The following is a 67,923-nucleotide window of genomic DNA, read 5'->3' as shown; positions in this document are numbered from 1 at the left end:
TCGCTTCCCCGCGTGCTGTGCACTTGGCTTCCAGGCAGGGAGGCCCCGCGCCTCCTTCAGGTCTTGGCTCAGGGGCTGCTTCAACTGAGCTGGGGCTGTGGGCGGGAGCCCAGACACGCAGGGGCAGGCCCGAACGACCTGCACACGTCTCTGCTGGGGAGGAGAGCACTAGGGAAATGACGTCTCTCAGACACGTTCTGGGCGCTCACGGAGTCTGCCTCCGGGTGTGAGGGGCCGCAGATCCCAGCCTGGGGCTCTGTGATCCTGGTGCTCTCGGTGCTGTACTGAGTCTGGGCGGCCAAGCAACCGCTGGAGGAGCCCTGCAGCTGCCATTCCCTTCCCTATGACAGAGCGCTAGCTGCAGCAGGCCTTGGCAGTGGGCAACACATCGGCCCCTAAGCCCTCCGCAAGGTCGCCTGGGGAGAAGGTGCAAAGGCAAGGCAGGAGTGGAGCTGAGGCAAGGAAGGAGCCCGTCGCGTCTGCCAGTCTCGCCCAGTCTGCTCCTTCCTGGTCAGGAAGCCGAACTGCGAGGCAAGTCTGGGCAAGGCTCGCCCAGGCCAGAGCATCCTCACGCCAGGAACTCTGGCAGATCGGGCCTCTGAGCAGAGCTGGAGCTCTGCCGTACTGGAGGCGAACACGGCTCCACCCAAGCAGTGATTTCAGCCGCACGCAGCTGCGCTGCTTCCTCTTCCCCCGAGGAGGCTCGCATCCCGCATGCTGTGCACTAAGCTTCCAGGCGGGGGCGCCCCGCGCCTCCTGCAGGTCTTGGCTCAGGGGCTGCTTCCCCTGAGCTGGGGCTGTGGGCGGGAGCCCAGACACGCAGGGCCAGGCCCCAACCACTTGCACACGTCTCTGCTGGGGAGGAGAGCGCTAGGGAAATGACGTCTGTCAGGCAACTACTGGGCGCCCACGGAGTCAGCCTCCGGGTGTGTGGGGCTTCAGACCACAGACAGGGGCCCTGTGAGCCTTGTGCTCTCCGTGCGGCACTGAGTCTGGGCGGACAAGCAACCGCTGGAGGAGCCCTGCAGTTGCAGTCCACTTCCATCTAATAGTGCGCTGACTGCTGGAGCGCTAGGCAGTGTGCTAGCCACCAGCCCCTAAGCCCTCCCCAAGGACGCCTGAGGCCTGGGTGCAAAGGCAAGGCAGGAGGGGAGCTGAGGCCAGGAAGGCGCCAGTAGCCTCTCCCAGCATCGCACAGCCTGCTCCTTCCTGGGCAGGAAGGCTAGCAGCGAGGCAAGCCTGGGCAAGTCTCGCACAGGGCAGAGCTGCCTCGCGCCAGGAACTTTACTAGATCCAGCCTCTGAGCAGAGCTAGAGCTCTGCCGTACTGGAGGCGCACTCAGCTCCGCCCAAGCAGGGATTGCAGGTGCAAGTGGCTTTGCTCCCTCGACTCTTCCCAAGGAGGCTCGCATCCCCGCGTACTGTGCACACGGCTTCCCGACAGGGAGGCCCAGCGCCTCCTGAAGGTCTTGGCTCAGGGGCTGCTTCAACTGAGCTGGGGCTGTAGGCGGGAGCCCAGACACGCAGGGGCAGGCCCCAACCACCTGCACACGTCTCTGCTCGGGAGGAGAGCACTAGGGAAATGACGTCTATTTGGCACCTTCTGGGCGATCACGGAGTCAGCCTGCGGGTGTGTGGGGCGGCAGACCCCAGCCTGGGGCTCTGTGAGCCTTGTGCTCTCCGTGCTGTGCTGAGTCTGGGCGGTCAAGCAACCGCTGGAGGAGCCCTGCAGTTGCCCTCCCATTGCCTCTAATAGAGCCCTCACTGCTGGAGCGCTTGGCAGTGTACAACCCACCGGCCCCTAAGCCTTCCAAAAGGACGCCTTTGAACTAGGTGCAAAGGCAAGGTAGGAGTGGAGCTGAGGCCAGCAAGGCGCCAGTACCATCTCCCAGTCTCGCGCAGCCTGCTCCTTCCTGGTCAGGAAGCCGAACTGCGAGGCAAGTCTGGGCAAGGCTCGCCCAGGCCAGAGCAGCCTCACGCCAGGAACTCTGGCAGATCAGGCCTCTGAGCAGAGCTGGAGCTCTGCCGTACTGGAGGCCCACTCGGCTCCGCCCAAGCAGTGATTTCAGCCGCAGGCAGCTGGGCTGCCTCCTCTTCCCCCGAGGAGGCTCGCTTCCCGCATGCTGTGCACTAAGCTTCCAGGCGGGGGCGCCCCGCGCCTCCTGCAGGTCTTGGCTCAGGGGCTGCTTCCCCTGAGCTGGGGCTGTGGGCGGGAGCCCAGACACGCAGGGCCAGGCCCCAACCACTTGCACACGTCTCTGCTGGGAAGGAGAGCGCAAGGGAAATGACGTCTGTCAGGCAACTTCTGGGCGCCCACGGAGTCAGCCTCCGGGTGTGTGGGGCTGCAGACCACAGACAGGGGCCCTGTGAGCCTTGTGCTCTCCGTGCGGCACTGAGTATGGGCGGCCAAGCAACCGCTGGAGGAGCCCTGCAGTTGCCCTCCCCTTCCCTCTAATAGAGCCCTCACTGCTGGAGCGCTTAGCAGTGTGCTAGCCACCAGCCCCTAAGACCTCCCCAAGGACGCCTGAGGCCTGGGTGCAAAGGCAAGGCAGGAGCGGAGCTGAAGCCAGGAAGGCGCCAGTGGCCTCTCCAAGCATCGCACAGCCTGCTCCTTCCTGGGCAGGAAGGCTAGCAGCGAGGCAAGCCTGGACAAGTCTCGCACTGGGCAGAGCTGCCTCGCGCCAGGAACTTTACTAGATCCAGCCTCTGAGCAGAGCTGGAGCTCTGCTGTACTGGAGGGGTACTCGGCTCCGCCCAAGCAGGGATTGCAGGTGCAAGCGGCTTGGCTCCCTCGACTCTTCCAAAGGAGGGTCGCTTCCCCGCGTGCTCTGCACTTGGCTTCCAGGCAGGGAGTCCCCGCGCATCCTGCAGCTCTTGGCTCAGGGGCTGCTTCAACTGAGCTGGGGCTGTAGGCGGGAGCTCAGACACGCAGGGGCAGGCCCCAACGACCTGCACACGTCTCTGCTCGGGAGGAGAGCACTAGGGAAATGACGTCTGTCAGGCACCTTCTGGGCGCTCACGGAGTCAGCCTCCGGGTGTGTGGGGCCGCAGTCCCCAGCCTGGGGCTCTGTGAGCCTGGTGCTCTCCGTGCTGTGCTGAGGCTGGGCGTCCAAGCAACCGCAGGAGGTGCCCTGCAGCTGCCATCCCCTTCCCTATGACAGAGCTCTCACTGCTGCAGGCCTTGGCAGCATGCAGCCCACTGGTCCCTAAGCCCTCCACAAGGACGCCTGGGGACTAGGTGCAAAGGCAAGGCAGGAGTGGAGCTGAGGCCAGGAAGGCGCCAGTAGCATCTCCCAGTCTCGCGCAGCCTGCTCCTTCCTTGTCAGGAAGCCGGACTGCGAGGCAAGTCTGGGCAAGGCTCGCCCAGGCCAGAGCAGCCTCACGCCAGGAACTCTGGCAGATCGGGCCTCTGAGCAGAGCTGGAGCTCTGCCGTACTGGAAGCGAACTCGGCTCCACCCAAGCAGTGATTTCGGCCGCGCGCAGCTGGGCTGCCTCCTCTTCCCCCGAGGAGGCTCGCTTCCCGCATGCTGTGCACTAAGCTTCCAGGCGGGGGCGCCCCGCGCCTCCTGCAGGTCTTGGCTCAGGGGCTGCTTCCCCTGAGCTGGGGATGGGAGCGGGAGCCCAGACACGCAGGGCCTGGCTCCAACCACTTGCACACGTCTCTGCTGGGGAGGAGAGCCCTAGGGAAATGACGTCTGTCAGGTAACTTCTGGGCACCTACGGAGTCAGCCTCCGGGTGTGTGGGGCTGCAGACCACAGACAGGGGCCCTGTGAGCCTTGTGCTCTCCGTGCTGTGCTGAGTCTGGGCGGTCAAGCAACCGCTGGAGGAGCCCTGCAGTTGCCTTCCCCTTCCCTCTAATAGAGCCCTGACTGCAGGAGCGCTTAGCAGTGTGCTAGGCACCAGCCCCTAAGCCCTCCCGAAGGACGCCTGAGGCCTGGGTGCAAAGGCAAGGCAGGAGCCGAGCTGAGGCCAGGAAGGCGCCAGTGGCCTCTCCCAGCATCGCACAGCCTGGTCCTTCCTGGGCAGGAAGGCTAGCAGCGCGGCAAGCCTGGGCAAGTCTCGCACTGGGCAGAGCTGCCTCGCGCAAGGAACCTTACTAGATCCAGCCTCTGAGCAGAGCTAGAGCTCTGCCGTACTGGAGACGCACTCAGCTCCGCCAAAGCAGGGATTGCAGGTGCAAGTGGCTTGGCTCCCTCGACTCTTCCCAAGGAGGCTCGCATCCCCGCGTACTGTGCACATGGCTTCCCGACAGGGAGGCCCCGCGCCTCCTGAAGGTCTTGGCTCAGGGGCTGCTTCAACTGAGCTGGGGCTGTAGGCGGGAGCCCAGACACGCAGGGGCAGGCCCCAACCACCTGCACACGTCTCTGCTGGGGAGGAGAGCACTAGGGAAATGACGTCTGTCAGGCACCTTCTGGGCGCTCACGGAGTCAGCCTGCGGGTGTGTGGGGCTGCAGACCCCAGCCAGGGGCCCTGTGAGCCTTGTGCTCTCCGTGCTGTGCTGAGTCTGGGCGGTCAAGCAACCGCTGGAGGAGCCCTGCAGTTGCCCTCCAATTGCCTCTAATAGAGCCCTCACTGCTGGAGCGCTTGGCAGTGTGCAACCCACCGGCAACTAAGCCCTCCACAAGAACGCCTGGGGACTAGGTGCAAAGGCAAGGCAGGAGTGGAGCTGAGGCCAGGAAGGCGCCAGTAGCATCTCCGAGTCTCGCGCAGCCTGCTCTTTCCTGGACTGCAAGCCTAGCCGTGAGGCAAGTCTGGGCAAGGCTCGCCCAGGGCAGAGCAGCCTCACGCCAGCAACTCTACCAGATTAGGCCTCTGAGCAGACCTGGAGCTCTGCCGTACTGGAGGCGCACTCGGCTCCGCCCAAGAAGTGATTGCAACTGCACGCAGCAGGGCTTCCTCCTCTTCTCCCGAGGAGGCTCGCTTCCCGCATGCTGTGCACTAGGCTTCCAGGCGGGGGCGCCCCGCGCCTCCTACAGGTCTTGACTCAGGAGCTGCTTCCCTGAGGTGGGGCTGAGGACCGGACCCCAGACACGCAGGGGCAGGCCCCAACCACCTGCACACGTCTCTGCTGGGGAGGAGAGCACTAGGGAAATGACGTCTGTCAGCCACCTGCTGGGCGCTCACGGAGTCAGCCGCCGGGTGTGTGGGGCTGCAGACCCTAGCCAGGGGCTCTGTGAGCCTTGTGCTCTCCGTGCTGTGCTGAGTCAGGGCGGTCAAGCAACCGCTGGATGAGCCATGCAGTTGCCCTCCCATTGCCTCTAATAGAGCCCTCACTGCTGGACCTCTTGGCAGTGTGCAACACACCGGCCCCTAAGCCTTCCAAAAGGACGCCTTTAAACTAGGTGCAAAGGCAAGGTAGGAGTGGAGCTGAGGCCAGGGAGGCGCCAGTAGCATCTCCCAGTCTCGTGCAGCCTGCTCCTTCCTGGACAGGAACCCTTGCCGCTAGGCAAGTCTGGGCAAGGCTCGCCCAGGCCAGAGCAGCCTCACGCCAGGAACTCTGGCAGATCAGGCCTCTGAGCAGAGCTGGAACTCTGCCGTACTGGAGGCCCACTCGGCTCCGCCCAAGCAGTGATTTCAGCCGCAGGCAGCTGGGCTGCCTCCTCTTCCCCCGAGAAGGCTCGCTTCCCGCATGCTGTGCACTAAGCTTCCAGGCGGGGGCGCCCCGCGCCTCCTGCAGGTCTTGGCTCAGGGGCTGCTTCCCCTGAGCTGGGGCTGTGGGCGGGAGCCCAGACACGCAGGGCCAGGCCCCAACCACTTGCACACGTCTCTGCTGGGAAGGAGAGCCCAAGGGAAATGACGTCTGTCAGGCAACTTCTGGGCGCCCACGGAGTCAGCCTCCGGGTGTGTGGGGCTGCAGACCACAGACAGGGGCCCTGTGAGCCTTGTGCTCTCCGTGCGGCACTGAGTCTGGGCGGCCAAGCAACCGCTGGAGGAGCCCTGCAGTTGCCCTCCCCTTCCCTCTAATAGAGCCCTCACTGCTGGAGCGCTTAGCAGTGTGCTGGCCACCAGCCCCTAAGCCCTCCCCAAGGACGCCTGAGGCCTGGGTGCAAAGGCAAGGCAGGAGCAGAGCTGTGGCCAGGAAGGCGCCAGTAGCCTCTCCCAGCATCGCACAGCCTCCTCCTTCCTGGGCAGGAAGGCTAGCAGCGAGGCAAGCCTGGACAAGTCTCGCACAGGGCAGAGCTGCCTCGCGCCAGGAACTTTACTAGATCCAGCCTCTGAGCTGAGCTGGAGCTCTGCCGTACTGGAGGCGCACTCGGCTCCGCCCAAGCAGGGATTGCAGGTGCAAGCGGCTTGGCTTCCTCGACTCTTCCCAAGGAGGATCGCTTCCCCGCGTGCTGTGCACTTGGCTTCCAGGCAGGGAGTCCCCGCGCCTCCTTCAGGTCTTGGCTCAGGGGCTGCTTCAACTGAGCTGGGGCTGTGGGCGGGAGCCCAGACACGCAGGGGCAGGCCCCAACGACCTGCACACGTCTCTGCTGGGGAGGAGAGCACTAGGGAAATGACGTCTGTTTGGCACCTTCTGGGCGATCACGGAGTCAGCCTGCGGGTGTGTGGGGCCGCAGACCCCAGCCTGGGGCTCTGTGAGCCTTGTGCTCTCCGTGCTGTGCTGAGTCTGGGCGGTCAAGCAACCGCTGGAGGAGCCCTGCAGTTGTCCTCCCATTGCCTCTAGTAGAGCCCTCACTGCTGGAGCGCTTGGCAGTGTGCAACCCACCGGCAACTAAGCCCTCCACAAGAACGCCTGGGGACTAGGTTCAAAGGCAAGGCAGGAGTGGAGCTGAGGCCAGGAAGGCGCCAGTAGCATCTCCAAATCTCGCGCAGCCTACTCCTTCCTGGACTGGAAGCCTAGCCACGAGGCAAGTCTGGGCAAGGCTCGCCCAGGGCAGAGCAGCCTCACGCCTGCAACTCTGCCAGATTAGGCCTCTGAGCAGACCTGGAGCTCTGCCGTACTGGAGGCGCACTCGGCTCCGCCCAAGAAGTGATTGCAACTGCACGCAGCAGGGCTTCCTCCTCTTCTCCCGAGGAGGCTCGCTTCCCGCATGCTGTGCACTAGGCTTCCAGGCGGGGGCGCCCCGCGCCTCCTACAGGTCTTGACTCAGGAGCTGCTTCCCTGAGCTGGGGCTGAGGACCGGAGCCCAGACACGCAGGGGCAGGCCCCAACCACCTGCACACGTCTCTGCTGGGGAGGAGAGCACTAGGGAAATGACGTCTGTCAGGCACCTTCTGGGCGCTCACGGAGTCAGCCTCCGGGTGTGTGGGGCTGCAGACCACAGACAGGGGCCCTGTGAGCCTTGTGCTCTCCGTGCTGTGCTGAGTCAGGGCGGTCAAGCAACCGCTGGAGGAGCCCTGCAGTTGTCCTCCCATTGCCTCTAATAGAGCCCTCACTGCTGGAGCGCTTGGCAGTGTGCAACCCACCGGCAACTAAGCCCTCCACAAGAACGCCTGGGGACTAGGTGCAAAGGCAAGGTAGGAGTGGAGCTGAGGCCAGGAAGGCGCCAGTAGAATCTCCCAGTCTCGCGCAGCCTGCTCTTTCCTGGACTGGAAGCCTAGCCGCGAGGCAAGTCTGGGCAAGGCTCGCCCAGGGCAGAGCAGCCTCACGCCAGCAACTCTACCAGATTAGGCCTCTGAGCAGACCTGGAGCTCTGCCGTACTGAAGGCGCACTCGGCTCCGCCCAAGAAGTGATTGCAACTGCACGCAGCAGGGCTTCCTCCTCTTCTCCCCAGGAGGCTCGCTTCCCGCATGCTGTGCACCTGGCTTCCAGGCGGGGGCGCCCCGCGCCTCCTACAGGTCTTGACTCAGGAGCTGCTTCCCTGAGGTGGGGCTGAGGACCGGAGCCCAGACACGCAGGGGCAGGCCCCAACCACCTGCACACGTCTCTGCTGGGGAGGAGAGCACTAGGGAAATGACGTCTGTCAGGCACCTGCTGGGCGCTCACGGAGTCAGCCGCCGGGTGTGTGGGGCTGCAGACCCTAGCCAGGGGCTCTGTGAGCCTTGTGCTCTCCGTGCTGTGCTGAGTCAGGGCGGTCAAGCGACCGCTTGAGGAGCCATGCAGTTGCCCTCCCATTGCCTCTAATAGAGCCCTCACTGCTGGACCTCTTGGCAGTGTGCAACACACCGGCCCCTAAGCCTTCCAAAAGGACGCCTTTGAACTAGGAGCAAAGGCAAGGTAGGAGTGGAGCTGAGGCCAGGGAGGCGCCAGTAGCATCTCCCAGTCTCGTGCAGCCTGCTCCTTCCTGGACAGGAACCCTTGCCGCTAGGCAAGTCTGGGCAAGGCTCGCCCAGGGCAGAGCAGCCTGACGCCAGGAACTCTGTCACATCGGGCCTCTGAGCAGAGCTGGAGCTCTGTCGTACTGGAGGCGCACTCGGCTCCGCCCAAGCAGTGATTGGAGACGCACGCAGCTGGGTTGCCTCCTCTTCTCCCCAGGAGGCTCGCTTCCTGCATGCTGTGCACTAGGCTTCCAGGCGGGGGCGCCCCGCGCCTCCTGCAGGTCTTGGCTCAGGGGCTGATTCCCTGAGCTGGGGCTGTGGACGAGAGCCCAGACACGCAGGGGCAGGCCCCAATCACCTGCACACGTCTCTGCTGGGGAAGAGAGCACTAGGGAAATGACGTCTGTCAGGCTGCTTCTGGCCGCTCACCGAGTCAGCCTCCGGGTGTGTGGGGCCACAGACCCCAGCCTGGGGCTCTGTGAGCCTGGTGCTCTCCGTGCTGTGCTGAGGTTGGGCGTCCAAGCAACCGCAGGAGGTGCTCTGCAGCTGCCATCCCCTTCCCTATGACAGAGCTCTCACTGCTGCAGGCCTTGCCAGTGTGCAGCCCACTGGTCCCTAAGCCCTCCGTAAGGACGCCTGGGGACTAGGTGCAAAGGCAAGGCAGGAGTGGAGCTGAGTCCAGGAAGGGGCCAGTCGCGTCTGCCAGTCTCGTGCAGTCTGCTCCTTCCTGGTCAGGAAGCCGAACTGGGAGGCAAGTCTGGGCAAGGCTCGCCCAGGCCAGAGCAGCCTCACGCCAGGAACTCTGGCAGATCGGGCCTCTGAGCAGAGCTGGAGCTCTACCTTACTGGCGGGGCACTCGGCTCCACCCAAGCAGTGATTTCAGCCGCATGCAGCTGGGCTGCCTCCTCTTCCCCCGAGGAGGCTCGCTTCCCGCATTCTGTGCACTAAGCTTCCAGGCGGGGGCGCCCCGCGCCTCCTGCAGGTCTTGGCTCAGGGGCTGCTTCCCCTGAGCTGGGGCTGTGTTCGGGAGCCCAGACACGCAGGGCCAGGCCCCAACCTCTTGCACACGTCTCTGCTGGGGAGGAGAGCGCTAGGGAAATGACGTCTGTCAGGCAACTTCTGGGCGCCCACGGATTCAGCCTTCGGGTGTGTGGGGCTGCAGACCACAGACAGGGGTCCTGCGAGCCTTGTGCTCTCCGTGTTGTGCTGAGTTTGGGCGGCCAAGCAACCGCTGGAGGAGCCCTGCAGTTGCCGTCCCCTTCCCTCTAATAGAGCCCTCACTGCTGGAGCGCTTAGCAGCGTGCTAGCCACCAGCCCCTAATCCCTCCCCAAGGATGCCTGAGGCCTGGGTGCAAAGGCAAGGCAGGAGCGGAGCTGAAGCCAGGAAGGCGCCAGTGGCCTCTCCCAGCATCGCACAGCCTGCTCCTTCCTGGGCAGGAAGGCTAGCAGCGAGGCAAGCCTGGACAAGTCTCGCACAGGGCAGAGCTGCCTCGCGCCAGGAACTTTACTAGATCCAGCCTCTGAGCAGAGCTGAAGCTCTGCTGTACTGGAGGCGTACTCGGCTCCGCCCAAGCAGGGATTGCAGGTGCAAGCGGCTTGGCTCCCTCGACTCTTCCAAAGGAGGGTCGCTTCCCCGCGTGCTCTGCACTTGGCTTCCAGGCAGGGAGTCCCCGCGCATCCTGCAGGTCTTGGCTCAGGGGCTGCTTCAACTGAGCTGGGGCTGTAGGCGGGAGCTCAGACACGCAGGGGCAGGCCCCAACGACCTGCACACGTCTCTGCTCGGGAGGAGAGCACTAGGGAAATGACGTCTGTCAGGCACCTTCTGGGCGCTCACGGAGTCAGCCTCCGGGTGTGTGGGGCCGCAGTCCCCAGCCTGGGGCTCTGTGAGCCTGGTGCTCTCCGTGCTGTGCTGAGGCTGGGCGTCCAAGCAACCGCAGGAGGTGCCCTGCAGCTGCCATCCCCTTCCCTATGACAGAGCTCTCACTGCTGCAGGCCTTGGCAGCATGCAGCCCACTGGTCCCTAAGCCCTCCACAAGGACGCCTGGGGACTAGGTGCAAAGGCAAGGCAGGAGTGGAGCTGAGGCCAGGAAGGCGCCAGTAGCATCTCCCAGTCTCGCGCAGCCTGCTCCTTCCTTGTCAGGAAGCCGGACTGCGAGGCAAGTCTGGGCAAGGCTCGCCCAGGCCAGAGCAGCCTCACGCCAGGAACTCTGGCAGATCGGGCCTCTGAGCAGAGCTGGAGCTCTGCCGTACTGGAAGCGAACTCGGCTCCACCCAAGCAGTGATTTCGGCCGCGCGCAGCTGGGCTGCCTCCTCTTCCCCCGAGGAGGCTCGCTTCCCGCATGCTGTGCACTAAGCTTCCAGGCGGGGGCGCCCCGCGCCTCCTGCAGGTCTTGGCTCAGGGGCTGCTTCCCCTGAGCTGGGGATGGGAGCGGGAGCCCAGACACGCAGGGCCTGGCTCCAACCACTTGCACACGTCTCTGCTGGGGAGGAGAGCCCTAGGGAAATGACGTCTGTCAGGTAACTTCTGGGCACCTACGGAGTCAGCCTCCGGGTGTGTGGGGCTGCAGACCACAGACAGGGGCCCTGTGAGCCTTGTGCTCTCCGTGCTGTGCTGAGTCTGGGCGGTCAAGCAACCGCTGGAGGAGCCCTGCAGTTGCCTTCCCCTTCCCTCTAATAGAGCCCTGACTGCAGGAGCGCTTAGCAGTGTGCTAGGCACCAGCCCCTAAGCCCTCCCGAAGGACGCCTGAGGCCTGGGTGCAAAGGCAAGGCAGGAGCCGAGCTGAGGCCAGGAAGGCGCCAGTGGCCTCTCCCAGCATCGCACAGCCTGGTCCTTCCTGGGCAGGAAGGCTAGCAGCGCGGCAAGCCTGGGCAAGTCTCGCACTGGGCAGAGCTGCCTCGCGCAAGGAACCTTACTAGATCCAGCCTCTGAGCAGAGCTAGAGCTCTGCCGTACTGGAGACGCACTCAGCTCCGCCAAAGCAGGGATTGCAGGTGCAAGTGGCTTGGCTCCCTCGACTCTTCCCAAGGAGGCTCGCATCCCCGCGTACTGTGCACATGGCTTCCCGACAGGGAGGCCCCGCGCCTCCTGAAGGTCTTGGCTCAGGGGCTGCTTCAACTGAGCTGGGGCTGTAGGCGGGAGCCCAGACACGCAGGGGCAGGCCCCAACCACCTGCACACGTCTCTGCTGGGGAGGAGAGCACTAGGGAAATGACGTCTGTCAGGCACCTTCTGGGCGCTCACGGAGTCAGCCTGCGGGTGTGTGGGGCTGCAGACCCCAGCCAGGGGCCCTGTGAGCCTTGTGCTCTCCGTGCTGTGCTGAGTCTGGGCGGTCAAGCAACCGCTGGAGGAGCCCTGCAGTTGCCCTCCAATTGCCTCTAATAGAGCCCTCACTGCTGGAGCGCTTGGCAGTGTGCAACCCACCGGCAACTAAGCCCTCCACAAGAACGCCTGGGGACTAGGTGCAAAGGCAAGGCAGGAGTGGAGCTGAGGCCAGGAAGGCGCCAGTAGCATCTCCGAGTCTCGCGCAGCCTGCTCTTTCCTGGACTGCAAGCCTAGCCGTGAGGCAAGTCTGGGCAAGGCTCGCCCAGGGCAGAGCAGCCTCACGCCAGCAACTCTACCAGATTAGGCCTCTGAGCAGACCTGGAGCTCTGCCGTACTGGAGGCGCACTCGGCTCCGCCCAAGAAGTGATTGCAACTGCACGCAGCAGGGCTTCCTCCTCTTCTCCCGAGGAGGCTCGCTTCCCGCATGCTGTGCACTAGGCTTCCAGGCGGGGGCGCCCCGCGCCTCCTACAGGTCTTGACTCAGGAGCTGCTTCCCTGAGGTGGGGCTGAGGACCGGACCCCAGACACGCAGGGGCAGGCCCCAACCACCTGCACACGTCTCTGCTGGGGAGGAGAGCACTAGGGAAATGACGTCTGTCAGCCACCTGCTGGGCGCTCACGGAGTCAGCCGCCGGGTGTGTGGGGCTGCAGACCCTAGCCAGGGGCTCTGTGAGCCTTGTGCTCTCCGTGCTGTGCTGAGTCAGGGCGGTCAAGCAACCGCTGGATGAGCCATGCAGTTGCCCTCCCATTGCCTCTAATAGAGCCCTCACTGCTGGACCTCTTGGCAGTGTGCAACACACCGGCCCCTAAGCCTTCCAAAAGGACGCCTTTGAACTAGGTGCAAAGGCAAGGTAGGAGTGGAGCTGAGGCCAGGGAGGCGCCAGTAGCATCTCCCAGTCTCGTGCAGCCTGCTCCTTCCTGGACAGGAACCCTTGCCGCTAGGCAAGTCTGGGCAAGGCTCGCCCAGGGCAGAGCAGCCTGTCGCCAGGAACTCTGCCACATCGGGCCTCTGAGCAGAGCTGGAGCTCTGTCGTACTGGAGGCGCACTCGGCTCCGCCCAAGCAGTGATTGCAGCCGCACGCAGCTGGGTTGCCTCCTCTTCTCCCCAGGAGGCTCGCTTCCCGCATGCTGTGCACTAGGCTTCCAGGCGGGGGCGCCCCGCGCCTCCTACAGGTCTTGGCTCAGGGGCTGCTTCCCTGAGCTGGGGCTGTGGACGAGAGCCCAGACACGCAGGGGCAGGCCCCAATCACCTGCACACGTCTCTGCTGGGGAGGAGAGCACTAGGGAAATGACGTCTGTCAGGCTGCTACTGGCCGCTCACGGAGTCAGCCTCCGGGTGTGTGGGGCCGCAGACCCCAGCCTGGGGCTCTGTGAGCCTGGTGCTCTCCGTGCTGTGCTGAGGTTGGGCGTCCAAGCAACCGCAGGAGGTGCCCTGCAGCTGCCATCCCCTTCCCTATGACAGAGCTCTCACTGCTGCAGGCCTTGCCAGTGTGCAGCCCACTGGTCCCTAAGCCCTCCGCAAGGACGCCTGGGGACTAGGTGCAAAGGCAAGGCCGGAGTGGAGCTGAGTCCAGGAAGGGGCCAGTCGCGCCTGCCATTCTCGCACAGTCTGCTCCTTCCTGGTCAGGAAGCCGAACTGGGAGGCAAGTCTGGGCAAGGCTCGCCCAGGCCAGAGCAGCCTCACGCCAGGAACTCTGGCAGATCGGGCCTCTGAGCAGAGCTGGAGCTCTACCTTACTGGCGGGGCACTCGGCTCCACCCAAGCAGTGATTTCAGCCGCATGCAGCTGGGCTGCCTCCTCTTCCCCCGAGGAGGCTCGCTTCCCACATGCTGTGCACTAAGCTTCCAGGCGGGGGCGCCCCGCGCCTCCTGCAGGTCTTGGCTCATGGGCTGCTTTCCCTGAGCTGGGGCTGTGTTCGGGAGCCCAGACGCGCAGGGCCAGGCCCCAACCTCTTGCACACGTCTCTGCTGGGGAGGAGAGCGCGAGGGAAATGACGTCTGTCAGGCAACTTCTGGGCGCCCACGGATTCAGCCTTCGGGTGTGTGGGGCTGCAGACCACAGACAGGGGTCCTGCGAGCCTTGTGCTCTCCGTGTTGTGCTGAGTTTGGGCGGCCAAGCAACCGCTGGAGGAGCCCTGCAGTTGCCCTCCCCTTTCCTCTAATAGAGCCGTCACTGCTGGAGCGCTTAGCAGTGTGCTAGCCACCAGCCCCTAAGCCCTCCCCAAGGATGCCTGAGGCCTGGGTGCAAAGGCAAGGCAGGAGCGGAGCTGAAGCCAGGAAGGCGCCAGTGGCCTCTCCAAGCATCGCACAGCCTGCTCCTTCCTGGGCAGGAAGGCTAGCAGCGAGGCAAGCCTGGACAAGTCTCGCACAGGGCAGAGCTGCCTCGCGCCAGGAACTTTACAAGATCCAGCCTCTGAGCAGAGCTGGAGCTCTGCTGTACTGGAGGCGTACTCGGCTCCGCCCAAGCAGGGATTGCACGTGCAAGCGGCTTGGCTCCCTCGACTCTTCCAAAGGAGGGTCGCTTCCCCGCGTGCTCTGCACTTGGCTTCCAGGCAGGGAGTCCCCGCGCATCCTGCAGCTCTTGGCTCAGGGGCTGCTTCAACTGAGCTGGGGCTGTAGGCGGGAGCTCAGACACGCAGGGGCAGGCCCCAACGACCTGCACACGTCTCTGCTCGGGAGGAGAGCACTAGGGAAATGACGTCTGTTTGGCACCTTCTGGGCGATCACGGAGTCAGCCTGCGGGTGTGTGGGGCCGCAGACCCCAGCCTGGGGCTCTGTCAGTCTGGTGCTCTCCATGCTGTGCTGAGTCTGGGCGGCCAAGTAACCGCTGGAGGAGCCCTGCAGCTGGCATTCCCTGCCCTATGACAGAGCTCTCACTGCTGCAGGCCTTGGCAGTGTGCAACCCACCGGCCCCTAAGCCCTCCGCAAGGAGGCCCGGGGACTAGGTGCAAAGGAAGGCAGGAGTGGAGCTGAGGCCAGGAAGGAGCCAGTCGCGTCTCCCAGTCTCGCGCAGTCTGCTCCTTCCTGGTCAGGTAGCCGAACTGCGAGGCAAGTCTGGGCAAGGCTCGCCCAGGCCAGAGCAGCCTCACGCCAGGAACTCTGGCAGATCGGGCCTCTGAGCAGAGCTGGAGCTCTGCCGTACTGGAAGCGAACTCGGCTCCACCCAAGCAGTGATTTCAGCTGCACGCAGCTGGGCTGCCTCCTCTTCCCCCGAGGAGGCTCGCTTCCCGCATGCTGTGCACTAAGCTTCCAGGCGGGGGCGTCCCGCGCCTCCTGCAGGTCTGGGCTCAGGGGCTGCTTCCCCTGAGCTGGGGATGGGGGCGGGAGCCCAGACACTCAGGGCCAGGCCCCAACCACTTGCACACGTCTCTCCTGGGGAGGAGAGCGCTAGGGAAATGACGTCTGCCAGGCAACTTCTGGGCGCCCATGGAGTCAGCCTCCGGGTGTGTGGGGCTGCAGACCACAGACAGGGTCCCTGTGAGCCTTGTGCTCTCCGTGCGGCGCTGAGTCTGGGCGGTCAAGCAACCGCTGGAGGAGCCCTGCAGTTGCCCTCCCCTTCCCTCTAATAGAGCCCTGACTGCTGGAGCGCTTAGCAGTGTGCTAGGCACCAGCCCCTAAGCCCTCCCGAAGGACGCCTGAGGCCTGGGTGCAAAGGCAAGGCAGGAGCGGAGCTGAGGCCAGGAAGGCGCCAGTGGCCTCTCCCAGCATAACACAGCCTGGTCCTTCCTGGGCAGGAAGCCTAGCCGCGAGGCAAGTCTGGGCAAGGCTCGCCCAGGGCAGAGCAGCCTGACGCCAGCAACTCTACCAGATTAGGCCTCTGAGCAGACCTGGAGCTCTGCCGTACTGGAGGCGCACTCGGCTCCGCCCAAGAAGTGATTGCAACTGCTCGCAGCAGGGCTTCCTCCTCTTCTCCCGAGGAGGCTCGCTTCCCGCATGCTGTGCACTAGGCTTCCAGGCGGGGGCGCCCCGCGCCTCCTACAGGTCTTGACTCAGGAGCTGCTTTCCTGAGGTTGGGCTGAGGACCGGAGCCCAGACACGCAGGGGCAGGCCCCAACCTCCTGCACACGTCTCTGCTGGGGAGGAGAGCACTAGGGAAATGACGTCTGTCAGGCACCTGCTGGGCGCTCACGGAGTCAGCCGCCGGGTGTGTGGGGCTGCAGACCCTAGCCAGGGGCTCTGTGAGCCTTGTGCTCTCCGTGTTGTGCTGAGTCACTGCGGTCAAGCGACCGCTGGAGGAGCCCTGCAGTTGCCCTCCCATTGCCTCTAATAGAGCCCTCACTGCTGGACCTCTTGGCAGTGTGCAACACACCGGCCCCTAAGTCTTCCAAAAGGACGCCTTTGAACTAGGTGCAAAGGCAAGGTAGGAGAGGAGCTGAGGCCAGGGAGGCGCCAGTAGCATCTCCCAGTCTCGTGCAGCCTGCTCCTTCCTGGACAGGAACCCTTGCCGCTAGGCAAGTCTGGGCAAGGCTCGCCCAGGGCAGAGCAGCCTGACTCCAGGAACTCTGCCACATCGGGCCTCTTAGCAGAGCTGGAGCTCTGTCGTACTGGAGGCGCACTCGGCTCCGCCCAAGCAGTGATTGCAGACGCACGCAGCTGGGTTGCCTCCTCTTCTCCCCAGGAGGCTCGCTTCCGCCATGCTGTGCACTAGGCTTCCAGGCGGGGGCGCCCCGCGCCTCCTACAGGTCTTGGCTCAGGGGCTGCTTCCCTGAGCTGGGGCTGTGGACGAGAGCCCAGACACGCAGGGGCAGGCCCCAATCACCTGCACACGTCTCTGCTGGGGAGGAGAGCACTAGGGAAATGACGTCTGTCAGGCACCTTCTGGCCGCTCACCGAGTCAGCCTCCGGGTGTGTGGGGCTGCAGACCCCAGCCAGGGGCCCTGTGAGCCTTGTGCTCTCCGTGCTGTGCTGAGTCTGGGCGGTCAAGCAACCGCTGGAGGAGCCCTGCAGTTGCCCTCCCATTGCCTCTAATAGAGCCCTCACTGCTGGAGCGCTTGGCAGTGTACAACCCACCGGCCCCTAAGCCTTGCAAAAGGAAGCCTTTGAACTAGGTGCAAAGGCAAGGTAGGAGTGGAGCTGAGGCCAGGAAGGCGCCAGTAGCATCTCACAGTCTCGCGCAGCCTGCTCCTTCCTGGTCAGGAAGCCGAACTGCGAGGCAAGTCTGGGCAAGGCTCGCCCAGGCCAGAGCAGCCTCACGCCAGGAACTCTGGCAGATCAGGCCTCTGAGCAGAGCTGGAGCTCTGCCGTACTGGAGGCCCACTCGGCTCCACCCAAGCAGTGATTTCAGCCGCACGCAGCTGGGCTGCCTCCTCTTCCCCCGAGGAGGCTCGCTTCCCGCATGCTGTGCACTAAGCTTCCAGGCGGGGGCGCCCCGCGCCTCGTGCAGGTCTTGGCTCAGGGGCTGCTTCCCCTGAGCGGGGGCTGTGGGCGGGAGCCCAGACACGCAGGGCCAGGCCCCAACCACTTGCACACGTCTCTGCTGGGAAGGAGAGCGCAAGGGAAATGACGTCTGTCAGGCAACTTCTGGGCGCCCACGGAGTCAGCCTCCGGGTGTATGGGGCTGCAGACCACAGACAGGGGTCCTGTGAGCCTTGTGCTCTCCAGGCAGCGCTGAGTATGGGCGGCCAAGCAACCGCTGGAGGATCCCTGCAGTTGCCCTCCCCTTCCCTCTAATAGAGCCCTCACTGCTGGAGCGCTTAGCAGTGTGCTAGGCATCAGCCCCTAAGCCCTCCCCAAAGACGCCTGAGGCCTGGGTGCAAAGGCAAGGCAGGAGCGGAGCTGAGGCCAGGATGGCGCCAGTGGCCTCTCCCAGCACCGCACAGCCTGCTCCTTCCTGGGCAGGAAGGCTAGCAGCGAGGCAAGCCTGGGCAAGTCTCGCACAGGGCAGAACTGCCTCGCGCCAGGAACTTTACTAGATCCAGCCTCTGAGCAGAGCTGGAGCTCTGCCGTACTGGAGGCGTACTCGGCTCCGCCCAAGCAGGGATTGCAGGTGCAAGCGGCTTGGCTCCCTCGACTCTTCCAAAGGAGGGTCGCTTCCCCGCGTGCTCTGCACTTGGCTTCCAGGCAGGGAGTCCCCGCGCATCCTGCAGCTCTTGGCTCAGGGTCTGCTTCAACTGAGCTGGGGCTGTAGGCGGGAGCTCATACACGCAGGGGCAGGCCCCAACGACCTGCACACGTCTCTGCTCGGGAGGAGAGCACTAGGGAAATGACGTCAGTTTGGCACCTTCTGGGCGATCACGGAGTCAGCCTGCGGGTGTGTGGGGCCGCAGACCCCAGCCTGGGGCTCTGTGAGTCTGGTGCTCTCCGTGCTGTGCTGAGTCTGGGCGGCCAAGCAACCGCTGGAGGAGCCCTGCAGCTGGCATTCCCTGCCCTATGACAGAGCTCTCACTGCTGCAGGCCTTGGCAGTGTGCAACCCACCGGCCCCTAAGCCCTCCGCAAGGACGCCCGGGAACTAGGTTCAAAGGCAAGGCAGGAGTGGAGCTGAGGCCAGGAAGGAGCCAGTCGCGTCTCCCAGTCTCGCGCAGTCTGCTCCTTCCTGGTCAGGAAGCCGAACTGAGAGGCAAGTCTGGGCAAGGCTCGCCAGGCCAGAGCAGCCTCACGCCATGAACTCAGGCAGATCGGGCCTCTGAGCAGAGCTGGAGCTCTGCCGAACTGTTGGCGAACTCGGCTCCACCCAAGCAGTGATTTAAGCCGCACGCAGCTGTGCTGCCTCCTCTTACCCAGAGGAGGCTCGCTTCCCGCATGCTGTGCACTAAGCTTCCAGGCTGGGGCGCTCCGCGCCTCCTGCATGTCTTGGCTCAGGGGCTGCTTCCCCTGAGCTGGGGATGGGGGCGGGAGCCCAGACACGCAGGGCCAGGCCCCAACCACTTGCACACGTCTCTGCTGGGGAGGAGAGCGCTAGGGAAATGACGTCTGTCAGGCAACTTCTGGGCGCCCACGGAGTCAGCCTCCGGGTGTGTGGGGCTGCAGACCACAGACAGGGGCCCTGTGAGCCTTGTGCTCTCCGTGCGGCGCTGAGTATGGGCGGCCAAGCAACCGCTGGAGGAGCCCTGCAGTTGCAGTCCCCTTCCATCTAATAATGCGCTGACTGCAGGAGCGCTAGGCAGTGTGCTAGCCACCAGCCCCTAAGCCCTCCCCAAGGACGCCTGAGGCCTGGGTGCAAAGGCAAGGCAGGAGCGGAGCTGAGGCCAGGAAGGCGCCAGTGGCCTCTCCCAGCATCGCACAGCCTGGTCCTTCCTGGGCAGGAAGGCTAGCAGCGCGGCAAGCCTGGGCAAGTCTCGCACTGGGCAGAGCTGCCTCGCGCAAGGAACCTTACTAGATCCAGCCTCTGAGCAGAGCTAGAGCTCTGCCGTACTGGAGGCGCACTCAGCTCCGCCCAAGCAGGGATTGCAGGTGCAAGTGGCTTGGCTCCCTCGACTCTTCCCAAGGAGGCTCGCATCCCCGCGTACTGTGCACATGGCTTCCCGACAGGGAGGCCCCGCGCCTCCTGAAGGTCTTGGCTCAGGGGCTGCTTCAACTGAGCTGGGGCTGTAGGCGGGAGCCCAGACACGCAGGGGCAGGCCCCAACCACCTGCACACGCCTCTGCTGGGGAGGAGAGCACTAGGGAAATGACGTCTGTCAGGCACCTTCTGGGCGCTCACGGAGTCAGCCTCCGGGTGTGTGGGGCCGCAGACCCCAGCCAGGGGCCCTGTGAGCCTTGTGCTCTCCGTGCTGTGCTGAGTCTTGGCGGTCAAGCAACCGCTTGAGGAGCCCTGCAGTTGCCCTCCCATTGCCTCTAATAGAGCCCTCACTGCTGGAGCGCTTGGCAGTGTGCAACCCACCGGCAACTAAGCCCTCCACAAGAAGGCCTGGGGACTAGGTGCAAAGGCAAGGCAGGAGTGGAGCTGAGGCCAGGAAGGCGCCAGTAGCATCTCCCAGTCTCGCGCAGCCTGCTCTTTCCTGGACTGGAAACCTAGCCGCGAGGCAAGTCTGGGCAAGGCTCGCCCAGGGCAGAGCAGCCTCACGCCAGCAACTCTACCAGATTAGGCCTCTGAGCAGACCTGGAGCTCTGCCGTACTGGGGGCGCACTCGGCTCCGCCCAAGAAGTGATTGCAACTGCACGCAGCAGGGCTTCCTCCTCTTCTCCCTAGGAAGCTCGCTTCCCGCTTGCTGTGCACTAGGCTTCCAGGCGGGGGCGCCCCGCGCCTCCTACAGGTCTTGACTCAGGAGCTGCTTCCCTGAGCTGGGGCTGAGGACCGGAGCCCAGACACGCAGGGGCAGGCCCCAACCACCTGCACACGTCTCCGCTGGAGGAGAGCACTAGGGAAATGACGTCTGTGAGGCACCTGCTGGGCGCTCACGGAGTCAGCCGCCGGGTGTGTGGGGCTGCAGACCCTAGCCAGGGGCTCTGTGAGCCTTGTCCTCTCCGTGCTGTGCTGAGTCAGGGCGGTCAAGCAACCGCTGGAGGAGCCCTGCAGTTGCCCTCCCATTGCCTCTAATAGAGCCCTCACTGCTGGACCTCTTGGCAGTGTGCAACACACCGGCCCCTAAGCCTTCCAAAAGGACGCCTTTGAACTAGGTGCAAAGGCAAGGTAGGAGTGGAGCTGAGGCCAGGGAGGCGCCAGTAGCATCTCCCAGTCTCGTGCAGCCTGCTCCTTCCTGGACAGGAACCCTTGCCGCTAGGCAAGTCTGGGCAAGGCTCGCCCAGGGCAGAGCAGCCTGACGCCAGGAACTCTGCCACATCGGGCCTCTGAGCAGAGCTGGAGCTCTGTCGTACTGGAGGCGCACTCGGCTCCGCCCAAGCAGTGATTGCAGACGCACGCAGCTGGGTTGCCTCCTCTTCTCCATAGGAGGCTCGCTTCCCGCATGCTGTGCACTAGGCTTCCAGGCGGGGGCGCCCCGCGCCTCCTACATGTCTTGGCTCAGGGGCTGCTTCCCTGAGCTGGGGCTGTGGACGAGAGCCCAGACACGCAGGGGCAGGCCCCAATCACCTGCACACGTCTCTGCTGGGGAGGAGAGCACTAAGGAAATGACGTCTGTCAGGCACCTTCTGGCCGCTCACCGAGTCAGCCTCCGGGTGTGTGGGGCTGCAGACCACAGACAGGGGCCCTGTGAGCCTTGTGCTCTCCGTGCTGTGCTGAGTCTGGGCGGTCAAGCAACCGCTGGAGGAGCCCTGCAGTTGCCCTCCCATTGCCTCTAATAGAGCCCTCACTGCTGGAGCGCTTGGCAGTGTGCAACCCACCGGCAACTAAGCCCTCCACAAGAAGGCCTGGGGACTAGGTGCAAAGGCAAGGCAGGAGTGGAGCTGAGGCCAGGAAGGCGCCAGTAGCATCTCCCAGTCTCGCGCAGCCTGCTCTTTCCTGGACTGGAAGCCTAGCCGGGAGGCAAGTCTGGGCAAGGCTCGCCCAGGGCAGAGCAGCCTCACGCCAGCAACTCTACCAGATTAGGCCTCTGAGCAGACCTGGAGCTCTGCCGTACTGGGGGCGCACTCAGCTCCGCCCAAGAAGTGATTGCAACTGCACGCAGCAGGGCTTCCTACTCTTCTCCCCAGGAGGCTCGCTTCCCGCATGCTGTGCACTAAGCTTCCAGGCGGGGGCGCCCCGCGCCTCCTACAGGTCTTGACTCAGGAGCTGCTTCCCTGAGCTGGGGCTGAGGACCGGAGCCCAGACACGCAGGGGCAGGCCCCAACCACCTGCACACGTCTCTGCTGGGGAGGAGAGCACTAGGGAAATGACGTCTGTCAGGCACCTGCTGGGCGCTCACGGAGTCAGCCGCCGGGTGTGTGGGGCTGCAGACCCTAGCCAGGGGTTCTGTGAGCCTTGTGCTCTCCGTGCTGTGCTGAGTCAGGGCGGTCAAGTGACCGCTGGAGGAGCCCTGCAGTTGCCCTCCCATTGCCTCTAATAGAGCCCTCACTGATGGACCTCTTGGCAGTTTGCAACACACCGGCCCCTAAGCCTTCCAAAAGGACGCCTTTGAACTAGGTGCAAAGGCAAGGTAGGAGTGGAGCTGAGGCCAGGGAGGCGCCAGTAGCATCTCCCAGTCTCGTGCAGCCTGCTCCTTCCTGGACAGGAACCCTTGCCGCTAGGCAAGTCTGGGCAAGGCTCGCCCAGGGCAGAGCAGCCTGACGCCAGGAACTCTGCCACATCGGGCCTCTGAGCAGAGCTGGAGCTTTGTCGTACTGGAGGCGCACTCGGCTCCGCCCAAGCAGTGATTGCAGACGCACGCAGCTGGGTTGCCTCCTCTTCTCCATAGGAGGCTCGCTTCCCGCATGCTGTGCACTAGGCTTCCAGGCGGGGGCGCCCCGCGCCTCCTACATGTCTTGGCTCAGGGGCTGCTTCCCTGAGCTGGGGCTGTGGACGAGAGCCCAGACACGCAGGGGCAGGCCCCAATCACCTGCACACGTCTCTGCTGGGGAGGAGAGCACTAAGGAAATGACGTCTGTCAGGCACCTTCTGGCCGCTCACCGAGTCAGCCTCCGGGTGTGTGGGGCTGCAGACCACAGACAGGGGCCCTGTGAGCCTTGTGCTCTCCGTGCTGTGCTGAGTCTGGGCGGTCAAGCAACCGCTGGAGGAGCCCTGCAGTTGCCCTCCCATTGCCTCTAATAGAGCCCTCACTGCTGGAGCGCTTGGCAGTGTGCAACCCACCGGCAACTAAGCCCTCCACAAGAAGGCCTGGGGACTAGGTGCAAAGGCAAGGCAGGAGTGGAGCTGAGGCCAGGAAGGCGCCAGTAGCATCTCCCAGTCTCGCGCAGCCTGCTCTTTCCTGGACTGGAAGCCTAGCCGGGAGGCAAGTCTGGGCAAGGCTCGCCCAGGGCAGAGCAGCCTCACGCCAGCAACTCTACCAGATTAGGCCTCTGAGCAGACCTGGAGCTCTGCCGTACTGGGGGCGCACTCAGCTCCGCCCAAGAAGTGATTGCAACTGCACGCAGCAGGGCTTCCTACTCTTCTCCCCAGGAGGCTCGCTTCCCGCATGCTGTGCACTAAGCTTCCAGGCGGGGGCGCCCCGCGCCTCCTACAGGTCTTGACTCAGGAGCTGCTTCCCTGAGCTGGGGCTGAGGACCGGAGCCCAGACACGCAGGGGCAGGCCCCAACCACCTGCACACGTCTCTGCTGGGGAGGAGAGCACTAGGGAAATGACGTCTGTCAGGCACCTGCTGGGCGCTCACGGAGTCAGCCGCCGGGTGTGTGGGGCTGCAGACCCTAGCCAGGGGTTCTGTGAGCCTTGTGCTCTCCGTGCTGTGCTGAGTCAGGGCGGTCAAGTGACCGCTGGAGGAGCCCTGCAGTTGCCCTCCCATTGCCTCTAATAGAGCCCTCACTGATGGACCTCTTGGCAGTTTGCAACACACCGGCCCCTAAGCCTTCCAAAAGGACGCCTTTGAACTAGGTGCAAAGGCAAGGTAGGAGTGGAGCTGAGGCCAGGGAGGCGCCAGTAGCATCTCCCAGTCTCGTGCAGCCTGCTCCTTCCTGGACAGGAACCCTTGCCGCTAGGCAAGTCTGGGCAAGGCTCGCCCAGGGCAGAGCAGCCTGACGCCAGGAACTCTGCCACATCGGGCCTCTGAGCAGAGCTGGAGCTTTGTCGTACTGGAGGCGCACTCGGCTCCGCCCAAGCAGTGATTGCAGCCGCACGCAGCTGGGTTGCCTCCTCTTCTCCCCAGGAGGCTCGCTTCCCGCATGCTGTGCACTAGGCTTCCAGGCGGGGGCGCCCCGCGCCTCCTACAGGTCTTGGCTCAGGGGCTGCTTCCCTGGGCTGGGGCTGTGGACGAGAGCCCAGACACGCAGGGGCAGGCCCCAATCACCTGCACACGTCTCTGCTGGGGAGGAGAGCACTAGGGAAATGACGTCTGTCAGGCACCTTCTGGGCGCTCACGGAGTCAGCCTCCGGGTGTGTGGGGCTGCAGACCCCAGCCAGGGGCCCTGTGAGCCTTGTGCTCTGCGTGCTGTGCTGAGTCTGGGCGGTCAAGCAACCGCTGGAGGAGCCCTGCAGTTGCCCTCCCATTGCCTCTAATAGAGCCCTCACTGCTGGAGCGCTTGGCAGTGTGCAACCCACCGGCCCCTAAGCCCTCCGCAAGGACGCCCGGGGACTAGGTGCAAAGGCAAGGCAGGAGTGGAGCTGAGGCCAGGAAGGAGCCAGTCGCGTCTCCCAGTCTCGCGCAGTCTGCTCCTTCCTGGTCAGGAAGCCGAACTGCGAGGCAAGTCTGGGCAAGGCTCGCCCAGGCCAGAGCAGCCTCACGCCAGGAACTCTGGCAGATCGGGCCTCTGAGCAGAGCTGGAGCTCTGCCGTACTGGAAGCGAACTCGGCTCCACCCAAGCAGTGATTTCAGCCGCACGCAGCTGGGCTGCCTCCTCTTCCCCCGAGGAGGCTCGCTTCCCGCATGCTGTGCACTAAGCTTCCAGGCGGGGGCGCCCCGCGCCTCCTGCAGGTCTTGGCTCAGGGGCTGCTTCCCCTGAGCTGGGGATGGGAGCGGGAGCCCAGACACGCAGGGCCTGGCCCCAACCACTTGCACACGTCTCTGCTGGGGAGGAGAGCGCTAGGGAAATGACGTCTGTCAGGTAACTTCTGGGCGCCCACGGAGTCAGCCTCCGGGTGTGTGGGGCTGCAGACCACAGACAGGGGCCCTGTGAGCCTTGTGCTCTCCGTGCGGCGCTGAGTCTGGGCGGCCAAGCAACCGCTGGAGGAGCCCTGCAGTTGCCCTCCCCTTCCCTCTAATAGAGCCCTGACTGCTGGAGCGCTTAGCAGTGTGCTAGGCACCAGCCCCTAAGCCCTCCCCAAGGACGCCTGAGGCCTGGGTGCAAAGGCAAGGCAGGAGCGGAGCTGAGGCCAGGAAGGCGCCAGTGGCCTCTCCCAGCATCGCACAGCCTGGTCCTTCCTGGGCAGGAAGGTTAGCAGCGCGGCAAGCCTGGGCAAGTCTCGCACTGGGCAGAGCTGCCTCGCGCAAGGAACCTTACTAGATCCAGCCTATGAGCAGAGCTAGAGCTCTGCCGTACTGGAGGCGCACTCAGCTCCGCCCAAGCAGGGATTGCAGGTGCAAGTGGCTTGGCTCCCTCGACTCTTCCCAAGGAGGCTCGCATCCCCGCGTACTTTGCACATGGCTTCCCGACAGGGAGGCCCCGCGCCTCCTGAATGTCTTGGCTCAGGGGCTGCTTCAACTGAGCTGGGGCTGTAGGCGGGAGCCCAGACACGCAAGGGCAGGCCCCAACCACCTGCACACGTCTCTGCTGGGGAGGAGAGCACTAGGGAAATGACGTCTGTCAGGCACCTTCTGGGCTCTCACGGAGTCAGCCTCCGGGTGTGTGGGGCCGCAGATCCCAGCCAGGGGCCCTGTGAGCCTTGTGCTCTGCGTGCTCTGCTGAGTCTGGGCGGTCAAGCAACCGCTGGAGGAGCCCTGCAGTTGCCCTCCCATTGCCTCTAATAGAGCCCTCACTGCTGGAGCGCTTGGCAGTGTGCAACCCACCGGCAACTAAGCCCTCCACAAGAAGGCCTGGGGACTAGGTGCAAAGGCAAGGCAGGAGTGGAGCTGAGGCCAGGAAGGCGCCAGTAGCATCTCCCAGTCTCGCGCAGCCTGCTCTTTCCTGGACTGGAAGCCTAGCCGCGAGGCAAGTCTGGGCAAGGCTCGCCCAGGGCAGAGCAGCCTCACGCCAGCAACTCTACCAGATTAGGCCTCTGAGCAGACCTGGAGCTCTGCCGTACTGGGGGCGCACTCGGCTCCGCCCAAGAAGTGATTGCAACTGCACGCAGCAGGGCTTCCTCCTCTTCTCCCGAGGAGGCTCGCTTCCCGCATGCTGTGCACTAGGCTTCCAGGCGAGGGCGCACCGCGCCTCCTACAGGTCTTGACTCAGGAGCTGCTTCCCTGAGCTGGGGCTGAGGACCGGAGCCCAGACACGAAGGGGCAGGCCCCAACCACCTGCACACGTCTCTGCTGGGGAGGAGAGCACTAGCGAAATGACGTCTGTCAGGCACCTGCTGGGCGCTCACGGAGTCAGCCGCCGGGTGTGTGGGGCTGCAGACCCTAGCCAGGGGCTCTGTGAGCCTTGTGCTCTCCGTGCTGTGCTGAGTCAGGGCGGTCAAGCAACCGCTGGAGGAGCCCTGCAGTTGCCCTCCCATTGCCTCTAATAGAGCCCTCACTGCTGGACCTCTTGGCAGTGTGCAACACACCGGCCCCTAAGCCTTCCAAAAGGACGCCTTTGAACTAGGTGCAAAGGCAAGGTAGGAGTGGAGCTGAGGCCAGGGAGGCGCCAGTAGCATCTCCCAGTCTCGTGCAGCCTGCTCCTTCCTGGACAGGAACCCTTGCCGCTAGGCAAGTCTGGGCAAGGCTCGCCCAGGGCAGAGCAGCCTGACGCCAGGAACTCTGCCACATCGGGCCTCTGAGCAGAGCTGGAGCTTTGTCGTACTGGAGGCGCACTCGGCTCCGCCCAAGCAGTGATTGCAGCCGCACGCAGCTGGGTTGCCTCCTCTTCTCCCCAGGAGGCTCGCTTCCCGCATGCTGTGCACTAGGCTTCCAGGCGGGGGCGCCCCGCGCCTCCTACAGGTCTTGGCTCAGGGGCTGCTTCCCTGAGCTGGGGCTGTGGACGAGAGCCCAGACACGCAGGGGCAGGCCCCAATCACCTGCACACGTCTCTGCTGGGGAGGAGAGCACTAAGGAAATGACGTCTGTCAGGCACCTTCTGGCCGCTCACCGAGTCAGCCTCCGGGTGTGTGGGGCTGCAGACCACAGACAGGGGCCCTGTGAGCCTTGTGCTCTCCGTGCTGTGCTGAGTCTGGGCGGTCAAGCGACCGCTGGAGGAGCCCTGCAGTTGCCCTCCCATTGCCTCTAATAGAGCCCTCACTGCTGGAGCGCTTGGCAGTGTGCAACCCACCGGCAACTAAGCCCTCCACAAGAAGGCCTGGGGACTAGGTGCAAAGGCAAGGCAGGAGTGGAGCTGAGGCCAGGAAGGCGCCAGTAGCATCTCCCAGTCTCGCGCAGCCTGCTCTTTCCTGGACTGGAAGCCTAGCCGCGAGGCAAGTCTGGGCAAGGCTCGCCCAGGGCAGAGCAGCCTCACGCCAGCAACTCTACCAGATTAGGCCTCTGAGCAGACCTGGAGCTCTGCCGTACTGGGGGCGCACTCAGCTCCACCCAAGAAGTGATTGCAACTGCACGCAGCAGGGCTTCCTACTCTTCTCCCCAGGAGGCTCGCTTCCCGCATGCTGTGCACTAGGCTTCCAGGCGGGGGCGCCCCGCGCCTCCTACAGGTCTTGACTCAGGAGCTGCTTCCCTGAGCTGGGGCTGAGGACCGGAGCCCAGACACGCAGGGGCAGGCCCCAACCACCTGCACACGTCTCTGCTGGGGAGGAGAGCACTAGGGAAATGACGTCTGTCAGGCACCTGCTGGGCGCTCACGGAGTCAGCCGCCGGGTGTGTGGGGCTGCAGACCCTAGCCAGGGGTTCTGTGAGCCTTGTGCTCTCCGTGCTGTGCTGAGTCAGGGCGGTCAAGTGACCGCTGGAGGAGCCCTGCAGTTGCCCTCCCATTGCCTCTAATAGAGCCCTCACTGATGGACCTCTTGGCAGTGTGCAACACACCGGCCCCTAAACCTTCCAAAAGGACGCCTTTGAACTAGGTGCAAAGGCAAGGTAGGAGTGGAGCTGAGGCCAGGGAGGCGCCAGTAGCATCTCCCAGTCTCGTGCAGCCTGCTCCTTCCTGGACAGGAACCCTTGCCGCTAGGCAAGTCTGGGCAAGGCTCGCCCAGGGCAGAGCAGCCTGACGCCAGGAACTCTGCCACATCGGGCCTCTGAGCAGAGCTGGAGCTTTGTCGTACTGGAGGCGCACTCGGCTCCGCCCAAGCAGTGATTGCAGCCGCACGCAGCTGGGTTGCCTCCTCTTCTCCCCAGGAGGCTCGCTTCCCGCATGCTGTGCACTAGGCTTCCAGGCGGGGGCGCCCCGCGCCTCCTACAGGTCTTGGCTCAGGGGCTGCTTCCCTGAGCTGGGGCTGTGGACGAGAGCCCAGACACGCAGGGGCAGGCCCCAATCACCTGCACACGTCTCTGCTGGGGAGGAGAGCACTAAGGAAATGACGTCTGTCAGGCACCTTCTGGCCGCTCACCGAGTCAGCCTCCGGGTGTGTGGGGCTGCAGACCACAGACAGGGGCCCTGTGAGCCTTGTGCTCTCCGTGCTGTGCTGAGTCTGGGCGGTCAAGCGACCGCTGGAGGAGCCCTGCAGTTGCCCTCCCATTGCCTCTAATAGAGCCCTCACTGCTGGAGCGCTTGGCAGTGTGCAACCCACCGGCAACTAAGCCCTCCACAAGAAGGCCTGGGGACTAGGTGCAAAGGCAAGGCAGGAGTGGAGCTGAGGCCAGGAAGGCGCCAGTAGCATCTCCCAGTCTCGCGCAGCCTGCTCTTTCCTGGACTGGAAGCCTAGCCGCGAGGCAAGTCTGGGCAAGGCTCGCCCAGGGCAGAGCAGCCTCACGCCAGCAACTCTACCAGATTAGGCCTCTGAGCAGACCTGGAGCTCTGCCGTACTGGGGGCGCACTCAGCTCCACCCAAGAAGTGATTGCAACTGCACGCAGCAGGGCTTCCTACTCTTCTCCCCAGGAGGCTCGCTTCCCGCATGCTGTGCACTAGGCTTCCAGGCGGGGGCGCCCCGTGCCTCCTACAGGTCTTGACTCAGGAGCTGCTTCCCTGAGCTGGGGCTGAGGACCGGAGCCCAGACACGCAGGGGCAGGCCCCAACCACCTGCACACGTCTCTGCTGGGGAGGAGAGCACTAGGGAAATGACGTCTGTCAGGCACCTGCTGGGCGCTCACGGAGTCAGCCGCCGGGTGTGTGGGGCTGCAGACCCTAGCCAGGGGTTCTGTGAGCCTTGTGCTCTCCGTGCTGTGCTGAGTCAGGGCGGTCAAGTGACCGCTGGAGGAGCCCTGCAGTTGCCCTCCCATTGCCTCTAATAGAGCCCTCACTGATGGACCTCTTGGCAGTGTGCAACACACCGGCCCCTAAACCTTCCAAAAGGACGCCTTTGAACTAGGTGCAAAGGCAAGGTAGGAGTGGAGCTGAGGCCAGGGAGGCGCCAGTAGCATCTCCCAGTCTCGTGCAGCCTGCTCCTTCCTGGACAGGAACCCTTGCCGCTAGGCAAGTCTGGGCAAGGCTCGCCCAGGGCAGAGCAGCCTGACGCCAGGAACTCTGCCACATCGGGCCTCTGAGCAGAGCTGGAGCTTTGTCGTACTGGAGGCGCACTCGGCTCCGCCCAAGCAGTGATTGCAGCCGCACGCAGCTGGGTTGCCTCCTCTTCTCCCCAGGAGGCTCGCTTCCCGCATGCTGTGCACTAGGCTTCCAGGCGGGGGCGCCCCGCGCCTCCTACAGGTCTTGGCTCAGGGGCTGCTTCCCTGGGCTGGGGCTGTGGACGAGAGCCCAGACACGCAGGGGCAGGCCCCAATCACCTGCACACGTCTCTGCTGGGGAGGAGAGCACTAGGGAAATGACGTCTGTCAGGCACCTTCTGGGCGCTCACGGAGTCAGCCTCCGGGTGTGTGGGGCTGCAGACCCCAGACAGGGGCCCTGTGAGCCTTGTGCTCTGCGTGCTGTGCTGAGTCTGGGCGGTCAAGCAACCGCTGGAGGAGCCCTGCAGTTGCCCTCCCATTGCCTCTAATAGAGCCCTCACTGCTGGAGCGCTTGGCAGTGTGCAACCCACCGGCCCCTAAGCCCTCCGCAAGGACGCCCGGGGACTAGGTGCAAAGGCAAGGCAGGAGTGGAGCTGAGGCCAGGAAGGAGCCAGTCGCGTCTCCCAGTCTCGCGCAGTCTGCTCCTTCCTGGTCAGGAAGCCGAACTGCGAGGCAAGTCTGGGCAAGGCTCGCCCAGGCCAAAGCAGCCTCACGCCAGGAACTCTGGCAGATCGGGCCTCTGAGCAGAGCTGGAGCTCTGCCGTACTGGAAGCGAACTCGGCTCCACCCAAGCAGTGATTTCAGCCGCACGCAGCTGGGTTGCCTCCTCTTCCCCCGAGGAGGCTCGCTTCCCGCATGCTGTGCACTAAGCTTCCAGGCGGGGGCGCCCCGCGCCTCCTGCAGGTCTTGGCTCAGGGGCTGCTTCCCCTGAGCTGGGGATGGGAGCGGGAGCCCAGACACGCAGGGCCTGGCCCCAACCACTTGCACACGTCTCTGCTGGGGAGGAGAGCGCTAGGGAAATGACGTCTGTCAGGTAACTTCTGGGTGCCCACGGAGTCAGCCTCCGGGTGTGTGGGGCTGCAGACCACAGACAGGGGCCCTGTGAGCCTTGTGCTCTCCGTGCGGCGCTGAGTCTGGGCGGCCAAGCAACCGCTGGAGGAGCCCTGCAGTTGCCCTCCCCTTCCCTCTAATAGAGCCCTCACTGCTGGAGCGCTAGGCAGTGTGCTAGGCACCAGCCCCTAAGCCCACCCCAAGGACGCCTGAGTCCAGGGTGCAAAGGCAAGGCAGGAGCGGAGCTGAGGCCAGGAAGGCGCCAGTGGCCTCTCCCAGCATCGCACAGCCTGGTCCTTCCTGGGCAGGAAGGCTAGCAGCGCGGCAAGCCTGGGCAATTCTCGCACTGGGCAGAGCTGCCTCGCGCAAGGAAACTTACTAGATCCAGACTCTGAGCAGAGAGAGAGCTCTGCCGTACTGGAGGCGCACTCAGCTCCGCCCAAGCAGGGATTGCAGGTGCAAGTGGCTTGGCTCCCTCGACTCTTCCCAAGGAGGCTCGCATCCCCGCGTACTGTGCACATGGCTTCCCGACAGGGAGGCCCCGCGCCTCCTGAAGGTCTTGGCTCAGGGGCTGCTTCAACTGAGCTGGGGCTGTAGGCGGGAGCCCAGACACGCAGGGGCAGGCCCCAACGACCTGCACACGTCTCTGCTCGGGAGGAGAGCACTAGGGAAATGACGTCTGTTTGGCACCTTCTGGGCGATCACGGAGTCAGCCTGCGGGTGTGTGGGGCCGCAGACCCCAGCCTGGGGCTCTGTGAGCCTTGTGCTCTCCGTGCTGTGCTGAGTCTGGGCGGTCAAGCAACCGCTGGAGGAGCCCTGCAGTTGTCCTCCCATTGCCTCTAATAGAGCCCTCACTGCTGGAGCGCTTGGCAGTGTGCAACCCACCGGCAACTAAGCCCTCCACAAGAACGCCTGGGGACTAGTTGCAAAGGCAAGGCAGGAGTGGAGCTGAGGCCAGGAAGGCGCCAGTAGAATCTCCCAGTCTCGCGCAGCCTGCTCCTTCCTGGACTGGAAGCCTAGCCACGAGGCAAGTCTGGGCAAGGCTTGCCCAGGGCAGAGCAGCCTCACGCCTGCAACTCTGCCAGATTAGGCCTCTGAGCAGACCTGGAGCTCTGCCGTACTGGAGGCGCACTCGGCTCCGCCCAAGAAGTGATTGCAACTGCACGCAGCAGGGCTTCCTCCTCTTCTCCCGAGGAGGCTCGCTTCCCGCATGCTGTGCACTAGGCTTCCAGGCGGGGGCGCCCCGCGCCTCCTACAGGTCTTGACTCAGGAGCTGCTTCCCTGAGCTGGGGCTGAGGACGGGAGCACAGACACGAAGGGGCAGGCCCCAACCACCTGCACTCGTCTCTGCTGGGGAGGAGAGCATTAGGGAAATGACGTCTGTCAGGCACCTGCTGGGCGCTCACGGAGTCAGCCGCCGGGTGTGTGGGGCTGCAGTCCCTAGCCAGGGGCTCTGTGAGCCTTGTCCTCTCCGTGCTGTGCTGAGTCAGGGCGGTCAAGCAACCGCTGGAGGAGCCCTGCAGTTGCCCTCCCATTGCCTCTAATAGAGCCCTCACTGCTGGACCTCTTGGCAGTGTGCAACACACCGGCCCCTAAGCCTTCCAAAAGGACGCCTTTGAACTAGGTGCAAAGGCAAGGTAGGAGTGGAGCTGAGGCCAGGAAGGCGCCAGTAGCATCTCCCAGTCTCGTGCAGCCTGCTCCTTCCTGGACAGGAACCCTTGCCGCTAGGCAAGTCTGGGCAAGGCTCGCCCAGGGCAGAGCAGCCTGACGCCAGGAACTCTGCCACATCGGGCCTCTGAGCAGAGCTGGAGCTCTGTCGTACTGGAGGCGCACTCGGCTCCGCCCAAGCAGTGATTGCAGACGCACGCAGCTGGGTTGCCTCCTCTTCTCCATAGGAGGCTCGCTTCCCGCATGCTGTGCACTAGGCTTCCAGGCGGGGGCGCCCCACGCCTCCTACAGGTCTTGGCTCAGGGGCTGCTTCCCTGAGCTGGGGCTGTGGACGAGAGCCCAGACACGCAGGGGCAGGCCCCAATCACCTGCACACGTCTCTGCTGGGGAGGAGAGCACTAAGGAAATGACGTCTGTCAGGCACCTTCTGGCCGCTCACCGAGTCAGCCTCCGGGTGTGTGGGGCTGCAGACCACAGACAGGGGCCCTGTGAGCCTTGTGCTCTCCGTGCTGTGCTGAGTCTGGGCGGTCAAGCAACCGCTGGAGGAGCCCTGCAGTTGCCCTCCCATTGCCTCTAATAGAGCCCTCACTGCTGGAGCGCTTGGCAGTGTGCAACCCACCGGCAACTAAGCCCTCCACAAGAAGGCCTGGGGACTAGGTGCAAAGGCAAGGCAGGAGTGGAGCTGAGGCCAGGAAGGCGCCAGTAGCATCTCCCAGTCTCGCGCAGCCTGCTCTTTCCTGGACTGGAAGCCTAGCCGCGAGGCAAGTCTGGGCAAGGCTCGCCCAGGGCAGAGCAGCCTCACGCCAGCAACTCTACCAGATTAGGCCTCTGAGCAGACCTGGAGCTCTGCCGTACTGGGGGCGCACTCAGCTCCGCCCAAGAAGTGATTGCAACTGCACGCAGCAGGGCTTCCTACTCTTCTCCCCAGGAGGCTCGCTTCCCGCATGCTGTGCACTAGGCTTCCAGGCGGGGGCGCCCCGCGCCTCCTACAGGTCTTGACTCAGGAGCTGCTTCCCTGAGCTGGGGCTGAGGACCGGAGCCCAGACACGCAGGGGCAGGCCCCAACCACCTGCACACGTCTCTGCTGGGGAGGAGAGCACTAGGGAAATGACGTCTGTCAGGCACCTGCTGGGCGCTCACGGAGTCAGCCGCCGGGTGTGTGGGGCTGCAGACCCTAGCCAGGGGTTCTGTGAGCCTTGTGCTCTCCGTGCTGTGCTGAGTCAGGGCGGTCAAGTGACCGCTGGAGGAGCCCTGCAGTTGCCCTCCCATTGCCTCTAATAGAGCCCTCACTGATGGACCTCTTGGCAGTGTGCAACACACCGGCCCCTAAGCCTTCCAAAAGGACGCCTTTGAACTAGGTGCAAAGGCAAGGTAGGAGTGGAGCTGAGGCCAGGGAGGCGCCAGTAGCATCTCCCAGTCTCGTGCAGCCTGCTCCTTCCTGGACAGGAACCCTTGCCGCTAGGCAAGTCTGGGCAAGGCTCGCCCAGGGCAGAGCAGCCTGACGCCAGGAACTCTGCCACATCGGGCCTCTGAGCAGAGCTGGAGCTTTGTCGTACTGGAGGCGCACTCGGCTCCGCCCAAGCAGTGATTGCAGCCGCACGCAGCTGGGTTGCCTCCTCTTCTCCCCAGGAGGCTCGCTTCCCGCATGCTGTGCACTTTGCTTCCAGGCGGGGGCGCCCCGCGCCTCCTACAGGTCTTGGCTCAGGGGCTGCTTCCCTGGGCGGGGCTGTGGACGAGAGCCCAGACACGCAGGGGCAGGCCCCAATCACCTGCACACGTCTCTGCTGGGGAGGAGAGCACTAGGGAAATGACGTCTGTCAGGCACCTTCTGGGCGCTCACGGAGTCAGCCTCCGGGTGTGTGGGGCTGCAGACCCCAGCCAGGGGCCCTGTGAGCCTTGTGCTCTGCGTGCTGTGCTGAGTCTGGGCGGTCAAGCAACCGCTGGAGGAGCCCTGCAGTTGCCCTCCCATTGCCTCTAATAGAGCCCTCACTGCTGGAGCGCTTGGCAGTGTGCAACCCACCGGCCCCTAAGCCCTCCGCAAGGACGCCCGGGGACTAGGTGCAAAGGCAAGGCAGGAGTGGAGCTGAGGCCAGGAAGGAGCCAGTCGCGTCTCCCAGTCTCGCGCAGTCTGCTCCTTCCTGGTCAGGAAGCCGAACTGCGAGGCAAGTCTGGGCAAGGCTCGCCCAGGCCAGAGCAGCCTCACGCCAGGAACTCTGGCAGATCGGGCCTCTGAGCAGAGCTGGAGCTCTGCCGTACTGGAAGCGAACTCGGCTCCACCCAAGCAGTGATTTCAGCCGCACGCAGCTGGGCTGCCTCCTCTTCCCCCGAGGAGGCTCGCTTCCCGCATGCTATGCACTAAGCTTCCAGGCGGGGGCGCCCCGCGCCTCCTGCAGGTCTTGGCTCAGGGGCTGCTTCCCCTGAGCTGGGGATGGGAGCGGGAGCCCAGACACGCAGGGCCTGGCCCCAACCACTTGCACACGTCTCTGCTGGGGAGGAGAGCGCTAGGGAAATGACGTCTGTCAGGTAACTTCTGGGCGCCCACGGAGTCAGCCTCCGGGTGTGTGGGGCTGCAGACCACAGACAGGGGCCCTGTGAGCCTTGTGCTCTCCGTGCGGCGCTGAGTCTGGGCGGCCAAGCAACCGCTGGAGGAGCCCTGCAGTTGCCCTCCCCTTCCCTCTAATAGAGCCCTGACTGCTGGAGCGCTTAGCAGTGTGCTAGGCACCAGCCCCTAAGCCCTCCCCAAGGACGCCAGAGGCCAGGGTGCAAAGGCAAGGCAGGAGCGGAGCTGAGGCCAGGAAGGCGCCAGTGGCCTCTCCCAGCATCGCACAGCCTGCTCCTTCCTGGGCAGGAAGGCTAGCAGCGCGGCAAGCCTGGGCAAGTCTCGCACTGGGCAGAGCTGCCTCGCGCAAGGAACCTTACTAGATCCAGCCTCTGAGCAGAGCTAGAGCTCTGCCGTACTGGAGGCGCACTCAGCTCCGCCCAAGCAGGGATTGCAGGTGCAAGTGGCTTGGCTCCCTCGACTCTTCCCAAGGAGGCTCGCATCCCCGCGTACTGTGCACATGGCTTCCCGACAGGGAGGCCCCGCGCATCCTGAAGGTCTTGGCTCAGGGGCTGCTTCAACTGAGCTGGGGCTGTAGGCGGGAGCCCAGACACGCAGGGGCAGGCCCCAACGACCTGCACACGTCTCTGCTCGGGAGGAGAGCACTAGGGAAATGACGTCTGTTTGGCACCTTCTGGGCGATAACGGAGTCAGCCTGCGGGTGTGTGGGGCCGCAGACTCCAGCCTGGGGCTCTATGAGCCTTGTGCTCTCCGTGCTGTGCTGAGTCTGGGCGGTCAAGCAACCGCTGGAGGAGCCCTGCAGTTGTCCTCCCATTGCCTCTAATAGAGCCCTCACTGCTGGAGCGCTTCGCAGTGTGCAACCCACCGGCAACTCAGCCCTCCACAAGAACGCCTGGGGACTAGGTGCAAAGGCAAGGCAGGAGTGGAGCTGAGGCCAGGAAGGCGCCAGCAGAATCTCCCAGTCTCGCGCAGCCTGCTCCTTCCTGGACTGGAAGCCTAGCCACGAGGCAAGTCTGGGCAAGGCTTGCCCAGGGCAGAGCAGCTTCACGCCTGCAACTCTGCCAGATTAGGCCTCTGAGCAGACCTGGAGCTCTGCCGTACTGGAGGCGCACTCGGCTCCGCCCAAGAAGTGATTGCAACTGCACGCAGCAGGGCTTCCTCCTCTTCTCCCGAGGAGGCTCGCTTCCCGCATGCTGTGCACTAGGCTTCCAGGCGGGGGCGCCCCGCGCCTCCTACAGGTCTTGACTCAGGAGCTGCTTCCCTGAGCTGGGGCTGAGGACGGGAGCCCAGACACGAAGGGGCAGGCCCCAACCACCTGCACACGTCTCTGCTGGGGAGGAGAGCACTAGCGAAATGACGTCTGTCAGGCACCTGCTGGGCGCTCACGGAGTCAGCCGCCGGGTGTGTGGGGCTGCAGACCCTAGCCAGGGGCTCTGTGAGCCTTGTGCTCTCCGTGCTGTGCTGAGTCAGGGCGGTCAAGCAACCGCTGGAGGAGCCCTGCAGTTGCACTCCCATTGCGTCTAATAGAGCCCTCACTGCTGGACCTCTTGGCAGTGTGCAACACACCGGCCCCTAAGCCTTCCAAAAGGACGCCTTTGAACTAGGTGCAAAGGCAAGGTAGGAGTGGAGCTGAGGCCAGGGAGGCGCCAGTAGCATCTCCCAGTCTCGTGCAGCCTGCTCCTTCCTGGACAGGAACCCTTGCCGCTAGGCAAGTCTGGGCAAGGCTCGCCCAGGGCAGAGCAGCCTGACGCCAGGAACTCTGCCACATCGGGCCTCTGAGCAGAGCTGGAGCTTTGTCGTACTGGAGGCGCACTCGGCTCCGCCCAAGCAGTGATTGCAGCCGCACGCAGCTGGGTTGCCTCCTCTTCTCCCCAGGAGGCTCGCTTCCCGCATGCTGTGCACTAGGCTTCCAGGCGGGGGCGCCCCGCGCCTCCTACAGGTCTTGGCTCAGGGGCTGCTTCCCTGAGCTGGGGCTGTGGACGAGAGCCCAGACACGCAGGGGCAGGCCCCAGTCACCTGCACACGTCTCTGCTGGGGAGGAGAGCACTAAGGAAATGACGTCTGTCAGGCACCTTCTGGCCGCTCACCGAGTCAGCCTCCGGGTGTGTGGGGCTGCAGACCACAGACAGGGGCCCTGTGAGCCTTGTGCTCTCCGTGCTGTGCTGAGTCTGGGCGGTCAAGCAACCGCTGGAGGAGCCCTGCAGTTGCCCTCCCATTGCCTCTAATAGAGCCCTCACTGCTGGAGCGCTTGGCAGTGTGCAACCCACCGGCAACTAAGCCCTCCACAAGAAGGCCTGGGGACTAGGTGCAAAGGCAAGGCAGGAGTGGAGCTGAGGCCAGGAAGGCGCCAGTAGCATCTCCCAGTCTCGCGCAGCCTGCTCTTTCCTGGACTGGAAGCCTAGCCGCGAGGCAAGTCTGGGCAAGGCTCGCCCAGGGCAGAGCAGCCTCACGCCAGCAACTCTACCAGATTAGGCCTCTGAGCAGACCTGGAGCTCTGCCGTACTGGGGGCGCACTCAGCTCCGCCCAAGAAGTGATTGCAACTGCACGCAGCAGGGCTTCCTACTCTTCTCCCCAGGAGGCTCGCTTCCCGCATGCTGTGCACTAGGCTTCCAGGCGGGGGCGCCCCGCGCCTCCTACAGGTCTTGACTCAGGAGCTGCTTCCCTGAGCTGGGGCTGAGGACCGGAGCCCAGACACGCAGGGGCAGGCCCCAACCACCTGCACACGTCTCTGCTGGGGAGGAGAGCACTAGGGAAATGACGTCTGTCAGGCACCTGCTGGGCGCTCACGGAGTCAGCCGCCGGGTGTGTGGGGCTGCAGACCCTAGCCAGGGGTTCTGTGAGCCTTGTGCTCTCCGTGCTGTGCTGAGTCAGGGCGGTCAAGTGACCGCTGGAGGAGCCCTGCAGTTGCCCTCCCATTGCCTCTAATAGAGCCCTCACTGCTGGACCTCTTGGCAGTGTGCAACACACCGGCCCCTAAGCCTTCCAAAAGGACGCCTTTGAACTAGGTGCAAAGGCAAGGTAGAAGTGGAGCTGAGGCCAGGGAGGCGCCAGTAGCATCTCCCAGTCTCGTGCAGCCTGCTCCTTCCTGGACAGGAACCCTTGCCGCTAGGCAAGTCTGGGCAAGGCTCGCCCAGGGCAGAGCAGCCTGACGCCAGGAACTCTGCCACATCGGGCCTCTGAGCAGAGCTGGAGCTTTGTCGTACTGGAGGCGCACTCGGCTCCGCCCAAGCAGTGATTGCAGCCGCACGCAGCTGGGTTGCCTCCTCTTCTCCCCAGGAGGCTCGCTTCCCGCATGCTGTGCACTAGGCTTCCAGGCGGGGGCGCCCCGCGCCTCCTACAGGTCTTGGCTCAGGGGCTGCTTCCCTGGGCTGGGGCTGTGGACGAGAGCCCAGACACGCAGGGGCAGGCCCCAATCACCTGCACACGTCTCTGCTGGGGAGGAGAGCACTAGGGAAATGACGTCTGTCAGGCACCTTCTGGGCGCTCACGGAGTCAGCCTCCGTGTGTGTGGGGCTGCAGACCCCAGCCAGGGGCCCTGTGAGCCTTGTGCTCTGCGTGCTGTGCTGAGTCTGGGCGGTCAAGCAACCGCTGGAGGAGCCCTGCAGTTGCCCTCCCATTGCCTCTAATAGAGCCCTCACTGCTGGAGCGCTTGGCAGTGTGCAACCCACCGGCCCCTAAGCCCTCCGCAAGGACGCCCGGGGACTAGGTGCAAAGGCAAGGCAGGAGTGGAGCTGAGGCCAGGAAGGAGCCAGTCGCGTCTCCCAGTCTCGCGCAGTCTGCTCCTTCCTGGTCAGGAAGCCGAACTGCGAGGCAAGTCTGGGCAAGGCTCGCCCAGGCCAGAGCAGCCTCACGCCAGGAACTCTGGCAGATCGGGCCTCTGAGCAGAGCTGGAGCTCTGCCGTACTGGAAGCGAACTCGGCTCCACCCAAGCAGTGATTTCAGCCGCACGCAGCTGGGCTGCCTCCTCTTCCCCCGAGGAGGCTCGCTTCCCGCATGCTGTGCACTAAGCTTCCAGGCGGGGGCGCCCCGCGCCTCCTGCAGGTCTTGGCTCAGGGGCTGCTTCCCCTGAGCTGGGGATGGGAGCGGGAGCCCAGACACGCAGGGCCTGGCCCCAACCACTTGCACACGTCTCTGCTGGGGAGGAGAGCGCTAGGGAAATGACGTCTGTCAGGTAACTTCTGGGTGCCCACGGAGTCAGCCTCCGGGTGTGTGGGGCTGCAGACCACAGACAGGGGCCCTGTGAGCCTTGTGCTCTCCGTGCGGCGCTGAGTCTGGGCGGCCAAGCAACCGCTGGAGGAGCCCTGCAGTTGCCCTCCCCTTCCCTCTAATAGAGCCCTCACTGCTGGAGCGCTAGGCAGTGTGCTAGGCACCAGCCCCTAAGCCCACCCCAAGGACGCCTGAGTCCAGGGTGCAAAGGCAAGGCAGGAGCGGAGCTGAGGCCAGGAAGGCGCCAGTGGCCTCTCCCAGCATCGCACAGCCTGGTCCTTCCTGGGCAGGAAGGCTAGCAGCGCGGCAAGCCTGGGCAATTCTCGCACTGGGCAGAGCTGCCTCGCGCAAGGAAACTTACTAGATCCAGACTCTGAGCAGAGAGAGAGCTCTGCCGTACTGGAGGCGCACTCAGCTCCGCCCAAGCAGGGATTGCAGGTGCAAGTGGCTTGGCTCCCTCGACTCTTCCCAAGGAGGCTCGCATCCCCGCGTACTGTGCACATGGCTTCCCGACAGGGAGGCCCCGCGCCTCCTGAAGGTCTTGGCTCAGGGGCTGCTTCAACTGAGCTGGGGCTGTAGGCGGGAGCCCAGACACGCAGGGGCAGGCCCCAACGACCTGCACACGTCTCTGCTCGGGAGGAGAGCACTAGGGAAATGACGTCTGTTTGGCACCTTCTGGGCGATCACGGAGTCAGCCTGCGGGTGTGTGGGGCCGCAGACCCCAGCCTGGGGCTCTGTGAGCCTTGTGCTCTCCGTGCTGTGCTGAGTCTGGGCGGTCAAGCAACCGCTGGAGGAGCCCTGCAGTTGTCCTCCCATTGCCTCTAATAGAGCCCTCACTGCTGGAGCGCTTGGCAGTGTGCAACCCACCGGCAACTAAGCCCTCCACAAGAACGCCTGGGGACTAGTTGCAAAGGCAAGGCAGGAGTGGAGCTGAGGCCAGGAAGGCGCCAGTAGAATCTCCCAGTCTCGCGCAGCCTGCTCCTTCCTGGACTGGAAGCCTAGCCACGAGGCAAGTCTGGGCAAGGCTTGCCCAGGGCAGAGCAGCCTCACGCCTGCAACTCTGCCAGATTAGGCCTCTGAGCAGACCTGGAGCTCTGCCGTACTGGAGGCGCACTCGGCTCCGCCCAAGAAGTGATTGCAACTGCACGCAGCAGGGCTTCCTCCTCTTCTCCCGAGGAGGCTCGCTTCCCGCATGCTGTGCACTAGGCTTCCAGGCGGGGGCGCCCCGCGCCTCCTACAGGTCTTGACTCAGGAGCTGCTTCCCTGAGCTGGGGCTGAGGACGGGAGCACAGACACGAAGGGGCAGGCCCCAACCACCTGCACTCGTCTCTGCTGGGGAGGAGAGCATTAGGGAAATGACGTCTGTCAGGCACCTGCTGGGCGCTCACGGAGTCAGCCGCCGGGTGTGTGGGGCTGCAGTCCCTAGCCAGGGGCTCTGTGAGCCTTGTCCTCTCCGTGCTGTGCTGAGTCAGGGCGGTCAAGCAACCGCTGGAGGAGCCCTGCAGTTGCCCTCCCATTGCCTCTAATAGAGCCCTCACTGCTGGACCTCTTGGCAGTGTGCAACACACCGGCCCCTAAGCCTTCCAAAAGGACGCCTTTGAACTAGGTGCAAAGGCAAGGTAGGAGTGGAGCTGAGGCCAGGAAGGCGCCAGTAGCATCTCCCAGTCTCGTGCAGCCTGCTCCTTCCTGGACAGGAACCCTTGCCGCTAGGCAAGTCTGGGCAAGGCTCGCCCAGGGCAGAGCAGCCTGACGCCAGGAACTCTGCCACATCGGGCCTCTGAGCAGAGCTGGAGCTCTGTCGTACTGGAGGCGCACTCGGCTCCGCCCAAGCAGTGATTGCAGACGCACGCAGCTGGGTTGCCTCCTCTTCTCCATAGGAGGCTCGCTTCCCGCATGCTGTGCACTAGGCTTCCAGGCGGGGGCGCCCCACGCCTCCTACAGGTCTTGGCTCAGGGGCTGCTTCCCTGAGCTGGGGCTGTGGACGAGAGCCCAGACACGCAGGGGCAGGCCCCAATCACCTGCACACGTCTCTGCTGGGGAGGAGAGCACTAAGGAAATGACGTCTGTCAGGCACCTTCTGGCCGCTCACCGAGTCAGCCTCCGGGTGTGTGGGGCTGCAGACCACAGACAGGGGCCCTGTGAGCCTTGTGCTCTCCGTGCTGTGCTGAGTCTGGGCGGTCAAGCAACCGCTGGAGGAGCCCTGCAGTTGCCCTCCCATTGCCTCTAATAGAGCCCTCACTGCTGGAGCGCTTGGCAGTGTGCAACCCACCGGCAACTAAGCCCTCCACAAGAAGGCCTGGGGACTAGGTGCAAAGGCAAGGCAGGAGTGGAGCTGAGGCCAGGAAGGCGCCAGTAGCATCTCCCAGTCTCGCGCAGCCTGCTCTTTCCTGGACTGGAAGCCTAGCCGCGAGGCAAGTCTGGGCAAGGCTCGCCCAGGGCAGAGCAGCCTCACGCCAGCAACTCTACCAGATTAGGCCTCTGAGCAGACCTGGAGCTCTGCCGTACTGGGGGCGCACTCAGCTCCGCCCAAGAAGTGATTGCAACTGCACGCAGCAGGGCTTCCTACTCTTCTCCCCAGGAGGCTCGCTTCCCGCATGCTGTGCACTAGGCTTCCAGGCGGGGGCGCCCCGCGCCTCCTACAGGTCTTGACTCAGGAGCTGCTTCCCTGAGCTGGGGCTGAGGACCGGAGCCCAGACACGCAGGGGCAGGCCCCAACCACCTGCACACGTCTCTGCTGGGGAGGAGAGCACTAGGGAAATGACGTCTGTCAGGCACCTGCTGGGCGCTCACGGAGTCAGCCGCCGGGTGTGTGGGGCTGCAGACCCTAGCCAGGGGTTCTGTGAGCCTTGTGCTCTCCGTGCTGTGCTGAGTCAGGGCGGTCAAGTGACCGCTGGAGGAGCCCTGCAGTTGCCCTCCCATTGCCTCTAATAGAGCCCTCACTGATGGACCTCTTGGCAGTGTGCAACACACCGGCCCCTAAGCCTTCCAAAAGGACGCCTTTGAACTAGGTGCAAAGGCAAGGTAGGAGTGGAGCTGAGGCCAGGGAGGCGCCAGTAGCATCTCCCAGTCTCGTGCAGCCTGCTCCTTCCTGGACAGGAACCCTTGCCGCTAGGCAAGTCTGGGCAAGGCTCGCCCAGGGCAGAGCAGCCTGACGCCAGGAACTCTGCCACATCGGGCCTCTGAGCAGAGCTGGAGCTTTGTCGTACTGGAGGCGCACTCGGCTCCGCCCAAGCAGTGATTGCAGCCGCACGCAGCTGGGTTGCCTCCTCTTCTCCCCAGGAGGCTCGCTTCCCGCATGCTGTGCACTTTGCTTCCAGGCGGGGGCGCCCCGCGCCTCCTACAGGTCTTGGCTCAGGGGCTGCTTCCCTGGGCGGGGCTGTGGACGAGAGCCCAGACACGCAGGGGCAGGCCCCAATCACCTGCACACGTCTCTGCTGGGGAGGAGAGCACTAGGGAAATGACGTCTGTCAGGCACCTTCTGGGCGCTCACGGAGTCAGCCTCCGGGTGTGTGGGGCTGCAGACCCCAGCCAGGGGCCCTGTGAGCCTTGTGCTCTGCGTGCTGTGCTGAGTCTGGGCGGTCAAGCAACCGCTGGAGGAGCCCTGCAGTTGCCCTCCCATTGCCTCTAATAGAGCCCTCACTGCTGGAGCGCTTGGCAGTGTGCAACCCACCGGCCCCTAAGCCCTCCGCAAGGACGCCCGGGGACTAGGTGCAAAGGCAAGGCAGGAGTGGAGCTGAGGCCAGGAAGGAGCCAGTCGCGTCTCCCAGTCTCGCGCAGTCTGCTCCTTCCTGGTCAGGAAGCCGAACTGCGAGGCAAGTCTGGGCAAGGCTCGCCCAGGCCAGAGCAGCCTCACGCCAGGAACTCTGGCAGATCGGGCCTCTGAGCAGAGCTGGAGCTCTGCCGTACTGGAAGCGAACTCGGCTCCACCCAAGCAGTGATTTCAGCCGCACGCAGCTGGGCTGCCTCCTATTCCCCCGAGGAGGCTCGCTTCCCGCATGCTATGCACTAAGCTTCCAGGCGGGGGCGCCCCGCGCCTCCTGCAGGTCTTGGCTCAGGGGCTGCTTCCCCTGAGCTGGGGATGGGAGCGGGAGCCCAGACACGCAGGGCCTGGCCCCAACCACTTGCACACGTCTCTGCTGGGGAGGAGAGCGCTAGGGAAATGACGTCTGTCAGGTAACTTCTGGGCGCCCACGGAGTCAGCCTCCGGGTGTGTGGGGCTGCAGACCACAGACAGGGGCCCTGTGAGCCTTGTGCTCTCCGTGCGGCGCTGAGTCTGGGCGGCCAAGCAACCGCTGGAGGAGCCCTGCAGTTGCCCTCCCCTTCCCTCTAATAGAGCCCTGACTGCTGGAGCGCTTAGCAGTGTGCTAGGCACCAGCCCCTAAGCCCTCCCCAAGGACGCCAGAGGCCAGGGTGCAAAGGCAAGGCAGGAGCGGAGCTGAGGCCAGGAAGGCGCCAGTGGCCTCTCCCAGCATCGCACAGCCTGCTCCTTCCTGGGCAGGAAGGCTAGCAGCGCGGCAAGCCTGGGCAAGTCTCGCACTGGGCAGAGCTGCCTCGCGCAAGGAACCTTACTAGATCCAGCCTCTGAGCAGAGCTAGAGCTCTGCCGTACTGGAGGCGCACTCAGCTCCGCCCAAGCAGGGATTGCAGGTGCAAGTGGCTTGGCTCCCTCGACTCTTCCCAAGGAGGCTCGCATCCCCGCGTACTGTGCACATGGCTTCCCGACAGGGAGGCCCCGCGCCTCCTGAAGGTCTTGGCTCAGGGGCTGCTTCAACTGAGCTGGGGCTGTAGGCGGGAGCCCAGACACGCAGGGGCAGGCCCCAACGACCTGCACACGTCTCTGCTCGGGAGGAGAGCACTAGGGAAATGACGTCTGTTTGGCACCTTCTGGGCGATAACGGAGTCAGCCTGCGGGTGTGTGGGGCCGCAGACTCCAGCCTGGGGCTCTATGAGCCTTGTGCTCTCCGTGCTGTGCTGAGTCTGGGCGGTCAAGCAACCGCTGGAGGAGCCCTGCAGTTGTCCTCCCATTGCCTCTAATAGAGCCCTCACTGCTGGAGCGCTTCGCAGTGTGCAACCCACCGGCAACTCAGCCCTCCACAAGAACGCCTGGGGACTAGGTGCAAAGGCAAGGCAGGAGTGGAGCTGAGGCCAGGAAGGCGCCAGCAGAATCTCCCAGTCTCGCGCAGCCTGCTCCTTCCTGGACTGGAAGCCTAGCCACGAGGCAAGTCTGGGCAAGGCTTGCCCAGGGCAGAGCAGCTTCACGCCTGCAACTCTGCCAGATTAGGCCTCTGAGCAGACCTGGAGCTCTGCCGTACTGGAGGCGCACTCGGCTCCGCCCAAGAAGTGATTGCAACTGCACGCAGCAGGGCTTCCTCCTCTTCTCCCGAGGAGGCTCGCTTCCCGTATGCTGTGCACTAGGCTTCCAGGCGGGGGCGCCCCGCGCCTCCTACAGGTCTTGACTCAGGAGCTGCTTCCCTGAGCTGGGGCTGAGGACGGGAGCCCAGACACGAAGGGGCAGGCCCCAACCACCTGCACTCGTCTCTGCTGGGGAGGAGAGCATTAGGGAAATGACGTCTGTCAGGCACCTGCTGGGCGCTCACGGAGTCAGCCGCCGGGTGTGTGGGGCTGCAGACCCTAGCCAGGGGCTCTGTGAGCCTTGTCCTCTCCGTGCTGTGCTGAGTCAGGGCGGTCAAGCAACCGCTGGAGGAGCCCTGCAGTTGCCCTCCCATTGCCTCTAATAGAGCCCTCACTGCTGGACCTCTTGGCAGTGTGCAACACACCGGCCCCTAAGCCTTCCAAAAGGACGCCTTTGAACTAGGTGCAAAGGCAAGGTAGGAGTGGAGCTGAGACCAGGGAGGCGCCAGTAGCATCTCCCAGTCTCGTGCAGCCTGCTCCTTCCTGGACAGGAACCCTTGCCGCTAGGCAAGTCTGGGCAAGGCTCGCCCAGGGCAGAGCAGCCTGACGCCAGGAACTCTGCCACATCGGGCCTCTGAGCAGAGCTGGAGCTCTGTCGTACTGGAGGCGCACTCGGCTCCGCCCAAGCAGTGATTGCAGACGCACGCAGCTGGGTTGCCTCCTCTTCTCCATAGGAGGCTCGCTTCCCGCATGCTGTGCACTAGGCTTCCAGGCGGGGGCGCCCCGCGCCTCCTACAGGTCTTGGCTCAGGGGCTGCTTCCCTGAGCTGGGGCTGTGGACGAGAGCCCAGACACGCAGGGGCAGGCCCCAATCACCTGCACACGTCTCTGCTGGGGAGGAGAGCACTAAGGAAATGACGTCTGTCAGGCACCTTCTGGCCGCTCACCGAGTCAGCCTCCGGGTGTGTGGGGCTGCAGACCACAGACAGGGGCCCTGTGAGCCTTGTGCTCTCCGTGCTGTGCTGAGTCTGGGCGGTCAAGCAACCGCTGGAGGAGCCCTGCAGTTGCCCTCCCATTGCCTCTAATAGAGCCCTCACTGCTGGAGCGCTTGGCAGTGTGCAACCCACCGGCAACTAAGCCCTCCCCAAGGACGCCTGAGGCCTGGGTGCAAAGGCAAGGCAGGAGCGGAGCTGAGGCCAGGAAGGCGCCAGTGGCCTCTCCCAGCATCGCACAGCCTGGTCCTTCCTGGGCAGGAAGGCTAGCAGCGCGGCAAGCCTGGGCAATTCTCGCACTGGGCAGAGCTGCCTCGCGCAAGGAAACTTACTAGATCCAGCCTCTGAGCAGAGAGAGAGCTCTGCCGTACTGGAGGCGCACTCAGCTCCGCCCAAGCAGGGATTGCAGGTGCAAGTGGCTTGGCTACCTCGACTCTTCCCAAGGAGGCTCGCATCCCCGCGTACTGTGCACATGGCTTCCCGACAGGGAGGCCCCGCGCCTCCTGAAGGTCTTGGCTCAGGGGCTGCTTCAACTGAGCTGGGGCTGTAGGCGGGAGCCCAGACACGCAGGGGCAGGCCCCAACGACCTGCACACGTCTCTGCTCGGGAGGAGAGCACTAGGGAAATGACGTCTGTCAGGCACCTTCTGGGCGATCACGGAGTCAGCCTGCGGGTGTGTGGGGCCGCAGATCCCACCCTGGGGCTCTGTGAGCCTTGTGCTCTCCGTGCTGTGCTGAGTCTGGGCGGTCAAGCAACCGCTGGAGGAGCCCTGCAGTTGCCCTCCCATTGCCTCTAATAGAGCCCTCACTGCTGGAGCGCTTGGCAGTGTGCAACCCACCGGCCCCTAAGCCCTCCGCAAGGACGCCCGGGGACTAGGTGCAAAGGCAAGGCAGGAGTGGAGCTGAGGCCAGGGAGGCGCCAGTAGCATCTCCCAGTCTCGTGCAGCCTGCTCCTTCCTGGACAGGAACCCTTGCCGCTAGGCAAGTCTGGGCAAGGCTCGCCCAGGGCAGAGCAGCCTGACGCCAGGAACTCTGCCACATCGGGCCTCTGAGCAGAGCTGGAGCTCTGTCGTACTGGAGGCGCACTCGGCTCCGCCCAAGCAGTGATTGCAGACGCACGCAGCTGGGTTGCCTCCTCTTCTCCATAGGAGGCTCGCTTCCCGCATGCTGTGCACTAGGCTTCCAGGCGGGGGCGCCCCGCGCCTCCTACAGGTCTTGGCTCAGGGGCTGCTTCCCTGAGCTGGGGCTGTGGACGAGAGCCCAGACACGCAGGGGCAGGCCCCAATCACCTGCACACGTCTCTGCTGGGGAGGAGAGCACTAAGGAAATGACGTCTGTCAGGCACCTTCTGGCCGCTCACCGAGTCAGCCTCCGGGTGTGTGGGGCTGCAGACCACAGACAGGGGCCCTGTGAGCCTTGTGCTCTCCGTGCGGCGCTGAGTCTGGGCGGCCAAGCAACCGCTGGAGGAGCCCTGCAGTTGCCCTCCCCTTCCCTCTAATAGAGCCCTGACTGCTGGAGCGCTTAGCAGTGTGCTAGGCACCAGCCCCTAAGCCCTCCCCAAGGACGCCTGAGGCCTGGGTGCAAAGGCAAGGCAGGAGCGGAGCTGAGGCCAGGAAGGCGCCAGTGGCCTCTCCCAGCATCGCACAGCCTGGTCCTTCCTGGGCAGGAAGGCTAGCAGCGCGGCAAGCCTGGGCAAGTCTCGCACTGGGCAGAGCTGCCTCGCGCAAGGAACCTTACTAGATCCAGCCTCTGAGCAGAGCTAGAGCTCTGCCATACTGGAGGCGCACTCAGCTCCGCCCAAGCAGGGATTGCAGGTGCAAGTGGCTTGGCTCCCTCGACTCTTCCCAAGGAGGCTCGCATCCCCGCGTACTTTGCACATGGCTTCCCGACAGGGAGGCCCCGCGCCTCCTGAATGTCTTGGCTCAGGGGCTGCTTCAACTGAGCTGGGGCTGTAGGCGGGAGCCCAGACACGCAGGGGCAGGCCCCAACCACCTGCACACGTCTCTGCTGGGGAGGAGAGCACTAGGGAAATGACGTCTGTCAGGCACCTTCTGGGCTCTCACGGAGTCAGCCTCCGGGTGTGTGGGGCCGCAGATCCCAGCCAGGGGCCCTGTGAGCCTTGTGCTCTGCGTGCTGTGCTGAGTCTGGGCGGTCAAGCAACCGCTGGAGGAGCCCTGCAGTTGCCCTCCCATTGCCTCTAATAGAGCCCTCACTGCTGGAGCGCTTGGCAGTGTGCAACCCACCGGCAACTAAGCCCTCCACAAGAAGGCCTGGGGACTAGGTGCAAAGGCAAGGCAGGAGTGGAGCTGAGGCCAGGAAGGCGCCAGTAGCATCTCCCAGTCTCGCGCAGCCTGCTCTTTCCTGGACTGGAAGCCTAGCCGCGAAGCAAGTCTGGGCAAGGCTCGCCCAGGGCAGAGCAGCCTCACGCCAGCAACTCTACCAGATTAGGCCTCTGAGCAGACCTGGAGCTCTGCCGTACTGGGGGCGCACTCGGCTCCGCCCAAGAAGTGATTGCAACTGCACGCAGCAGGGCTTCCTCCTCTTCTCCCGAGGAGGCTCGCTTCCCGCATGCTGTGCACTAGGCTTCCAGGCGGGGGCGCCCCGCGCCTCCTACAGGTCTTGACTCAGGAGCTGCTTCCCTGAGCTGGGGCTGAGGACGGGAGCCCAGACACGAAGGGGCAGGCCCCAACCACCTGCACACGTCTCTGCTGGGGAGGAGAGCACTAGCGAAATGACGTCTGTCAGGCACCTGCTGGGCGCTCACGGAGTCAGCCGCCGGGTGTGTGGGGCTGCAGACCCTAGCCAGGGGCTCTGTGAGCCTTGTGCTCTCCGTGCTGTGCTGAGTCAGGGCGGTCAAGCAACCGCTGGAGGAGCCCTGCAGTTGCACTCCCATTGCGTCTAATAGAGCCCTCACTGCTGGACCTCTTGGCAGTGTGCAACACACCGGCCCCTAAGCCTTCCAAAAGGACGCCTTTGAACTAGGTGCAAAGGCAAGGTAGGAGTGGAGCTGAGGCCAGGGAGGCGCCAGTAGCATCTCCCAGTCTCGTGCAGCCTGCTCCTTCCTGGACAGGAACCCTTGCCGCTAGGCAAGTCTGGGCAAGGCTCGCCCAGGGCAGAGCAGCCTGACGCCAGGAACTCTGCCACATCGGGCCTCTGAGCAGAGCTGGAGCTTTGTCGTACTGGAGGCGCACTCGGCTCCGCCCAAGCAGTGATTGCAGCCGCACGCAGCTGGGTTGCCTCCTCTTCTCCCCAGGAGGCTCGCTTTCCGCATGCTGTGCACTAGGCTTCCAGGCGGGGGCGCCCCGCGCCTCCTACAGGTCTTGGCTCAGGGGCTGCTTCCCTGAGCTGGGGCTGTGGACGAGAGCCCAGACACGCAGGGGCAGGCCCCAGTCACCTGCACAAGTCTCTGCTGGGGAGGAGAGCACTAAGGAAATGACGTCTGTCAGGCACCTTCTGGCCGCTCACCGAGTCAGCCTCCGGGTGTGTGGGGCTGCAGACCACAGACAGGGGCCCTGTGAGCCTTGTGCTCTCCGTGCTGTGCTGAGTCTGGGCGGTCAAGCAACCGCTGGAGGAGCCCTGCAGTTGCCCTCCCATTGCCTCTAATAGAGCCCTCACTGCTGGAGCGCTTGGCAGTGTGCAACCCACCGGCAACTAAGCCCTCCACAAGAAGGCCTGGGGACTAGGTGCAAAGGCAAGGCAGGAGTGGAGCTGAGGCCAGGAAGGCGCCAGTAGCATCTCCCAGTCTCGCGCAGCCTGCTCTTTCCTGGACTGGAAGCCTAGCCGCGAGGCAAGTCTGGGCAAGGCTCGCCCAGGGCAGAGCAGCCTCACGCCAGCAACTCTACCAGATTAGGCCTCTGAGCAGACCTGGAGCTCTGCCGTACTGGGGGCGCACTCAGCTCCGCCCAAGAAGTGATTGCAACTGCACGCAGCAGGGCTTCCTACTCTTCTCCCCAGGAGGCTCGCTTCCCGCATGCTGTGCACTAGGCTTCCAGGCGGGGGCGCCCCGCGCCTCCTACAGGTCTTGACTCAGGAGCTGCTTCCCTTAGCTGGGGCTGAGGACCGGAGCCCAGACACGCAGGGGCAGGCCCCAACCACCTGCACACGTCTCTGCTGGGGAGGAGAGCACTAGGGAAATGACGTCTGTCAGGCACCTGCTGGGCGCTCACGGAGTCAGCCGCCGGGTGTGTGGGGCTGCAGACCCTAGCCAGGGGTTCTGTGAGCCTTGTGCTCTCCGTGCTGTGCTGAGTCAGGGCGGTCAAGTGACCGCTGGAGGAGCCCTGCAGTTGCCCTCCCATTGCCTCTAATAGAGCCCTCACTGCTGGACCTCTTGGCAGTGTGCAACACACCGGCCCCTAAGCCTTCCAAAAGGACGCCTTTGAACTAGGTGCAAAGGCAAGGTAGAAGTGGAGCTGAGGCCAGGGAGGCGCCAGTAGCATCTCCCAGTCTCGTGCAGCCTGCTCCTTCCTGGACAGGAACCCTTGCCGCTAGGCAAGTCTGGGCAAGGCTCGCCCAGGGCAGAGCAGCCTGACGCCAGGAACTCTGCCACATCGGGCCTCTGAGCAGAGCTGGAGCTTTGTCGTACTGGAGGCGCACTCGGCTCCGCCCAAGCAGTGATTGCAGCCGCACGCAGCTGGGTTGCCTCCTCTTCTCCCCAGGAGGCTCGCTTCCCGCATGCTGTGCACTAGGCTTCCAGGCGGGGGCGCCCCGCGCCTCCTACAGGTCTTGGCTCAGGGGCTGCTTCCCTGGGCTGGGGCTGTGGACGAGAGCCCAGACACGCAGGGGCAGGCCCCAATCACCTGCACACGTCTCTGCTGGGGAGGAGAGCACTAGGGAAATGACGTCTGTCAGGCACCTTCTGGGCGCTCACGGAGTCAGCCTCCGTGTGTGTGGGGCTGCAGACCCCAGCCAGGGGCCCTGTGAGCCTTGTGCTCTGCGTGCTGTGCTGAGTCTGGGCGGTCAAGCAACCGCTGGAGGAGCCCTGCAGTTGCCCTCCCATTGCCTCTAATAGAGCCCTCACTGCTGGAGCGCTTGGCAGTGTGCAACCCACCGGCCCCTAAGCCCTCCGCAAGGACGCCCGGGGACTAGGTGCAAAGGCAAGGCAGGAGTGGAGCTGAGGCCAGGAAGGAGCCAGTCGCGTCTCCCAGTCTCGCGCAGTCTGCTCCTTCCTGGTCAGGAAGCCGAACTGCGAGGCAAGTCTGGGCAAGGCTCGCCCAGGCCAGAGCAGCCTCACGCCAGGAACTCTGGCAGATCGGGCCTCTGAGCAGAGCTGGAGCTCTGCCGTACTGGAAGCGAACTCGGCTCCACCCAAGCAGTGATTTCAGCCGCACGCAGCTGGGCTGCCTCCTCTTCCCCCGAGGAGGCTCGCTTCCCGCATGCTGTGCACTAAGCTTCCAGGCGGGGGCGCCCCGCGCCTCCTGCAGGTCTTGGCTCAGGGGCTGCTTCCCCTGAGCTGGGGATGGGAGCGGGAGCCCAGACACGCAGGGCCTGGCCCCAACCACTTGCACACGTCTCTGCTGGGGAGGAGAGCGCTAGGGAAATGACGTCTGTCAGGTAACTTCTGGGCGCCCACGGAGTCAGCCTCCGGGTGTGTGGGGCTGCAGACCACAGACAGGGGCCCTGTGAGCCTTGTGCTCTCCGTGCGGCGCTGAGTCTGGGCGGCCAAGCAACCGCTGGAGGAGCCCTGCAGTTGCCCTCCCCTTCCCTCTAATAGAGCCCTCACTGCTGGAGCGCTTAGCAGCGTGCTAGGCACCAGCCCCTAAGCCCTCCCCAAGGACGCCTGAGGCCAGGGTGCAAAGGCAAGGCAGGAGCGGAGCTGAGGCCAGGAAGGCGCCAGTGGCCTCTCCCAGCATCGCACAGCCTGGTCCTTCCTGGGCAGGAAGGCTAGCAGCGCGGCAAGCCTGGGCAATTCTCGCACTGGGCAGAGCTGCCTCGCGCAAGGAACCTTACTAGATCCAGCCTCTGAGCAGAGCTAGAGCTCTGCCATACTGGAGGCGCACTCAGCTCCGCCCAAGCAGGGATTGCAGGTGCAAGTGGCTTGGCTCCCTCGACTCTTCCCAAGGAGGCTCGCATCCCCGCGTACTGTGCACATGGCTTCCCGACAGGGAGGCCCCGCGCCTCCTGAAGGTCTTGGCTCAGGGGCTGCTTCAACTGAGCTGGGGCTGTAGGCGGGAGCCCAGACACGCAGGGGCAGGCCCCAACGACCTGCACACGTCTCTGCTCGGGAGGAGAGCACTAGGGAAATGACGTCTGTTTGGCACCTTCTGGGCGATCACGGAGTCAGCCTGCGGGTGTGTGGGGCCGCAGACCCCAGCCTGGGGCTCTGTGAGCCTTGTGCTCTCCGTGCTGTGCTGAGTCTGGGCGGTCAAGCAACCGCTGGAGGAGCCCTGCAGGTGTCCTCCCATTGCCTCTAATAGAGCCCTCACTGCTGGAGCGCTTGGCAGTGTGCAACCCACCGGCAACTCAGCCCTCCACAAGAACGCCTGGGGACTAGGTGCAAAGGCAAGGCAGGAGTGGAGCTGAGGCCAGGAAGGCGCCAGTAGAATCTCCCAGTCTCGCGCAGCCTGCTCCTTCCTGGACTGGAAGCCTAGCCACGAGGCAAGTCTGGGCAAGGCTTGCCCAGGGCAGAGCAGCCTCACGCCTGCAACTCTGCCAGATTAGGCCTCTGAGCAGACCTGGAGCTCTGCCGTACTGGAGGCGCACTCGGCTCCGCCCAAGAAGTGATTGCAACTGCACGCAGCAGGGCTTCCTCCTCTTCTCCCGAGGAGGCTCGCTTCCCGCATGCTGTGCACTAGGCTTCCAGGCGGGGGCGCCCCGCGCCTCCTACAGGTCTTGACTCAGGAGCTGCTTCCCTGAGCTGGGGCTGAGGACCGGAGCCCAGACACGCAGGGGCAGGCCCCAACCACCTGCACACGTCTCTGCTGGGGAGGAGAGCACTAGGGAAATGACGTCTGTCAGGCACCTGCTGGGCGCTCACGGAGTCAGCCGCCGGTTGTGTGGGGCTGCAGACCCTAGCCAGGGGTTCTGTGAGCCTTGTGCTCTCCGTGCTGTGCTGAGTCAGGGCGGTCAAGTGACCGCTGGAGGAGCCCTGCAGTTGCCCTCCCATTGCCTCTAATAGAGCCCTCACTGCTGGACCTCTTGGCAGTGTGCAACACACCGGCCCCTAAGCCTTCCAAAAGGACGCCTTTGAACTAGGTGCAAAGGCAAGGTAGGAGTGGAGCTGAGGCCAGGGAGGCGCCAGTAGCATCTCCCAGTCTCGTGCAGCCTGCTCCTTCCTGGACAGGAACCCTTGCCGCTAGGCAAGTCTGGGCAAGGCTCGCCCAGGGCAGAGCAGCCTGACGCCAGGAACTCTGCCACATCGGGCCTCTGAGCAGAGCTGGAGCTTTGTCGTACTGGAGGCGCACTCGGCTCCGCCCAAGCAGTGATTGCAGCCGCACGCAGCTGGGTTGCCTCCTCTTCTCCCCAGGAGGCTCGCTTCCCGCATGCTGTGCACTAGGCTTCCAGGCGGGGGCGCCCCGCGCCTCCTACAGGTCTTGGCTCAGGGGCTGCTTCCCTGGGCTGGGGCTGTGGACGAGAGCCCAGACACGCAGGGGCAGGCCCCAATCACCTGCACACGTCTCTGCTGGGGAGGAGAGCACTAGGGAAATGACGTCTGTCAGGCACCTTCTGGGCGCTCACGGAGTCAGCCTCCGTGTGTGTGGGGCTGCAGACCCCAGCCAGGGGCCCTGTGAGCCTTGTGCTCTGCGTGCTGTGCTGAGTCTGGGCGGTCAAGCAACCGCTGGAGGAGCCCTGCAGTTGCCCTCCCATTGCCTCTAATAGAGCCCTCACTGCTGGAGCGCTTGGCAGTGTGCAACCCACCGGCCCCTAAGCCCTCCGCAAGGACGCCCGGGGACTAGGTGCAAAGGCAAGGCAGGAGTGGAGCTGAGGCCAGGAAGGAGCCAGTCGCGTCTCCCAGTCTCGCGCAGTCTGCTCCTTCCTGGTCAGGAAGCCGAACTGCGAGGCAAGTCTGGGCAAGGCTCGCCCAGGCCAGAGCAGCCTCACGCCAGGAACTCTGGCAGATCGGGCCTCTGAGCAGAGCTGGAGCTCTGCCGTACTGGAAGCGAACTCGGCTCCACCCAAGCAGTGATTTCAGCCGCACGCAGCTGGGCTGCCTCCTCTTCCCCCGAGGAGGCTCGCTTCCCGCATGCTGTGCACTAAGCTTCCAGGCGGGGGCGCCCCGCGCCTCCTGCAGGTCTTGGCTCAGGGGCTGCTTCCCCTGAGCTGGGGATGGGAGCGGGAGCCCAGACACGCAGGGCCTGGCCCCAACCACTTGCACACGTCTCTGCTGGGGAGGAGAGCGCTAGGGAAATGACGTCTGTCAGGTAACTTCTGGGCGCCCACGGAGTCAGCCTCCGGGTGTGTGGGGCTGCAGACCACAGACAGGGGCCCTGTGAGCCTTGTGCTCTCCGTGCGGCGCTGAGTCTGGGCGGCCAAGCAACCGCTGGAGGAGCCCTGCAGTTGCCCTCCCCTTCCCTCTAATAGAGCCCTGACTGCTGGAGCGCTTAGCAGTGTGCTAGGCACCAGCCCCTAAGCCCTCCCCAAGGACGCCTGAGGCCAGGGTGCAAAGGCAAGGCAGGAGCGGAGCTGAGGCCAGGAAGGCGCCAGTGACCTCTCCCAGCATCGCACAGCCTGGTCCTTCCTGGGCAGGAAGGCTAGCAGCGCGGCAAGCCTGGGCAATTCTCGCACTGGGCAGAGCTGCCTCGCGCAAGGAACCTTACTAGATCCAGCCTCTGAGCAGAGCTAGAGCTCTGCCATACTGGAGGCGCACTCAGCTCCGCCCAAGCAGGGATTGCAGGTGCAAGTGGCTTGGCTCCCTCGACTCTTCCCAAGGAGGCTCGCATCCCCGCGTACTGTGCACATGGCTTCCCGACAGGGAGGCCCCGCGCCTCCTGAAGGTCTTGGCTCAGGGGCTGCTTCAACTGAGCTGGGGCTGTAGGCGGGAGCCCAGACACGCAGGGGCAGGCCCCAACGACCTGCACACGTCTCTGCTCGGGAGGAGAGCACTAGGGAAATGACGTCTGTTTGGCACCTTCTGGGCGATCACGGAGTCAGCCTGCGGGTGTGTGGGGCCGCAGACCCCAGCCTGGGGCTCTGTGAGCCTTGTGCTCTCCGTGCTGTGCTGAGTCTGGGCGGTCAAGCAACCGCTGGAGGAGCCCTGCAGTTGCCCTCCCATTGCCTCTAATAGAGCCCTCACTGCTGGAGCGCTTGGCAGTGTGCAATCCACCGGCCCCTAAGCCCTCCGCAAGGACGCCCGGGGACTAGGTGCAAAGGCAAGGCAGGAGTGGAGCTGAGGCCAGGAAGGAGCCAGTCGCGTCTCCCAGTCTCGCGCAGTCTGCTCCTTCCTGGTCAGGAAGCCGAACTGCGAGGCAAGTCTGGGCAAGGCTCGCCCAGGCCAGAGCAGCCTCACGCCAGGAACTCTGGCAGATCGGGCCTCTGAGCAGAGCTGGAGCTCTGCCGTACTGGAAGCGAACTCGGCTCCACCCAAGCAGTGATTTCAGCCGCACGCAGCTGGGCTGCCTCCTCTTCCCCCGAGGAGGCTCGCTTCCCGCATGCTGTGCACTAAGCTTCCAGGCGGGGGCGCCCCGCGCCTCCTGCAGGTCTTGGCTCAGGGGCTGCTTCCCCTGAGCTGGGGATGGGAGCGGGAGCCCAGACACGCAGGGCCTGGCCCCAACCACTTGCACACGTCTCTGCTGGGGAGGAGAGCGCTAGGGAAATGACGTCTGTCAGGTAACTTCTGGGCGCCCACGGAGTCAGCCTCCGGGTGTGTGGGGCTGCAGACCACAGACAGGGGCCCTGTGAGCCTTGTGCTCTCCGTGCGGCGCTGAGTCTGGGCGGCCAAGCAACCGCTGGAGGAGCCCTGCAGTTGCCCTCCCCTTCCCTCTAATAGAGCCCTCACTGCTGGAGCGCTTAGCAGTGTGCTAGGCACCAGCCCCTAAGCCCTCCCCAAGGACGCCTGAGGCCAGGGTGCAAAGGCAAGGCAGGAGCGGAGCTGAGGCCAGGAAGGCGCCAGTGACCTCTCCCAGCATCGCACAGCCTGGTCCTTCCTGGGCAGGAAGGCTAGCAGCGCGGCAAGCCTGGGCAATTCTCGCACTGGGCAGAGCTGCCTCGCGCAAGGAACCTTACTAGATCCAGCCTCTGAGCAGAGCTAGAGCTCTGCCATACTGGAGGCGCACTCAGCTCCGCCCAAGCAGGGATTGCAGGTGCAAGTGGCTTGGCTCCCTCGACTCTTCCCAAGGAGGCTCGCATCCCCGCGTACTGTGCACATGGCTTCCCGACAGGGAGGCCCCGCGCCTCCTGAAGGTCTTGGCTCAGGGGCTGCTTCAACTGAGCTGGGGCTGTAGGCGGGAGCCCAGACACGCAGGGGCAGGCCCCAACGACCTGCACACGTCTCTGCTCGGGAGGAGAGCACTAGGGAAATGACGTCTGTTTGGCACCTTCTGGGCGATCACGGAGTCAGCCTGCGGGTGTGTGGGGCCGCAGACCCCAGCCTGGGGCTCTGTGAGCCTTGTGCTCTCCGTGCTGTGCTGAGTCTGGGCGGTCAAGCAACCGCTGGAGGAGCCCTGCAGTTGTCCTCCCATTGCCTCTAATAGAGCCCTCACTGCTGGAGCGCTTGGCAGTGTGCAACCCACCGGCAACTCAGCCCTCCACAAGAACGCCTGGGGACTAGGTGCAAAGGCAAGGCAGGAGTGGAGCTGAGGCCAGGAAGGCGCCAGTAGAATCTCCCAGTCTCGCGCAGCCTGCTCCTTCCTGGACTGGAAGCCTAGCCACGAGGCAAGTCTGGGCAAGGCTTGCCCAGGGCAGAGCAGCCTCACGCCTGCAACTCTGCCAGATTAGGCCTCTGAGCAGACCTGGAGCTCTGCCGTACTGGAGGCGCACTCGGCTCCGCCCAAGAAGTGATTGCAACTGCACGCAGCAGGGCTTCCTCCTCTTCTCCCGAGGAGGCTCGCTTCCCGCATGCTGTGCACTAGGCTTCCAGGCGGGGGCGCCCCGCGCCTCCTACAGGTCTTGACTCAGGAGCTGCTTCCCTGAGCTGGGGCTGAGGACCGGAGCCCAGACACGCAGGGGCAGGCCCCAACCACCTGCACACGTCTCTGCTGGGGAGGAGAGCACTAGGGAAATGACGTCTGTCAGGCACCTGCTGGGCGCTCACGGAGTCAGCCGCCGGGTGTGTGGGGCTGCAGACCCTAGCCAGGGGTTCTGTGAGCCTTGTGCTCTCCGTGCTGTGCTGAGTCAGGGCGGTCAAGTGACCGCTGGAGGAGCCCTGCAGTTGCCCTCCCATTGCCTCTAATAGAGCCCTCACTGATGGACCTCTTGGCAGTGTGCAACACACCGGCCCCTAAGCCTTCCAAAAGGACGCCTTTGAACTAGGTGCAAAGGCAAGGTAGGAGTGGAGCTGAGGCCAGGGAGGCGCCAGTAGCATCTCCCAGTCTCGTGCAGCCTACTCCTTCCTGGACAGGAACCCTTGCCGCTAGGCAAGTCTGGGCAAGGCTCGCCCAGGGCAGAGCAGCCTGACGCCAGGAACTCTGCCACATCGGGCCTCTGAGCAGAGCTGGAGCTTTGTCGTACTGGAGGCGCACTCGGCTCCGCCCAAGCAGTGATTGCAGCCGCACGCAGCTGGGTTGCCTCCTCTTCTCCCCAGGAGGCTCGCTTCCCGCATGCTGTGCACTAGGCTTCCAGGCGGGGGCGCCCCGCGCCTCCTACAGGTCTTGGCTCAGGGGCTGCTTCCCTGGGCTGGGGCTGTGGACGAGAGCCCAGACACGCAGGGGCAGGCCCCAATCACCTGCACACGTCTCTGCTGGGGAGGAGAGCACTAGGGAAATGACGTCTGTCAGGCACCTTCTGGGCGCTCACGGAGTCAGCCTCCGGGTGTGTGGGGCTGCAGACCCCAGCCAGGGGCCCTGTGAGCCTTGTGCGCTGCGTGCTGTGCTGAGTCTGGGCGGTCAAGCAACCGCTGGAGGAGCCCTGCAGTTGCCCTCCCATTGCCTCTAATAGAGCCCTCACTGCTGGAGCGCTTGGCAGTGTGCAATCCACCGGCCCCTAAGCCCTCCGCAAGGACGCCCGGGGACTAGGTGCAAAGGCAAGGCAGGAGTGGAGCTGAGGCCAGGAAGGAGCCAGTCGCGTCTCCCAGTCTCGCGCAGTCTGCTCCTTCCTGGTCAGGAAGCCGAACTGCGAGGCAAGTCTGGGCAAGGCTCGCCCAGGCCAGAGCAGCCTCACGCCAGGAACTCTGGCAGATCGGGCCTCTGAGCAGAGCTGGAGCTCTGCCGTACTGGAAGCGAACTCGGCTCCACCCAAGCAGTGATTTCAGCCGCACGCAGCTGGGCTGCCTCCTCTTCCCCCGAGGAGGCTCGCTTCCCGCATGCTGTGCACTAAGCTTCCAGGCGGGGGCGCCCCGCGCCTCCTGCAGGTCTTGGCTCAGGGGCTGCTTCCCCTGAGCTGGGGATGGGAGCGGGAGCCCAGACACGCAGGGCCTGGCCCCAACCACTTGCACACGTCTCTGCTGGGGAGGAGAGCGCTAGGGAAATGACGTCTGTCAGGTAACTTCTGGGCGCCCACGGAGTCAGCCTCCGGGTGTGTGGGGCTGCAGACCACAGACAGGGGCCCTGTGAGCCTTGTGCTCTCCGTGCGGCGCTGAGTCTGGGCGGCCAAGCAACCGCTGGAGGAGCCCTGCAGTTGCCCTCCCCTTCCCTCTAATAGAGCCCTCACTGCTGGAGCGCTTAGCAGTGTGCTAGGCACCAGCCCCTAAGCCCTCCCCAAGGACGCCTGAGGCCAGGGTGCAAAGGCAAGGCAGGAGCGGAGCTGAGGCCAGGAAGGCGCCAGTGGCCTCTCCCAGCATCGCACAGCCTGGTCCTTCCTGGGCAGGAAGGCTAGCAGCGCGGCAAGCCTGGGCAATTCTCGCACTGGGCAGAGCTGCCTCGCGCAAGGAACCTTACTAGATCCAGCCTCTGAGCAGAGCTAGAGCTCTGCCATACTGGAGGCGCACTCAGCTCCGCCCAAGCAGGGATTGCAGGTGCAAGTGGCTTGGCTCCCTCGACTCTTCCCAAGGAGGCTCGCATCCCCGCGTACTGTGCACATGGCTTCCCGACAGGGAGGCCCCGCGCCTCCTGAAGGTCTTGGCTCAGGGGCTGCTTCAACTGAGCTGGGGCTGTAGGCGGGAGCCCAGACACGCAGGGGCAGGCCCCAACGACCTGCACACGTCTCTGCTCGGGAGGAGAGCACTAGGGAAATGACGTCTGTTTGGCACCTTCTGGGCGATCACGGAGTCAGCCTGCGGGTGTGTGGGGCCGCAGACCCCAGCCTGGGGCTCTGTGAGCCTTGTGCTCTCCGTGCTGTGCTGAGTCTGGGCGGTCAAGCAACCGCTGGAGGAGCCCTGCAGGTGTCCTCCCATTGCCTCTAATAGAGCCCTCACTGCTGGAGCGCTTGGCAGTGTGCAACCCACCGGCAACTCAGCCCTCCACAAGAACGCCTGGGGACTAGGTGCAAAGGCAAGGCAGGAGTGGAGCTGAGGCCAGGAAGGCGCCAGTAGAATCTCCCAGTCTCGCGCAGCCTGCTCCTTCCTGGACTGGAAGCCTAGCCACGAGGCAAGTCTGGGCAAGGCTTGCCCAGGGCAGAGCAGCCTCACGCCTGCAACTCTGCCAGATTAGGCCTCTGAGCAGACCTGGAGCTCTGCCGTACTGGAGGCGCACTCGGCTCCGCCCAAGAAGTGATTGCAACTGCACGCAGCAGGGCTTCCTCCTCTTCTCCCGAGGAGGCTCGCTTCCCGCATGCTGTGCACTAGGCTTCCAGGCGGGGGCGCCCCGCGCCTCCTACAGGTCTTGACTCAGGAGCTGCTTCCCTGAGCTGGGGCTGAGGACCGGAGCCCAGACACGCAGGGGCAGGCCCCAACCACCTGCACACGTCTCTGCTGGGGAGGAGAGCACTAGGGAAATGACGTCTGTCAGGCACCTGCTGGGCGCTCACGGAGTCAGCCGCCGGTTGTGTGGGGCTGCAGACCCTAGCCAGGGGTTCTGTGAGCCTTGTGCTCTCCGTGCTGTGCTGAGTCAGGGCGGTCAAGTGACCGCTGGAGGAGCCCTGCAGTTGCCCTCCCATTGCCTCTAATAGAGCCCTCACTGCTGGACCTCTTGGCAGTGTGCAACACACCGGCCCCTAAGCCTTCCAAAAGGACGCCTTTGAACTAGGTGCAAAGGCAAGGTAGGAGTGGAGCTGAGGCCAGGGAGGCGCCAGTAGCATCTCCCAGTCTCGTGCAGCCTGCTCCTTCCTGGACAGGAACCCTTGCCGCTAGGCAAGTCTGGGCAAGGCTCGCCCAGGGCAGAGCAGCCTGACGCCAGGAACTCTGCCACATCGGGCCTCTGAGCAGAGCTGGAGCTTTGTCGTACTGGAGGCGCACTCGGCTCCGCCCAAGCAGTGATTGCAGCCGCACGCAGCTGGGTTGCCTCCTCTTCTCCCCAGGAGGCTCGCTTCCCGCATGCTGTGCACTAGGCTTCCAGGCGGGGGCGCCCCGCGCCTCCTACAGGTCTTGGCTCAGGGGCTGCTTCCCTGGGCTGGGGCTGTGGACGAGAGCCCAGACACGCAGGGGCAGGCCCCAATCACCTGCACACGTCTCTGCTGGGGAGGAGAGCACTAGGGAAATGACGTCTGTCAGGCACCTTCTGGGCGCTCACGGAGTCAGCCTCCGTGTGTGTGGGGCTGCAGACCCCAGCCAGGGGCCCTGTGAGCCTTGTGCTCTGCGTGCTGTGCTGAGTCTGGGCGGTCAAGCAACCGCTGGAGGAGCCCTGCAGTTGCCCTCCCATTGCCTCTAATAGAGCCCTCACTGCTGGAGCGCTTGGCAGTGTGCAACCCACCGGCCCCTAAGCCCTCCGCAAGGACGCCCGGGGACTAGGTGCAAAGGCAAGGCAGGAGTGGAGCTGAGGCCAGGAAGGAGCCAGTCGCGTCTCCCAGTCTCGCGCAGTCTGCTCCTTCCTGGTCAGGAAGCCGAACTGCGAGGCAAGTCTGGGCAAGGCTCGCCCAGGCCAGAGCAGCCTCACGCCAGGAACTCTGGCAGATCGGGCCTCTGAGCAGAGCTGGAGCTCTGCCGTACTGGAAGCGAACTCGGCTCCACCCAAGCAGTGATTTCAGCCGCACGCAGCTGGGCTGCCTCCTCTTCCCCCGAGGAGGCTCGCTTCCCGCATGCTGTGCACTAAGCTTCCAGGCGGGGGCGCCCCGCGCCTCCTGCAGGTCTTGGCTCAGGGGCTGCTTCCCTGGGCTGGGGCTGTGGACGAGAGCCCAGACACGCAGGGGCAGGCCCCAATCACCTGCACACGTCTCTGCTGGGGAGGAGAGCACTAGGGAAATGACGTCTGTCAGGCACCTTCTGGGCGCTCACGGAGTCAGCCTCCGGGTGTGTGGGGCTGCAGACCCCAGCCAGGGGCCCTGTGAGCCTTGTGCTCTGCGTGCTGTGCTGAGTCTGGGCGGTCAAGCAACCGCTGGAGGAGCCCTGCAGTTGCCCTCCCATTGCCTCTAATAGAGCCCTCACTGCTGGAGCGCTTGGCAGTGTGCAATCCACCGGCCCCTAAGCCCTCCGCAAGGACGCCCGGGGACTAGGTGCAAAGGCAAGGCAGGAGTGGAGCTGAGGCCAGGAAGGAGCCAGTCGCGTCTCCCAGTCTCGCGCAGTCTGCTCCTTCCTGGTCAGGAAGCCGAACTGCGAGGCAAGTCTGGGCAAGGCTCGCCCAGGCCAGAGCAGCCTCACGCCAGGAACTCTGGCAGATCGGGCCTCTGAGCAGAGCTGGAGCTCTGCCGTACTGGAAGCGAACTCGGCTCCACCCAAGCAGTGATTTCAGCCGCACGCAGCTGGGCTGCCTCCTCTTCCCCCGAGGAGGCTCGCTTCCCGCATGCTGTGCACTAAGCTTCCAGGCGGGGGCGCCCCGCGCCTCCTGCAGGTCTTGGCTCAGGGGCTGCTTCCCCTGAGCTGGGGATGGGAGCGGGAGCCCAGACACGCAGGGCCTGGCCCCAACCACTTGCACACGTCTCTGCTGGGGAGGAGAGCGCTAGGGAAATGACGTCTGTCAGGTAACTTCTGGGCGCCCACGGAGTCAGCCTCCGGGTGTGTGGGGCTGCAGACCACAGACAGGGGCCCTGTGAGCCTTGTGCTCTCCGTGCGGCGCTGAGTCTGGGCGGCCAAGCAACCGCTGGAGGAGCCCTGCAGTTGCCCTCCCCTTCCCTCTAATAGAGCCCTCACTGCTGGAGCGCTTAGCAGTGTGCTAGGCACCAGCCCCTAAGCCCTCCCCAAGGACGCCTGAGGCCAGGGTGCAAAGGCAAGGCAGGAGCGGAGCTGAGGCCAGGAAGGCGCCAGTGGCCTCTCCCAGCATCGCACAGCCTGGTCCTTCCTGGGCAGGAAGGCTAGCAGCGCGGCAAGCCTGGGCAATTCTCGCACTGGGCAGAGCTGCCTCGCGCAAGGAACCTTACTAGATCCAGCCTCTGAGCAGAGCTAGAGCTCTGCCATACTGGAGGCGCACTCAGCTCCGCCCAAGCAGGGATTGCAGGTGCAAGTGGCTTGGCTCCCTCGACTCTTCCCAAGGAGGCTCGCATCCCCGCGTACTGTGCACATGGCTTCCCGACAGGGAGGCCCCGCGCCTCCTGAAGGTCTTGGCTCAGGGGCTGCTTCAACTGAGCTGGGGCTGTAGGCGGGAGCCCAGACACGCAGGGGCAGGCCCCAACGACCTGCACACGTCTCTGCTCGGGAGGAGAGCACTAGGGAAATGACGTCTGTTTGGCACCTTCTGGGCGATCACGGAGTCAGCCTGCGGGTGTGTGGGGCCGCAGACCCCAGCCTGGGGCTCTGTGAGCCTTGTGCTCTCCGTGCTGTGCTGAGTCTGGGCGGTCAAGCAACCGCTGGAGGAGCCCTGCAGGTGTCCTCCCATTGCCTCTAATAGAGCCCTCACTGCTGGAGCGCTTGGCAGTGTGCAACCCACCGGCAACTCAGCCCTCCACAAGAACGCCTGGGGACTAGGTGCAAAGGCAAGGCAGGAGTGGAGCTGAGGCCAGGAAGGCGCCAGTAGAATCTCCCAGTCTCGCGCAGCCTGCTCCTTCCTGGACTGGAAGCCTAGCCACGAGGCAAGTCTGGGCAAGGCTTGCCCAGGGCAGAGCAGCCTCACGCCTGCAACTCTGCCAGATTAGGCCTCTGAGCAGACCTGGAGCTCTGCCGTACTGGAGGCGCACTCGGCTCCGCCCAAGAAGTGATTGCAACTGCACGCAGCAGGGCTTCCTCCTCTTCTCCCGAGGAGGCTCGCTTCCCGCATGCTGTGCACTAGGCTTCCAGGCGGGGGCGCCCCGCGCCTCCTACAGGTCTTGACTCAGGAGCTGCTTCCCTGAGCTGGGGCTGAGGACCGGAGCCCAGACACGCAGGGGCAGGCCCCAACCACCTGCACACGTCTCTGCTGGGGAGGAGAGCACTAGGGAAATGACGTCTGTCAGGCACCTGCTGGGCGCTCACGGAGTCAGCCGCCGGTTGTGTGGGGCTGCAGACCCTAGCCAGGGGTTCTGTGAGCCTTGTGCTCTCCGTGCTGTGCTGAGTCAGGGCGGTCAAGTGACCGCTGGAGGAGCCCTGCAGTTGCCCTCCCATTGCCTCTAATAGAGCCCTCACTGCTGGACCTCTTGGCAGTGTGCAACACACCGGCCCCTAAGCCTTCCAAAAGGACGCCTTTGAACTAGGTGCAAAGGCAAGGTAGGAGTGGAGCTGAGGCCAGGGAGGCGCCAGTAGCATCTCCCAGTCTCGTGCAGCCTGCTCCTTCCTGGACAGGAACCCTTGCCGCTAGGCAAGTCTGGGCAAGGCTCGCCCAGGGCAGAGCAGCCTGACGCCAGGAACTCTGCCACATCGGGCCTCTGAGCAGAGCTGGAGCTTTGTCGTACTGGAGGCGCACTCGGCTCCGCCCAAGCAGTGATTGCAGCCGCACGCAGCTGGGTTGCCTCCTCTTCTCCCCAGGAGGCTCGCTTCCCGCATGCTGTGCACTAGGCTTCCAGGCGGGGGCGCCCCGCGCCTCCTACAGGTCTTGGCTCAGGGGCTGCTTCCCTGGGCTGGGGCTGTGGACGAGAGCCCAGACACGCAGGGGCAGGCCCCAATCACCTGCACACGTCTCTGCTGGGGAGGAGAGCACTAGGGAAATGACGTCTGTCAGGCACCTTCTGGGCGCTCACGGAGTCAGCCTCCGTGTGTGTGGGGCTGCAGACCCCAGCCAGGGGCCCTGTGAGCCTTGTGCTCTGCGTGCTGTGCTGAGTCTGGGCGGTCAAGCAACCGCTGGAGGAGCCCTGCAGTTGCCCTCCCATTGCCTCTAATAGAGCCCTCACTGCTGGAGCGCTTGGCAGTGTGCAACCCACCGGCCCCTAAGCCCTCCGCAAGGACGCCCGGGGACTAGGTGCAAAGGCAAGGCAGGAGTGGAGCTGAGGCCAGGAAGGAGCCAGTCGCGTCTCCCAGTCTCGCGCAGTCTGCTCCTTCCTGGTCAGGAAGCCGAACTGCGAGGCAAGTCTGGGCAAGGCTCGCCCAGGCCAGAGCAGCCTCACGCCAGGAACTCTGGCAGATCGGGCCTCTGAGCAGAGCTGGAGCTCTGCCGTACTGGAAGCGAACTCGGCTCCACCCAAGCAGTGATTTCAGCCGCACGCAGCTGGGCTGCCTCCTCTTCCCCCGAGGAGGCTCGCTTCCCGCATGCTGTGCACTAAGCTTCCAGGCGGGGGCGCCCCGCGCCTCCTGCAGGTCTTGGCTCAGGGGCTGCTTCCCCTGAGCTGGGGATGGGAGCGGGAGCCCAGACACGCAGGGCCTGGCCCCAACCACTTGCACACGTCTCTGCTGGGGAGGAGAGCGCTAGGGAAATGACGTCTGTCAGGTAACTTCTGGGCGCCCACGGAGTCAGCCTCCGGGTGTGTGGGGCTGCAGACCACAGACAGGGGCCCTGTGAGCCTTGTGCTCTCCGTGCGGCGCTGAGTCTGGGCGGCCAAGCAACCGCTGGAGGAGCCCTGCAGTTGCCCTCCCCTTCCCTCTAATAGAGCCCTGACTGCTGGAGCGCTTAGCAGTGTGCTAGGCACCAGCCCCTAAGCCCTCCCCAAGGACGCCTGAGGCCAGGGTGCAAAGGCAAGGCAGGAGCGGAGCTGAGGCCAGGAAGGCGCCAGTGGCCTCTCCCAGCATCGCACAGCCTGGTCCTTCCTGGGCAGGAAGGCTAGCAGCGCGGCAAGCCTGGGCAATTCTCGCACTGGGCAGAGCTGCCTCGCGCAAGGAACCTTACTAGATCCAGCCTCTGAGCAGAGCTAGAGCTCTGCCATACTGGAGGCGCACTCAGCTCCGCCCAAGCAGGGATTGCAGGTGCAAGTGGCTTGGCTCCCTCGACTCTTCCCAAGGAGGCTCGCATCCCCGCGTACTGTGCACATGGCTTCCCGACAGGGAGGCCCCGCGCCTCCTGAAGGTCTTGGCTCAGGGGCTGCTTCAACTGAGCTGGGGCTGTAGGCGGGAGCCCAGACACGCAGGGGCAGGCCCCAACGACCTGCACACGTCTCTGCTCGGGAGGAGAGCACTAGGGAAATGACTTCTGTTTGGCACCTTCTGGGCGATCACGGAGTCAGCCTGCGGGTGTGTGGGGCCGCAGACCCCAGCCTGGGGCTCTGTGAGCCTTGTGCTCTCCGTGCTGTGCTGAGTCTGGGCGGTCAAGCAACCGCTGGAGGAGCCCTGCAGGTGTCCTCCCATTGCCTCTAATAGAGCCCTCACTGCTGGAGCGCTTGGCAGTGTGCAACCCACCGGCAACTCAGCCCTCCACAAGAACGCCTGGGGACTAGGTGCAAAGGCAAGGCAGGAGTGGAGCTGAGGCCAGGAAGGCGCCAGTAGAATCTCCCAGTCTCGCGCAGCCTGCTCCTTCCTGGACTGGAAGCCTAGCCACGAGGCAAGTCTGGGCAAGGCTTGCCCAGGGCAGAGCAGCCTCACGCCTGCAACTCTGCCAGATTAGGCCTCTGAGCAGACCTGGAGCTCTGCCGTACTGGAGGCGCACTCGGCTCCGCCCAAGAAGTGATTGCAACTGCACGCAGCAGGGCTTCCTCCTCTTCTCCCGAGGAGGCTCGCTTCCCGCATGCTGTGCACTAGGCTTCCAGGCGGGGGCGCCCCGCGCCTCCTACAGGTCTTGACTCAGGAGCTGCTTCCCTGAGCTGGGGCTGAGGACCGGAGCCCAGACACGCAGGGGCAGGCCCCAACCACCTGCACACGTCTCTGCTGGGGAGGAGAGCACTAGGGAAATGACGTCTGTCAGGCACCTGCTGGGCGCTCACGGAGTCAGCCGCCGGTTGTGTGGGGCTGCAGACCCTAGCCAGGGGTTCTGTGAGCCTTGTGCTCTCCGTGCTGTGCTGAGTCAGGGCGGTCAAGTGACCGCTGGAGGAGCCCTGCAGTTGCCCTCCCATTGCCTCTAATAGAGCCCTCACTGCTGGACCTCTTGGCAGTGTGCAACACACCGGCCCCTAAGCCTTCCAAAAGGACGCCTTTGAACTAGGTGCAAAGGCAAGGTAGGAGTGGAGCTGAGGCCAGGGAGGCGCCAGTAGCATCTCCCAGTCTCGTGCAGCCTGCTCCTTCCTGGACAGGAACCCTTGCCGCTAGGCAAGTCTGGGCAAGGCTCGCCCAGGGCAGAGCAGCCTGACGCCAGGAACTCTGCCACATCGGGCCTCTGAGCAGAGCTGGAGCTTTGTCGTACTGGAGGCGCACTCGGCTCCGCCCAAGCAGTGATTGCAGCCGCACGCAGCTGGGTTGCCTCCTCTTCTCCCCAGGAGGCTCGCTTCCCGCATGCTGTGCACTAGGCTTCCAGGCGGGGGCGCCCCGCGCCTCCTACAGGTCTTGGCTCAGGGGCTGCTTCCCTGGGCTGGGGCTGTGGACGAGAGCCCAGACACGCAGGGGCAGGCCCCAATCACCTGCACACGTCTCTGCTGGGGAGGAGAGCACTAGGGAAATGACGTCTGTCAGGCACCTTCTGGGCGCTCACGGAGTCAGCCTCCGTGTGTGTGGGGCTGCAGACCCCAGCCAGGGGCCCTGTGAGCCTTGTGCTCTGCGTGCTGTGCTGAGTCTGGGCGGTCAAGCAACCGCTGGAGGAGCCCTGCAGTTGCCCTCCCATTGCCTCTAATAGAGCCCTCACTGCTGGAGCGCTTGGCAGTGTGCAACCCACCGGCCCCTAAGCCCTCCGCAAGGACGCCCGGGGACTAGGTGCAAAGGCAAGGCAGGAGTGGAGCTGAGGCCAGGAAGGAGCCAGTCGCGTCTCCCAGTCTCGCGCAGTCTGCTCCTTCCTGGTCAGGAAGCCGAACTGCGAGGCAAGTCTGGGCAAGGCTCGCCCAGGCCAGAGCAGCCTCACGCCAGGAACTCTGGCAGATCGGGCCTCTGAGCAGAGCTGGAGCTCTGCCGTACTGGAAGCGAACTCGGCTCCACCCAAGCAGTGATTTCAGCCGCACGCAGCTGGGCTGCCTCCTCTTCCCCCGAGGAGGCTCGCTTCCCGCATGCTGTGCACTAAGCTTCCAGGCGGGGGCGCCCCGCGCCTCCTGCAGGTCTTGGCTCAGGGGCTGCTTCCCCTGAGCTGGGGATGGGAGCGGGAGCCCAGACACGCAGGGCCTGGCCCCAACCACTTGCACACGTCTCTGCTGGGGAGGAGAGCGCTAGGGAAATGACGTCTGTCAGGTAACTTCTGGGCGCCCACGGAGTCAGCCTCCGGGTGTGTGGGGCTGCAGACCACAGACAGGGGCCCTGTGAGCCTTGTGCTCTCCGTGCGGCGCTGAGTCTGGGCGGCCAAGCAACCGCTGGAGGAGCCCTGCAGTTGCCCTCCCCTTCCCTCTAATAGAGCCCTCACTGCTGGAGCGCTTAGCAGTGTGCTAGGCACCAGCCCCTAAGCCCTCCCCAAGGACGCCAGAGGCCAGGGTGCAAAGGCAAGGCAGGAGCGGAGCTGAGGCCAGGAAGGCGCCAGTGGCCTCTCCCAGCATCGCACAGCCTGCTCCTTCCTGGGCAGGAAGGCTAGCAGCGCGGCAAGCCTGGGCAAGTCTCGCACTGGGCAGAGCTGCCTCGCGCAAGGAACCTTACTAGATCCAGCCTCTGAGCAGAGCTAGAGCTCTGCCGTACTGGAGGCGCACTCAGCTCCGCCCAAGCAGGGATTGCAGGTGCAAGTGGCTTGGCTCCCTCGACTCTTCCCAAGGAGGCTCGCATCCCCGCGTACTGTGCACATGGCTTCCCGACAGGGAGGCCCCGCGCATCCTGAAGGTCTTGGCTCAGGGGCTGCTTCAACTGAGCTGGGGCTGTAGGCGGGAGCCCAGACACGCAGGGGCAGGCCCCAACGACCTGCACACGTCTCTGCTCGGGAGGAGAGCACTAGGGAAATGACGTCTGTTTGGCACCTTCTGGGCGATAACGGAGTCAGCCTGCGGGTGTGTGGGGCCGCAGACTCCAGCCTGGGGCTCTATGAGCCTTGTGCTCTCCGTGCTGTGCTGAGTCTGGGCGGTCAAGCAACCGCTGGAGGAGCCCTGCAGTTGTCCTCCCATTGCCTCTAATAGAGCCCTCACTGCTGGAGCGCTTCGCAGTGTGCAACCCACCGGCAACTCAGCCCTCCACAAGAACGCCTGGGGACTAGGTGCAAAGGCAAGGCAGGAGTGGAGCTGAGGCCAGGAAGGCGCCAGCAGAATCTCCCAGTCTCGCGCAGCCTGCTCCTTCCTGGACTGGAAGCCTAGCCACGAGGCAAGTCTGGGCAAGGCTTGCCCAGGGCAGAGCAGCTTCACGCCTGCAACTCTGCCAGATTAGGCCTCTGAGCAGACCTGGAGCTCTGCCGTACTGGAGGCGCACTCGGCTCCGCCCAAGAAGTGATTGCAACTGCACGCAGCAGGGCTTCCTCCTCTTCTCCCGAGGAGGCTCGCTTCCCGTATGCTGTGCACTAGGCTTCCAGGCGGGGGCGCCCCGCGCCTCCTACAGGTCTTGACTCAGGAGCTGCTTCCCTGAGCTGGGGCTGAGGACGGGAGCCCAGACACGAAGGGGCAGGCCCCAACCACCTGCACTCGTCTCTGCTGGGGAGGAGAGCATTAGGGAAATGACGTCTGTCAGGCACCTGCTGGGCGCTCACGGAGTCAGCCGCCGGGTGTGTGGGGCTGCAGACCCTAGCCAGGGGCTCTGTGAGCCTTGTCCTCTCCGTGCTGTGCTGAGTCAGGGCGGTCAAGCAACCGCTGGAGGAGCCCTGCAGTTGCCCTCCCATTGCCTCTAATAGAGCCCTCACTGCTGGACCTCTTGGCAGTGTGCAACACACCGGCCCCTAAGCCTTCCAAAAGGACGCCTTTGAACTAGGTGCAAAGGCAAGGTAGGAGTGGAGCTGAGACCAGGGAGGCGCCAGTAGCATCTCCCAGTCTCGTGCAGCCTGCTCCTTCCTGGACAGGAACCCTTGCCGCTAGGCAAGTCTGGGCAAGGCTCGCCCAGGGCAGAGCA

Source organism: Capricornis sumatraensis, chromosome 3 (genome assembly GCF_032405125.1).
Source record: "Capricornis sumatraensis isolate serow.1 chromosome 3, serow.2, whole genome shotgun sequence".
In the NCBI taxonomy this organism is placed as follows: Eukaryota; Metazoa; Chordata; class Mammalia; order Artiodactyla; family Bovidae; genus Capricornis; species Capricornis sumatraensis.
Note: the sequence above shows the minus strand (reverse complement) of the source record.